At 38.8% G+C, this 72089-nt stretch overlaps 4 protein-coding genes and 1 pseudogene across 4 annotated transcripts; 3 read left to right on the top strand and 2 right to left on the bottom strand.

Moving 5' to 3' along the window:
- Nucleotides 1-12065: 12065 nt before the first annotated feature.
- LOC137708839 (transcription factor MYB1-like) lies at nucleotides 12066-14087 on the top strand. The gene is made up of 3 exons (XM_068447993.2): nucleotides 12066-12534; nucleotides 12710-12839; nucleotides 13162-14087. Exons 1-3 carry the CDS (start codon nucleotides 12399-12401, stop codon nucleotides 13766-13768), a joined length of 873 nt encoding a protein of 290 aa, XP_068304094.2. The 5' UTR covers nucleotides 12066-12398; the 3' UTR covers nucleotides 13769-14087.
- An 11411-nt stretch (nucleotides 14088-25498) lies between these two features.
- On the top strand, nucleotides 25499-48012 carry LOC148689504 (ubiquitin-like protein ATG12). The gene is made up of 4 exons (XM_088688487.1): nucleotides 25499-25569; nucleotides 25726-25784; nucleotides 47645-47707; nucleotides 47926-48012. Exons 1-4 carry the CDS (start codon nucleotides 25533-25535, stop codon nucleotides 48010-48012), a joined length of 246 nt encoding a protein of 81 aa, XP_088544613.1. The 5' UTR covers nucleotides 25499-25532.
- Nucleotides 38775-43871, bottom strand: LOC148689505 (uncharacterized; annotated as a pseudogene).
- An 8871-nt stretch (nucleotides 48013-56883) lies between the features above and the next one.
- On the top strand, nucleotides 56884-58368 carry LOC148689503 (uncharacterized). Its single transcript, XM_088689709.1, has 2 exons — nucleotides 56884-57140; nucleotides 57222-58368. The coding sequence occupies exon 2, from the start codon at nucleotides 57230-57232 to the stop codon at nucleotides 58286-58288; it is 1059 nt and encodes a 352-aa protein (XP_088545835.1). The 5' UTR covers nucleotides 56884-57140; nucleotides 57222-57229; the 3' UTR covers nucleotides 58289-58368.
- An 8536-nt stretch (nucleotides 58369-66904) lies between these two features.
- LOC137709381 (transcription factor MYB123-like) lies at nucleotides 66905-68632 on the bottom strand. The gene is made up of 3 exons (XM_068448475.2): nucleotides 68111-68632; nucleotides 67865-67994; nucleotides 66905-67541 (listed from the first exon to the last, which is right to left on the bottom strand). Exons 1-3 carry the CDS (start codon nucleotides 68286-68288, stop codon nucleotides 67172-67174), a joined length of 678 nt encoding a protein of 225 aa, XP_068304576.2. The 5' UTR covers nucleotides 68289-68632; the 3' UTR covers nucleotides 66905-67171.
- Nucleotides 68633-72089: the final 3457 nt, after the last annotated feature.

Below are 72089 nucleotides of genomic sequence, written 5' to 3'. Positions count from 1 at the left end.
CACTTCGTACTTGCCTGCCATATCCTGAAACCGCTCGTAGACCTTCGGGGGGAGACCAAAAGAATCCTGCTGCCCAGTTCAAGAGTAGCACAAAGGAAAATCAACGAGCGGAGGAGACCAGAAGAATCCTCCAGCCCAGTTCAAGATCAAGCCTCAATGGCCCTTGAAGAAATCACAAGTCCGATTCAAAATCAAGTGTTCACCACCCTTGAATCAAATTCAACTCCAGATAAAAGGAGTAAGTTCAGACCTTCGGAGGAGACCAAAAGAATCTTCCAGCCCAGTTCAAGATTAAGCTTGTGGAAAATCAACGATTGGAGGAAACCAGAAAATCTTCCAGTCGAACTCAAGATCAAGCCTCGATGGCCCTTGAAGAAATTTCCAGCTCAATTCAAGATCAAGCCTCGACGGCCCTTGGGTTGACATCTACATTAAGGGACTTCAAAACGCATCTTCTACACGTGACAAGCACATGTCTACGACGCGCCTTGAAGTGGGGGCATTTGTGGACATCGAAATTTCGGTGAAATGAATGTTGACCAATAATTAAAATTTCAACACTCACGTGTCACATAAATTTTACATGTAGCGTGTGACTCAATGAAAAATCGAAATAAATTGGAAAAGTCATCAAATAGGACACGTGTCATTACTTGGCAGAAATGATTTATTTCATCTGATTATTTAAATCCAAAAATCAAGTTTTGAAATTCTATAAATAGGAAGCCAAGGCATTCATTTAGGGGGAGAAAGAAAGGAAGAAAGAAAGAAAGAAAGGAAGAAAGAAAGAAAGAAGGGAATTTACATCACACCAAAACCTTGAAGCCTTGAAACTCTAAAGCTCTCAAGCAAATCCCGAAGGATCAAGAAAACACTCTTCGTTCTTCGTCAAACCCTCCTTCAAGGTCAAGCCCCAACGGCCCTTGAAGAACTTCCGCCGACTCAAGATCAAGCCCCGACGGCCCCTTGAAGAAAGTGTTCATCATCCGTTCGTCCTAAGATCAAGCCCTAACGGCCCTTTGGATCAACAACCTCAACAAATCCACACATCCAATCAGTCTTCAAAATTAGGCCCAAAAGCCCTTGAAGATCCGCTCATCCATCAACCCTCAAGATCAAGCCCCGACGGCCTCTTGAAGAAATCCATACACTCAGTCTTCAAGATTAGGCCCAAAAGCCCTTGAAGATCCGCTCATCCATCAACCCTCAAGATCAAGCTCCGACGGCCCCCTTGAAGAAATCCATACACCCAGTATTCAAGATCAAGCTCAAAAGCCCTCGAAGATCCGTTCATCAACTGTTCATCCCTAGATCAAGCCCCGACGGCCCTTTGGATCAACAGCTCATCCACAAACCTACACCCTACGAAGATAGAATCAGAGGATCAAATTACAAAGAGATTGTAACCCCAAAATCATTAAACACAAAAAGATATTTTGTACACGGTATTCTTGTTTCTTGTTTCAGGAACTTTTCGTGTTTACACCGTGACAGTACGAGGCTATTCCTAATTCTCTACTGCAGCTACTTTATGAGGATCCAAAAGAATACCCTGGGTTGATATCACATGTCCTAAGAATGACACTTGATCCAGCCAAAATTGACATTTACTAAATTTAGTATACAATTGATGTTCCCTCAACTTCTTCAGAACTAGCGTAAGATGTCTAGTATGCTCCGCCTTAGATTTAGAATATACCAAAATATCATCAATGAAGACAATAACAAACCTGTCGAGATACGGGTGAAATACCCTATTCATTAAATCCATAAAAGCAGCTGGAGCACTAGTTAACCCGAATGGCATTACAAGAAACTCATAATGACCATATCTAGTTGGAAATGCTGTCTTCGGGACATCGAAATCGACAATATCCAGAGGAACAAGGTTAGCTGGCATGACAACATCCTCCACCTAAATAGGACATCCCTGATACACCCAGCTAATATAACATGTCTCACCTCTAGGCATAAAAAACTCTAACTCATACCCGAGAGGTGTAGGGTAAGGTTGAGTTTTTTGAGCAAACATATGAGAAATAATAGAATGTGTAGCACCATAATCAATTAATACTCTAGAAAAATAACCAAGAATATTCAATATACCCATAATCAAACCAGGGTTGCTCTGGCATCTTGCAAAGTGATGTGATGAACATGGCCATGCGCATGCTACCGATTTCCACAACCTTTATTCCCTTGATTACCGCATCCCTGAGTACCTCACCCCTAACCGGGCTGATTAGGCTACCTCGTTGAACCAGCACTGCTAGAAGCAACATCAAAGTTCTGAGATTGTCCTCCAGCATACCACTGCAATCCGCCGCCCTGATATGGCACATACGGTGTATAACTTCCATGATACGATGGATAACCACCCTGATAATACGGATCAATTGGATACTAATAGGTTACACCAGAATACAGAGCTACATCCCCTATAGTGGTAAGCATCACCGTAACCCGAAAGGGTATAACCACAAGGCCCCTGAATTTGCTGAAGGATAACAACTGGTGGTAAAGTAGAAAGCTGGGTTTTCTGCTGATTTTGCGGGCATTGGTTAGCCCGATGCCCTATCTGGCCATAAGTAAACATCTACTGCTATCTCATCTACACTCCCTAAAATGCCGATTATTGCATCTTCAACAAAATCAAGCACCAGAACTGTTAGAATCTCTCTGTCTCTGGAATCGGGAACCTTATGAAGACTAGCCACCCATCTGCAGCGTAGTAGAACTCGAACCACCACTGGATGAATAAGAGCTAGTACCATTTCATCTAAAATTCTGTGTTTTACGAGGACCGTGGGGTGATAACCCTTTGTCCTTACTAGTATTAGTTTTCTTAGCATTACCTTTTTCTTCATCTTCATCACTATCATCTGGAGCATTCTCGGAGTCCTCTACCTAGAATAGAACCTCGAGAAATTCTTAATATGTAGAACAGGGAGTCGAAGTCGCCATAGAACGCAACTTCTTAAAAGTAGCTCACTTAAAATGTCGAAGTATCTTAGCAGGATTTGCAGTAATCTCTGGACAATATCGAGATACATCTGTGAACTTTCGATGGTAATCTGTAGCTAACATTTTATCCTGCTTCAAATTCAAGAATTCTTCCTTTTTATGATCCAAATATTCCGGAGGTATAAATCTCATCTGAAATAGATGCTTGAAAATCTCCTAATTTGTGACATCTTCAGTTATCAACTGAAAAGATTCTTGTTTACACCATGATGTAGCCTCCTCACATAAGAACCAAGTGGCTATCTTAACCCTTCTCTCCTAAAAAAGATTTCCCTGTCGCTGCATCACCCGAAAAGTTTTCTCAACATGGTTGAGCCAACGCTCAGCTTCCTCGGACCCTTCATTGCCAAAGAAATTATTTAGCATCAAGTTATATACCGTCTCCAAGGGAGTTCTCTAGGGAGGATGAAGTGAGGACTGAATATCACTAGCAATAGCTTCACCGAGTTGTCCAATATATGGAAAATTAGACTCAGAAGAAGTACAGGCTCTCTACGAGGCGACATGGTTCTGACATAAGAGATCAAAATAATTAGGGCTTAAAAAAAATACAGGACTGCCCAACCTAGTGCTCTGATACCAAACTGAAACACCCCCATCGAAGTCGAGACGTGCTTGCCGTCTAGCGTAGCAAGGTGCGCAACAGAAGTGATGATAATAATAAGAAAGTGCGACTAACCAAAAACCAAAACTAAACTTACTTAAAATAGAGATAATATGTAAGTGCGTGAAAGTGATTAATTATAAGATACACACATATCAGAGCATAGGTAAATGAAAGTGCAGTCGAGCAAACTAAGTATTAATTGAACAAACAGGGAGAAGATCCTTATAGTTATTTAGTAGATCGTCAGAACCATCGAGAAGTCTTCGTGAGCCACCAAGATGTACAACTACCTAGGACATGGAGGGGTGCAAATTAGAAGGGTGAGTAGGCAAAAACAAAACATTTGAAAACACATTTATCTTTTCTGAACATAATAACCCCTCACTGTAAAACCCGTATAGTTCCAAAAAAAACAGTACTACGTATATACATACGAATACCAATGCACAAGGCCAATAAAAACTGAAGCATGCCATGCCATAACGTTTCCACACTAAAAGATGTAAGCCATGTGAAATCAATATAAAATAATATGCCAGTCAGAGTCACCTAATGTGACCTATACGACTGGACCTATAGCTCATCAATATATGCTAACACACGAGTCGGAACCACCTGTTATGGTCTTTACGATAGGGCTGGCACCAAACTTGGATCCAAGGTAAGCGTGCAATACGTGAGGTGAACATCACATGAAGGACTGTGCCCTGGCCTCAGGCGAAAGCACTAACATCGGGGTGGAGCAATGATGAGGTCTAAATGCATTTATGCATAACAATGTGCCATGCAACCAATACCATCACAATGTACTCACTTGAAGCTTACCTGAGCCTCCAGAACATCAAACGATATAATTCATGATTTATAATAATGCAACTCTTAAAATGCAACTCATTTTCGACATGGCATTTAAAGCATAAATCATTTTAAAAATTTTCTAAAAACCATGATATATATATATATAAAGCAAATGCCCACTCAGTGATAAGTAGCAGGATCATAGCCCCTTAATCTTGCTTGTCCACGCTCGTCCTCAGGATACATTTCATCTCTATGCGAAATAACTAATTTTACGTTAATTTCAAAACACATACACAAACCTTAGGAATAACTTCTCATACGTTGCTCAAATGGGGTTCTTAAATATACCAAGATGACCTACTCAACAACACTAACATGCCCATATTTTTAGAAAAAATTTTGGACGTTAGACGCGCTGGCCATGCATAGGCACGTGTCTGGCACACTAATGGAACCCCTAACCGCATTAGTGAATATTCCGTTAAATTAGTAAAATATCCCATTCAAATTACCTAACACCGTTAGAATATTCTGTTAAGGTTAACGAAATACGCTCATTCTTCTCTAGTGACTCGCCGGAGTCCGCCGTCTGGTTCGTCGGTTTCTGGAAAATTTTCAAAGTTCAATATCTTCTTCAATTCTCAACCAAAATCCAAGACATTTATATGGATTTGAAGGTCTTGAAGAGTAGAACACATCCATACCTATTGGACGTCCTAAAACCAACGGAAAATGGTCGAAATTTCCTTCGATACCTCCAGCCAACTTTACAACTTCTCAAACCTATGTGTTCCGATGTCCAAACCACTCCCATTTCACTCCAAGATGTTAAGGGAGTTATTTAGAGTCTATCCCGAGCCTTAGAATCATGCAAATCACCCATGATCACGATGTCCTAAAAACCCACCGTGTTGGATCTTCTGGGTTCTTATGGTTCCGACGACCGTTCGATGAACCAAATGTGTGAATAAGTTCATGAGGTTGTGAGGAAGATGATGGTAGTGTCTAAGGACTCAATCCATGATGTTTTAGTCTGGTTTGAGTGTGGTGGTCTCACGGTTGTACAGACAAAAAGAAGAGTAGAGAAAGAAGAAGAGGGTGAGGGTACGTGTGTGTGGTCACGGATTGGCTAGAAAGAAAAGTAGTGAGGCCTTGATTAGGCTACCATGAGAGGAAAAAAAAAAAAAAGTTTTAGGGTCCAATTAGCCCAAGGAAAATAACAATTCAACCTAAAATCTGATTGGGCTAGACATGACAGGAACTAATTGATTGGTGAATAAAATGTAGTTAACCCAACAATATATTTCTACCCTAACTCGTTCTTTAATCATCGTAACATTTTCATTAGGAATCCGATTCGACCCTAACTCGCATTGACACGTTCGTGACGTCGTGTACGATTTAATTACGATAGCGAGAAAGATTATTTAAAATTGCATATGTACATCCACGTTACTAAACCACTGAGGGCATAATCATCATCTCACATACTCGGGGAGAAAATTATAATGACAATTGGGACGGGTCGTCACAGTCTACCCCTCTTAAGAAAAATTTTGTCCTTGAAATTTCTACACAACAACACGTATCAATAAGCATAAAACAGATGTGGATACAGGTCTTGCATATACTCTGTAGTTTCCCAGGTGGCTTCCTCGACCGAATGATTCCTCCATAAAAATTTCACATTCGCACAATCTTGTTCCTGAGAACTTTATCCTTCCAAAACAAAATCGTTACGAATATGGCCAGAAGCATATTCTAGAGAAGATGGAGTTGAATCCCGAGTGATCTGTATACTACGACCATACGCCTCATAGAAAGCCACTATGTGGCCGACCTTACGATTGGGACTGCGCACGAAATTACAGTTTGCCATGATCATTTATGACACCTTAGACGAACAGCAATGCGCTGTATCCTCAAATCCACACACGGGTATTCACTAACCTGAAGTTTAGGTTCAATTTAAGGAATTGCATGTCAAACCTGCTATATGGGAAATCTTATTATTAAGCTTTTTTATGACAAGATTCATTCAAATCCTCTTATTTTTCAACAAAGGATTCAGAGGGCATTTGTGGATCGATTCACCCTCTATGCGGACCATTTAGATATTTTATGGTTTTAGTTGACACCTTAGTACGTTGGTCACCCATGTACATGTTGTCCACATAGAACGTTGCATTCTCTAACTGTTGGCTCAAGTTATCAAGCTTAGGGCTCACCACCCTAATTATCCAATTAAATCTATTCGATTGGATAATGCTAAAGAATTCACATCTAAAACTTTTGATGACTATTGCATGACGGTTAGGGTTAAAGTTGAACATCTAGTACCCCTTGTTCACACCCAGAACGGCCTGGCAAAGGTATTCATTAAGCGCTTACAAATGATTGCTCGATCGTTAGTCATACGTACCAAGTTTCCGATCGCTACTTGGGGCAATGCAATATTGCACGTAGCCATGTTGGTTTGTTTGAGGCTTGTTGCGACCCAACCATATAGTGCCATTCAATTGGTTATCGAATATGAAGTCGACATATCACATATGCCCGTTTTTGGTTGTGCAGTTTATGGTTTCGCTGCCCTTACATACAAAATTGGGGCCCCAACGAAGGATGGGAATCTATGTCGGACATGATTCTCCTTCGATCATTCATTACTTAGAACCTTTGATAAGCAATCTATTTACCGCTCATTTCGCGGATTGTCACTTCTATAAGACAATTTTTCTGTCGTGAGGGAAAGATAAGAATGTTAACATTCTTGAAGAACGACGCGAATTATCGTGGACGACTCCAACTTTGTCTCATTTAGATCCTCGCACCGCTTATTCTGAAACTGAAGTGAAATGCATATTAGATCTCCAGAGCATAGCTCAGAGCATGCCAGAGGTTTTCACCGATCTAGCGCAAGTGACAAGATCACATATTCTAGCTGCGAATGTGCTTGCAAAGATGGATGTACCAAATGTATGACAGACATCCCTCCTAGAGGCTCAGGATGCTACTTTAGCCGATCCACGTATATTAGCAGTTAGCCAATCATCTACCTCTACACAAAACCATGGCAGACATATTGGTTCAAAGGATTCTCAGCCCCGGAAGAGGAAACCCATGGCAGAGGCACCTGAAAAGCTTACTGTGAATCCCACTATCGCTTACTCATTCTATCCAGCTTATGAGGAAATTCTAGATTACGGAAGCGTCCTTGAAGAGACGAATCCACCTCCCGAGAATCGTGAGATTTCGATCTATTATGCTAGCTTAGATGATGTTTGGTGTAGAAATAAGATGATCATCGACGATGCATTAGCATATGCAGTAGTTACTGAGATCATGTTGAGCGATGATATTAAACCCCGTTCCATTGATGAATGTCGACGTAGAACTGATTGGTCAAATTGGAAACAAGCAATCCAAGTCGAACTCGATTCGCTTGCGAAACGTAGGTTGTTTGGACCTGTAGCTCTTACTCCTCTACATGTGAAACCCGTTGGTTACAAGTGGGTTTTCGTTCAGAAACGTAATAAGTAGAACGAAATTATGTGTTACAAAGCTCATCTTGTTGCGTAAGGCTTTTCACAATGCCCCGGGATTGACTATGACAAAACTTATTCACCCTTTATGGATGCGATTACTTTTTGCTACCTTATCAATTTGGTAGTTTCTGAAAAACTGAGTATGCAGCCGATGGACGTAGTAACTACGTATCTCTATGGGATCTTGATAAGAAAATTTATATGAAACTTCTTGAAGGACTTACATTGACCAGATCAAATATTTCTAAACCCCAGAACATGCTTTTAATTTGACTAAGGCATTCACTCTACAGTTTGAAGCAATCCGGAAAAATGTGGTATAACCGTTTGAGTGGGTATTTCACTAGTCAGGGATATGTGAACAGTAAACTATGCCCTTGTGTGTTCATTAAGAAGTCACATTCTGATTTTGCGATTATTGCAGTATATGTCAATGACATGAATCTTATCGAAACTTCTGAAGAGCTCGCCAGAACTGTCGCACACTTAAAGTCGGAATTTGAGATGAAAAATCTAGGAAAGACTTGATACTGTCTCGATCTCAAGATAGAGCACCGTTTGGATGAAATCTTAGTACATCAAACGAACTACACCTAGAATGTGTTGAGCCGCTTTAACGAGGATAAAGTGAAGCCTTCGAGTACTCCTATGGTCGTTCGATCGCTAAATACAAAATGAGATCTCTTTGGTCCGAAGGAGGATGACGAAGAGATTTTCGATCCTGAAGCTCTTTATCTAATTGCAATATGTGCTTTATTGTACTTAGCTCAATACACTAGACCCGACATCTTCTTCGCTATTAATCTTTTGGAAAGATATAGTAATGCACCAACATGCAAACACTGAACTGGTGTTAAAGACATTTTCCGCTATTTTAAGGGTACTATAGATTTAGGCTTGTTTTATCCCTACGAATCCCCGAGTGATGCCGCAACCCTTTATCTCAAGTCGAATCTCATCTTGTTGGTTATGCCGGCGTACGATACTTATCTGATTCGCACAAAGCGCGCTCTCAAACAAGATATGTCTTTACCATTTGAGGCACTTAAATCTCTTGAAGGTCAACTAAGCAAACCTTAGTTGCCACTTCGTCTAAGCATGCTGAAATTCTCACCTTACATGAAGCAACTCGAGAATGCTTTTGGTTGAAAGCAATTATGGGCCATATTCGAAGCTTCTATGATCTTTACCCTTCGTAGATGTCTCAACGACGATCTATGAAGATAATGCAGCATTCATCCAACAGCTCAAGAAGGATTACATTTAAGGAGACAACACCAAACACATTGCTTCGAAGTTCTTCTTCTCACATCAACAACTAGAGCATCAGAAGATTGAAGTCACGCAAATCCGTTAATAAGACAATCTGACCTACCTCTTCACCAAATCACTACCAAAGGCGATGTTTCAAAAACTTGTTCAAGGAATTGGTATGCGTAAACTTTCTAAGTTGTAACATTGCTAATTTTCTTTGGAATTGTGTCAAACTCAGGGGGAGTATCCTAAAGTATACTTGCTTGATCGTAATGTACTCTTTTTCCCTATGATTAGGAGCATTTTTCCCACTAGGTTGTTGCTACCTAACTAGGTTTTAATGAGGCACCCACCTTGGTTTGATCATATCCCTGATGACGTCCCGTAGACATTTCATTTGACCTTGCATTGCTCATGCATTTTTCCTTAGACTATGGATTTTGTCCCTACTTAGGTTTTTGCCATAGCCATAGGGTTTTTGTGGGACTTACTTCCTTATATATGCAAGTTCTTACCTTATTGAGAATAGCATGTTCCCAGAATCAATGTCGACAAGTCGACTTCCTCAACCTCTACATGATGCCGAATCTACTTGAGTATTTACACACTCAAGGGGGAGTGTTGTAAACTTCTAGTTTAAGTGTGATTGTGTAAATCCTATATTAGATTTGATTCTAGTTATTCTTTCCTATATGGTCCTATATGGACTTGTATTCCTTGGGGATGAAGGATTTCTTCTCTCCCTTACTACTATAAATAAAGGCACTACGTAGGGGAATAACACACATTCCTCTACACAACCATACAAACACATCTCTCTCTATTCTCTCTCTATGCCGCCGATCTCCTTCCCTGCCAATTAAATATAGGCCACAACAATAACGTTCTATATTTAAAAATTGTTTTTGTTAGCACTTTAAATCTCATCGTGCACTCCTTATAAGCTTAATTTTTTTCCCTTCTAAATATAACAAATTGGAGTACAATGAGATATTTTTAATGGCAATAATAACACCTTAAAAGGGTTTTTTTAATTATTTTTTTTAATATTTTTTTCCTTCAGTTTTATTACATAATAATGTTATATATTCAAGTGAAACTTTAAAGTTAGAGCTTTTGAAGTTTTTTTTTCTTGCTTGGTTGTTTAGGATTGAACTGTTTTTTATTATTAAGTAAACATTATGTTTGTAACTCTTTTTACTTATTATTAATGACATTTTTAAACTTGCAATCAGTAAGTGCTAAAATTTGTTTTGATTTAAGTAATTACTTTCTAGCATCAATACATTGTCCTACATTTCTTTAAAATTATCTGAAGTATGGGCGCTTTTATAAATTTCGCACAGGATTCCAAAAATCTCAAAGACAACCTTGTTATGACCTCACCATACACCATGCCAAGACCCCACTCACACCACCTTCGTAGCTCACCACCACCGGGACCAGCACCTAGAATTTTCCCAGATGCTTACTTCATAAAAAGTTGAAGTGGTGATGTAACTCAATTTATATGTTGGTGTCGTTTAACTGTGGAATGGAGGCAGATGCCAGCCGCCCCTAAAGATGACAAATAAGTTGGTCGTTCACATTCATGCATGAATGCATATGGTAGGGAAAATACAACTCCATATCGCACAAAAAGTCCTTGATAATTAGTTTGATGGTACGGTTTAGCAGGGGTTACCTCATACAGCTGTATATCTTGTACGAGGGGTTCTTAATTTCCAAAACGAGTGTTTCACATGTGTTGCGGAATTAGGACAGCTGAAATTTTAAGGGCGTATGAAGGGCCAATGAGCGGAGGAAGAATGAAGAAAATGAGTTGATTGGATACCTTATCATTATTGGGTGGTTGACAAAGGGAAACAAAACTTAAAAGAGTAATGCAATCAACAACAATCACGTAATATGATTTGCAAAATTTAGTCTAAATAATTGGTCTTCCTAACATTATTCAACTTCAAATGAATATTTACCTCGTTGAAAAATTGGATGAGTCTTATTTTGTGCCCTCATAGTAATTGGCAAAGGAATTATGGCAATCTAACTAAGAATTCTCACATGTATGAGCAAGTGCATTAAGAGTGCACAAATACCGTACAAAGGAACATATTGATAGAAAAGAATGCGTTGTGGGATATGAAAGCTCTCAAACTAATTATGGGATAGAAAAACGCTGAGTTTTTATTTGGACTCCATAAAGAAGGATATTGTGGCTCAAAATCACCTTATTATCTCGAAGCACCATTTGACAGTAAATTTAACTACATCCGGTACTCTGGTTAATCACTAAATCGATCACATAATTACCAAAATCACCTATAAGGAGACTATCAAACTTAATTACCATTGCTACAAAATAAAATTTTGTGGGTAACTACATTTTCATTAAAATTCAACGGTAGAGTTCAAGAAATTGGATCACTACATGTTCAAACAAGAATCTTTTGTACTAATTTGAAAACACGACCGATCACAAGAAGCATAATTCTCTTTGCAAATGACCATCTAATGTTGATGTTCACATGCCCTATCTGATGCCGTGATGTGGGATCTATTTGTGTGGTTGAGAATGGCTATCATTTACCCTGTGAAACAAATTAATTAGGAGATGTGACCACTCCAAACGCCAGTGCACACTTGAATCACGATTTTCCGAACATGTTGGGGAGCAGATGGCATATTTAAATTTTTTTTTTGTTTCTTTTTCAACCAACTTTCAAGGGCGTGTTGGAAAGTTAGCTACCAGAAAGCAGCCCATGAAGACATTCAGGTCAATCGAAAGGTATCATGATCACCACTCATATAATTATAGAAATGTAGGCATACATAATAATTAAGCATATGCACAATTTAATATCTTTATTTATTTTGTTTTCTAACGAGCCTTTATGCGTCGGATGTTTTGAGATTCAATTGCCCCTAAAATTATAGTGAATCAGTGGGGCCTTCAATGATGCATGACCTTCATTGTAGCAAAGTACGTATATTTATATGTATATATATTGAGTCTTCCACTGTTTCATGATCTGCCCAGAATAAATCAGTCATTAGTCAGTCCTTAGTACTGCCATTGGAGAGCCAGAGAGCCACAGAGAGAGAGAGAGAGAGAGAGAGAGAGAGAGAAGAATTTTAGGGTTCCTTAATTCTATAGGGAAGGCTTATAGATGGGAAGGAGTCCTTGTTGTTCAAGGGATGAGGGTTTGAATAGAGGAGCATGGACAGCTATGGAAGACAATGTGCTGACTGAATATATCAGAATTCATGGTGAAGGGAAATGGAGAAACCTTCCCAAAAGAGCAGGTGAGAAAGATATATATATATATATATATATATATATATGTTATGTGTGTGTGTGTGTGTCGCGCACGGCCCTTTCTTATTAGGGATCTCTTTTCACTATAGCAAAATTTGCAGTAGGAAATGTATATGTTTCAAAAGAAAATGTATATATAAAGACATTTCATGGGTTTTGCAGGGCTTAAGAGATGTGGAAAAAGTTGCAGGCTGCGATGGTTGAACTATCTAAGACCTGACATCAAGAGAGGAAACATCACTCATGATGAAGAAGAGCTCATCATCCGGCTTCACAAGCTCCTAGGCAACAGGCAATCAGTTTATTTTTTATTTGGGCTATATTATTAATTAGAAGTTTGGAATATGCGAATTTAAGCTTTGACAGTCAATATCGATCTGACGAATGTTGAAGGATCTTACATTTACTAATAATCTAAAATATGAGAATTTACTAAACTGTGACTTTCAGTCAAGTATCTCACATCGTTAACGTGGAATAATATACAAGTGTCTTGCGATTTTTTATTTTTTATTTTTTATGTCGACTAATTTTGAGTTGGGTGCTCTAATTTGCTAATTTCGGATCGCCTACCCTGATATTATCAAATTTAAAATACTATCTTATCTGTGCAGATGGTCTTTGATAGCTGGAAGGCTTCCAGGCCGAACAGACAATGAAATAAAAAATTATTGGAACACTACGATTGGAAAGAGAATTCAAGTTGAAGGTCGCTCATGTTCTGATGGAAATCGCAGACAACCAACCCAAGAAAAAACAAAAAAACCTATACAGTCGTCACCAGAACCTAGGACAAATAATTCATGCACCAAAGTGGTCAGAACCAAAGCGTCAAGGTGCACAAAAGTCGTCTTACCCCATGAGTCGCATAAGTTTGGTGACAGTACTGAACAAGTGATCGATGCAGCACCAATATTTGACCAGGTGGTGAACAATCCAACGGTGGGGATTGATGATCCTTTGTCACCTATGTTATTTTTAGATGATGAAAACAGTACGTCTGAGTTTTTGCTGGATTTTAAGATGGACGAGAATTTTCTATCCGATTTTCTTAATGTCGATTTCTCTGTGCTCTATAACAATGAGGGAGCCGGTAAAGTTGCTGCTGCTGCTGCTGCCGCCACAGAAGACACGAGCAATAAGCTGCATGGCCCAGATCTCCAATCATCCATGGCTCCTATCGTGGACTCTGAATTGGACTGCTGGCTCGCAGAGAATTAATACGCCTCATTAATCAAATACTATATCTTAATTAATTCAACCTTCAAAATCATAAGTAGCTTATTATATGCAGAATTTTCCCTATTAATTATGAGAAAAATGCTGGTAATTGATTGTGCCTTTGTGTACGTGTGAGAAGTTGACTTTGTGTACGTGTGACGTTGATGATGACTTTGACAACTAGCTTTACCCCATTTGATGGTGACCTGCAGCTAGAAGATCTTCATGCTATGTCCAAATAATTCCTCAGAATCCCTCTCTGTAATATATGTAGTTGTTTGTTGCAATAAAACCAATGAATGGGCCAGTTTTAGATCGATTCTTGTTGAGACAATTTTTGCTAAAAAGTTGAAAAATATAGAAGAAAAAAAATTGTACTATGTTGATTTTATTTAATTTTCTTTATTAAAAGTAGTCTTAATTTAAAGTATAGATTATGTATTGAAAAATACTACACATTCTCTCAGGTTTGGTCTTGAGATTTTTCAGGCCCCGACTTAGGGTGGCACCAAACAAAGGCTATAACATAACTCCACGCAAGAAATTCAGTTTTTTATTCGGACTTGTGTACTACAGGTAATGGAGGATTAAATGTTTAAAGAGACAAAATGTTAAATTGTTATTATTTTAAAATTTAAAAGTTTAATGTGAGAAAATTAAAATATTATGACCTATTTTGAAAATCACCTCAAATTTGAGTAATGTAAAATGAATTCACTAGCCCAAATTTGTTTCATGTTTACTAATGTCTATTTTATATTTCTTTCCTTTTGTATATAAGCAGTGATTAAACACCTAAAAAGTAACGATTGAAAGCAAATACACCATTTTTAGTAGAAGAAACAACACACTTGGAGTACTTGGAAACCCAAATGCATGTAAATATATTCATCCATAAACCAGTGCAATAAAAAACAAGAAAAGTCAGTTGGTGTTTTATAACTTAATTAAGGATAAGTAAACAAGCCGATTTGAGTTTAGCCAGAACAATGTGTTCCTCTTACTCTGCACTTAAGTTTGAATCTCCATCTCACACTTTAGATGTATTCAAGGCTCGTTTGCTTAACAATAATGAGAATAAAAATTAGAAAAAGAATGGGTTTCATTCATGACTTTCCCGCGTTTACTTGCATGTAATTCGTAATGCGATTACATCCTTAATGGAGTAATCCAATTTTAGGAATTTAATTAAGTAGATGAAGGTGGTATACGGTGGTGTATAATAATAAATAAAAGAAAAAGAAAGTAAACAAAGATGACCACGTAGTGAAATTGAAAAGCTTATAAAATGGTAAATAAATTGATTGCACCAAATTTCAAGAAGAAGAAATTCATCTCTATCCCATAGTCCAAGAGAGGAAGTATCTTAGTTAACTAACAACAATATCCACACTTGTCATTATAGTATAATATAGCAAAGAAGACAAGGGAACCAAAATTGTGGAAAGAGAGCAAATGACGTTTTATATGGAGTGCGCACCGTTTGATTCAAATTAAATCGGTTTAAATTAAAAGAAAGAACAAATCGTATTGTAATTGGCGCAATAATAGTGAGGATTCTTTCCGGATTCTCTTTGAGGATTTAGATGATTTTTTAATCGTAAAATGAATGGACATGATTAAAAAATTTCTAAAATGCTCACAAAAAAAAATCCAAAGAAAATTCTTATTCGTGCAACATGGCAATAGTTAGTTAATCATAAAATATAATTTAACAGGTTGAACTATCAGTGCAAAATAACGAAGGAAAAGTAAACTTGATGATAAAGTAATATAATACAAGTGTGAATAATTATACAACAATCCGTTTGCTACAAAGTGCAGTAGGCACATAATTTTCATGAGCTATGATTGCATCTACACCAATTTCAAAATATGCCCACCTTTTTAATTGTTGTTGGATGTATGTGTCTATGATCGCATCTACACCAATTTCAACATACCTCACTCGTAAGACTAATGTTAGTCTATTTTAGATCGCATTTGCAAGTTACATAATGTAATCTATATATATAATAATTAACCATCACGTCATATAATATATAAAATATAAAGAACATTAATAAAAAGAATTTGAAAATTTTGAGTTTTAATGATAAGGACAAAATAAAGGGTAAAGTGAATAGTACCAGGATTGACTTTTTAGTGTAAAAATATGGGTTTTCGTTAAAGTGAATAGTACCGCGGACTTTTCATTAAAACTCACTAAAATATAACCTAAACAGATGGTTTTCCTTACATTATCTTTCTGCTAATAATGAATGCATTATCTCTCAACAAAACTTCTCTTCTCACTCAGTAAGGCATTCCTAATGCATCACACTAGCATTAGTCGTAATAGGTATTTCTAGTATGTGTGTGTGTATAGGCCTGGAAAACGGGTCGTACCTGTCGTGTTCGTGTCATTTTCGTGTAACACTTGTTATCTTAACAGGTCGTCTCGTCTCACACCCGTTATCTTAATGGGTCATTAACAGGTCGGGTCACTTTACCCAACAGGTAAAGTGACTTGACCCGTTATGACCCGTTAAGAAATTTTTTTTTTCCCCTTAAATTTGCACATACCACACATTGCCACATTAATATTACTTCAAAACATTAAAACACATTTGTCGTTTAAGTACTACATCTGCACTAGAAAATAAAAGCCTAATAAAAAAATATTCATACACTACTAGTCTATTACAAAATGTTAAATGTGCAAGGATATGCAAAATGAAAGAGTTTTTGTTTTCAAGGTTGTGAAACCTTTCTCAAAAGTTTAAACCTTGCCAATGGAACTGAAAGTTTGCATGTTTTTCCTTTTACAAAATCCTCAATTTTCATCGATCATCATGAGGAAATTGTATTAGAAATTTGGCTTGATCTATTGCCACGCTAGATGTAAGATCCCACATCGCCCAGGGGAGTGATCCTTATATTTATATTCCCATTCTTACCTAGCACGAGGCTTTTTGGGAGCTCATTACTTCGGGTTCCGCAGGAACTTAGATGTTAAGTGAGAAGGGGGCTAGAGCAATCCCATGATGGGTGACCCACTAGGAAGTTGCTCGTGAGTTCCCAAAAACAAAACCGTGAGGGAATGGTAAGCCCAAAATGGACAATATCGTGCTACGGTGGTAGAGCGAGCCTGGGAAGTGATCCGCCTCGGGTCAGGATGTGACATTAGAACTCTTTTCTACATAAACTAGATGTGTCATTAGAACTTTTTTCTACATAAACTAAGTATAGAAAAACCAAACATTAAAAATCATTCAAATTATGAGAAGTTTACCAAAATAATTATGAAAGGAAATAAAACAATAGTACTATACCATATAAAAATATATTTGCCCCCAATCTAATGCATAATGGACGGCTAAAATTAAAACTCAACCGATCCAATGGTCAACAATTTTTTAAATTTAATTTAATATATATATATATATATATATAATTATTATAGTTTTTAGGGGTATAAAATTGTTAAATTAATATATATAATTATTATAGTATTTTTTTAGGGTTATAAAATTATAAAATTAATATTTTGCTTATTATGTATCGTGTTACCTATGTGTATACCCGAACCAATCCGTTATCTTAACAAGTGCTTATAGGGTTACCTGATAACGACCCGATTCGTTATCGTGTCAATCCGAACACTTGCTAATTTCATGTTGTGTCGGGTTATCGGATCGTGTCAAGAATTGTCAGGCCTATATGTATATATATTACATTTGAGCTAATTATAACTTTGAAAACATCTTTATTTTGGTTACATTATTAAAACAATTCAAGTCATTATTGTTGAATTTCAATGTACATAGAGAATTGTTATTAGCACTCATAAAATATCATTTTGCATTCCAAATTTTCTATAATTAGAAAGAAAATTACACTTATAAGTGAAAGAATTTAAGCTAGGGTCGTACATACTGATTGCATAAACTCAACTCAATTAATTATGAGTGAGGTATAGACTTCATTATATAGAGATTACATGATGAGGTTGGTTACAGTATAAACATATCATCTAATTACATTTGAAATTCAAAACTAAGTTACACAGGAGTTTTAGATAAGGAAGGATTGTGATTCCTTTCTATCTATTGAAGAGTTTGAAGAGTATCCAACTTGTGTAGCTGACTTAGAGAGTCTTTTACTATGCATTGTTGACATGGAGACAGATCCTGAATATTTGGTTATCACACCCTTGCAAGCTAAGTGGGCGTTGACGAACAGGAAGCTTGGAAATAAGATAACTGAAACGAGTTGTGGACAAGCCCTTTGTTAAGATATCTGCGATTTGGTCAGTGGATGAAACATATCCTACAACAAGTGTATTTCGAATTACTTTTTCTCTAACATAATGATAATCAACTTCCACATGACACATACGAGCCTGATAAACTAGATTGGAAGCTACTGCCAGTGCACGGATATTATCACACCATAATCTTGGTGAATTGAGAGGAAGATGAAGATCACGGAATATGTGTCTGAATCGAGATAAAGTGGCAGAGGTATAGGCCATTTGTCAATACTCAGCCTCTGTACTTGAGCGAGACACACCTCTTTGTTTTTTAGAACTCCAAGAGATTAAGTTATCCCCTAGAAAAATGCAATGACCATCGGTGGAGGGACGATCATCTGGGTCACCAGCATAGTCAGCATCTGCAAAGGCTGTTAGGGACAAAGAATTGGGTTTATAAACTATACCGCAATCATGAGTGGCTTTCAAATAACAAAGAATATGCTTGACTGCAGCCCAATGTGTAATGGTGGGTGAATGCATATACTGACAGACTTGATTTACAGCAAATGCAATGTCAGGCCGTGTGAATAAGAGGTATTGGAGAGCCCCAACAACACGTCGATTGTTCCATCATCCAAGGGTTAACCCTCATATAGACTAAACTTGCGTCCAAGGAGGGCGAGAGTAGACAATGGTTTGGCATCAGCCATCTGAGTGCGTTTGAGTAGGTCCAAGATATATTTTGATTGTGTTAAATACATGGCCGTCGATGTTCTCGTAATTTCCATTCCCAAAAAATAATGTACGGCCCGAAGGTCTTTCATGGAAAATTTTTGTCCTAATTGTTGAATCAATGTGGAGATGTCAGATGGATTATTACCTGTGACAAGAATGTCATCAACATAGATGAGTAAATAAATGACAGTAGTTCCATTGAAGAAAATGAACAGCGAAGAATCTGCCATTGATGCTTGAAAGTTGAGTTCTTCCAAATGTTGAAAGAAGCACTGAAACTAGGCACGAGGGGCCTGTTTTAAGCCGTATAGGGACCGTCGAAGATGACATACATGTGACGAAAACTGTGGATCGACAAAGCCAGATGGTTGGCACATGTATACTTCCTCAGTTAAAGAACCATGGAGAAACGTGTTTTTTACATCAAGTTGGTGAATTTGCCAGTAAAATGAAGAGCCACGGAGAGAATAAGCCTGATGGTAGCATGAGTGACGACGAGACTAAATGTTTCACTGTAATCGATCCTTTCTTGTTGATGAAAACCATTGGCAACAAGACATGCTTTAAATCTTTCAATGGAACCATCAGATTTACGTTTAATATGGTACACCCATTTATTTGGTAGAACATTCATGGAGGGATGAAAGGGAACTAGGCACCACGTTCCCATGCTTTGTAGAGCATTGAACTCTTCTGCCATTGCCATATGCCATTCAGGGTACTTATTTGCCTATGTAAAACAAGTAGGCTCAACTATTTCATTAGTCACATCAGAAACAAGAGCATATTTGGGATTTGGTTTTTGAATGCCATCCTTTGAATGTGTGACCATGGGGTGAACATGTTGAGTGTGTCTCTGAGAAGAAGATAAGACAGGGGCAACACAGACTGCATTCGTAGAGGATAAGGTTGGTGAAGGGTCAAGGAGAAAGGGTACAGTGGAGATAGGTGATGGTGATGGAATAGAACTATTTAATATAGGGGAATAGGGAAGATTAGGTTGTGTGGATGTTATGGTGGGAGGTATGGGGTGGTGCGGATTTGGTGGTAAAGTAGGGAGAATAGGGTTTAGTTGTGTGTATAGTATGATGTGAGGTATGGGGTGGTGCGGATTTTGTGGTAAAGTAGGGGAACTAGGGTTCCTAAAGGAATATATTAAGGAGGAGGGGTCAATATTCAGTACTGTAGATGACGGGGAGGATGAAGACTTTGTAGAAATGGATTCTTTGTATGGAAAACTGGTTTCATCAAATAGGACATGACGTGACAAAAATATGCAACCCATGGACATATCTAAACACCTATAACCTTGTTGATTTAATGAATAACCTAAGAAAATGCAACATTTGGAATGAAATGGTAACTTATTAGTATTATAGGGAGGAAGATATGGAAAACATGCACGCCCAAAAACTTTAAGAAAATCATATTGAGGAGATTTTTTAAACTACTTTCAAAATGAAGACTCATCATGGAGAACTTTAGTTGGTAAACGGTTGATCAAATAATTGGCTGTATGAAAGGCGTCATCCTAAAATGAAGTTGGTAAGGCGAAATGAGCAAGCAGTGTGAGACTAGTTTCAACTATATGAAGATGTTTACGTTTTGAAATACTGTTTTGTTCAGGATGATGTGGACATGTAAAACAATGTTGAACTCTATGTTGAGTCAAAAATGTTTGAAAATTATTGTTTATGTACTCGCCTCCTCCATCAGTTTGAAGTGATTTAATTTTAGTATTGAACATGTTTTCAACCAGTTTCTTGAATGACACAAAAGTAGGAAAAATATCGGATTTTAATTTTAATGGATATAACCAAGAGTAGCGAGAATAATCATCAATAAATACTACTTAATATTTAAAACCATTGATAGAAAATGAAGGTGAAGTCCATACATCAGAATGAACCAATTCTAAAGGAGATGAAGACCTAGAAACTGACAATTGAAAGGGTAACTTGTGACTCTTACCCATGGGACATAAGTGACAGAACTCACTAGTTACAATGCCTTTAACGGGCAATTTATTCCTAGAAACTAAACTTTGCAAAATTTGAGAAGATGAATGACCTAACCTAGAGTGCCAAATTGAATTGGATACCCTAGTACCTAAAACTACAGACACACCTTTATTTGAAGATGAAACACTAGATAAAGGGTTGAATCCATTTCTACTTGGGCCTTGTAAAAGCATCCTCCCAGTGTGAAGTTCCTAAACAGAGTACGAGTTGGGATATAAGGTTAGAGAGCAATTATTATCATTTGTAAAGCGATGGATGGAAATAACATTGGTTGATGCATTTGGGCACAATAGTGTATTGGGTAATGTAAAAGTGGATTTACGTGTACGAATGAAAGTGTTGCCTATGTGTGAAATTGTCAAACCTGTTCCACAACCAACTTCATTGACTTGGTCTGTGCCATTATAAGGACAAGGATTTGGACACTAGCAGAATTATTGATGATGTGAGCATTTGCCCCTGAGTCAAACAACCACTCCTGTATGGCAGGTGCTGTAGCAGAAGCAGGAGTTGCAATGGCAGCAAAAGCTTGTAGCCGCGGTGCAGGGACGCATCCCTCATAGGACATGTTTAGGCGATTAAAACAATCGATCGCAAAATGACCATAACGACTGCAGATTTGACATTGAATCCTTCCTATAGTGAAATTACCTTAGGAGGGAGTGGGTCCGAGAATACCATCATTTTGGCGAGGGTGGGATCCTTGGTAAGAGTGAGACCTATGGTGTTGAGGTTGGTAAGAAAGAGGAGAGTTACAATGTCTATTTCAAGGGCCACGACCACTATTGAAATTACTACGAAGGTAGAACCCAGTAAAGAATCCTCATCCTCGAAAAGCAATAGGTGCACGACCTCCATTGCAAACCGCTACAAGAACAGTGAGGCCACTGTCAGTACGAAATGCAGAATGCATTTTCTGTCATCTTTCAGTGCCAATGACAAGTGCTTCTAAAGCACTATAGGTAATAGCCTCATCACAAGCTTAGGCTGAGGCAACTGTGCTTTCATAGGCAGTGCCTACGTTGTTGAGAATGATGGCGACAATGTTGAAGTCTGAAACAAGAGCACCAGAAAGAAAAACGGTATTTGCTAGACAATTAATTTTATCCAAAAATTCGGAAATGGAAGAATCACCTCTATGAGTATTCATCAACTCACTACGAAGCTGGAGAAGGTGACCAGTTGATTAAAAAACATATCAATCATGTAATGTTGTCCAGGCAGAATGAGAGCTTGTTTTCCTAATTAAAGCAGCAAGTACGGTAGGGTGAACTGAAGAGTTGATCTAGGACATGACAGTGGCATCCTGTTGTATCCAGATGTCAAAGTCAAGGTTAACTGTGTCAGTGATGTTGCCATCCACATCTTTCAGGAATGGTGGAGGACACTTACTGGTTCCGTCGACAAAGGAAACAAGATTTCGACTACGGAGAAGAGGTAGCATTTGGGCTTGACAAAGGAAACAAGACTTTAGCTTGGTGATACCATGAAGGAATTTAAGCTAGGGTTGTAAATACTGATTGCATAAACTCAACTCAATTAATTATGAGTGAGGTATGGACTTCATTATATAGAGATTACAAGATGAGGTTGGTTACAGTATAAACATATCATCTGATTACATTTAAAATTCAAAACTAAGTTGCAGGAGTTTTAGATAAGGAATGATTGTGATTCATTTCTATCTGTTGAAGAGTTTGAAGAGTATCCAACTTGTGTAGCTGACTTGGAGAGTCATTTACCATGCATTGCTGACATCGAGAAAGATCCTGAATATTTGGTTTATCAATAAGGAGTGTATAATGAGATTTTTGGAGTGCTAATAACAGTTCGCATGTACATATACTTAGAAAATGATAAAAGAACACCACAGTCAAATATGATTATGTCTGATCATATGGGTTTCAAATGTACATCATGCATTTAGAAGATGATAGTCAAATATTTACTTTCCCACCAAATTTTGGTTCAAACAAAATCCACACCCCTCAAGACAAGCTCAAAATTTCTGGGGTTAAAGATGTTGGTTGGGCATGTTTAAGGTGAAGACCATCCATGTGGATTACAATCTAATAGTTGAAAAAGGACAAACTTATGAGTAAAACCGGGTTATTGTGACCCTGTGTAATTAAAAATTTTAATTTTTTTTTAATTCACTAGGTATATTTTGTTAGAGAGAAGGGGTAGGTCAGCTAAAGGTTTCTTCGCAGGTTGAGGTAGAGAGAAAGCTGGGGTGAGGAATGGATTTGAGGTAGATTGAAGATGCGTTGTGACTGTGACATGGTAATCTTATTACCTTTATTTATTTTTTTATTTTTGTTCACTGGTGTGTTTTTGCTAGCAAGAGAGGGAGAGATTAGGTTTTTATTCACCCAGAAAGAGAGGCAGCTGGTGATGGGTGAGAGGGTTTGATTTCAGTGTGGATTGGTTGAGACCCTATAAATCCTATACCTTTAATTTTTCTTCGTTCAGTGGGTGTGTTTTTGTCGAAGAGAGAGATAGTTTAGGGTTGTATAAGGGGCGAAAGAAAGGCAGGTAGAGGGAGTTGGTGAGGAGGTGAAGGGTATCGACACTCAATTTCATGTGGATTAAAACTGTGCTTGGATTAGAGTTCACAAGGCTGGTTTATTCAGAACCTCTGAAGAAACCCAGATTGTGAAGGTGAGTGTGTGAAGAAATCCAGAACCTCTGTTATAATCCATTTCCATTCTATTGTGGTTTTTTAAATTCTAAGATGTGAATCCATAATGGTGGGTGGTTACCACTGGATTTGGTTGAAATCATTAAATTAGATATTAGATATATAGGTGTAAAACTTATGCTGGATTGTGATAAGTGGTGTTGTAGTTATGTAGCCTTCTAACAGGTAGACATTGAAGTGTATTTCGATGGGGGATGAGTTAGAAATATAAGAAATTATTATAGAAAGAGAGGATGTAGATGCAGGGGATCAATTTGGTGCAGGGGGTTGAATTTGTGGTGCCAACGGTAGACGACGAGTTGAATAAAGGTTATGCTTTTTACAACAATTATGCACTTGCAACGGGGTTTGAGATTTGGAAGCGTAGTAGTAAAAAGTCCAATAATAGTGGATGTTGGTTAAGGAAAGAATTTATTTATTGCAAACAAGATAAGAAGAGGGTGGACATTAATCCTTAATCTAATAAGAATTTATCATCACACTTGTTGGTAAATTGCAAAAAACCTACATAGCTTGTTGGGCAAAGAACCACACAAACTTCATGAACATCGAGAAGCGAATGAAAGCCTTAGAAAACTCCAGCACGACCACTTCACAAACCCAGATTCCTGTCTTTAAATATGGGAATCTAAGTACCATAACCCTAAATAGGCAACCAATTGTTCCAAGTTATGTTCCAACCCAATAGAAGTTGCTGATTCGAGCATGAACGCACAGCGTGATGACCAAACTATTAATTACAAATTTGAAGGTGGGATCCAAGTCCGACACGACTTTATTCCCTTGAACACTGCACGAGCGCCTTGAATAGAGCCCCCATCACTTGAACTTTGACGACCCAAAGTCCTTAGAAAGCATGAGCAGCATTGGCCACTGAATTGTAATGGCTTTAGGGATGCATTAAGGGAAACTCAACCTCACATTCTTAGCAATATTATCACCAAACCCAAAAACCATTTTTCTTTGACAATTGAGTCTACACCTTGGCCTAAGAAATTCTCTCAACCCAGATTCAAGTATTTCCATGGGGACACTACCCAAACTACTACACCATGCACTACGGAAACGTTATGGCCCTATATAACAACAACGATTTGTAGATATGCAAGATATTCCTATCCACTCTAGAGGGGTTCCTTATGAGATGGTTTTTAGAGTTACCATCTCGCTCCATAGACTGCTTTGAAAGCCTGTCTAACATCTTCATGAACACCTATTTGGTGTATGTGACGTCCGTAAATGTCATGAGGCCATATCCAGCATGATCGTCCAATCTAAGGATGAAAATCTTAGAGCTTACTTGAAGCAGTTCCGTGCAAAATTGGCTGAACTTGAGAAACCATATTACATGTTTTCCACCATGCTTTTCAAGTAGAGACTCTATGTCCACTCACCTCTTAGAAGTGTATTACTTGTGATGCACGTCAATCCTTAGATTGTAAGGTTTCTAAGAATATAGGGAACTTGGTTGATTCCTTATTGGATCAGGTTTCTGTATCTTGCTGAACAAGCATGGTCAATCTTAACGAAATCATCAGACTTCCTCATTGTCACCAAAGAAAGGAATATAAAAGGCCAACAAAGTTAGAGGTTTCTTAGTAAGGGAAGGAAAATCCACAGTCTCAGTCAGTGGAATCAAAGTCACACTACTATCTTCACCATGCACAATCTCAGTAGAAAACACCACTGGATCAAAGCCTTCTAACACTACTTTATAAGGACAAAAAGTAAATCAGTTTAGGTCATCAAGCAACTCAAGGAAAATTTTCCCTTTTTCCCTTGAATCATTCTAAACAAACGGCAAATCAAAGCTTTTCTGGATATAAAATGTAGGACTAATGACCAATCCCTCTCTAAGACTACTACAAGGTATGGGTTCATTTTTAGGCTTTTGAAGTGTTCACATAAGAAAATATGCAGGAAACTCGAGCAAAGAAAACTCTGTATAGATCCTCTACCAACCACTTGCTCCTTGAGATGATGAATCTCATCAAGTCTGCAATACAAAAGTCCTAGATCCTCTACCAACCACTTGCTCCTTGAGAGGTGTTCGATCAGAGGTCATCTACAATGGCTACCGCAGAGTCTCCGAGTGCTGTTAAAAAAGGTGAGACATTTGGGTTTCTTACGAAAAACCCATAATTCTCAATGTTTAATTGGGGTTTTTAATATTTTTTAACTGCTTTAATCAGTTTTAGTTTTTGGGTTTTGTGCGCTTTGATCGATGGTGATATTATTTTTATGGGTTTTCAATTTGGTGCAGTGGTTGTTCATCTGAGAGCTACTGGTGATGCTCCTATACTCAAGCAAGCCAAATTCAAGGTATGCCTTTTGTGGTTACAGACTTACAGTAGTGTTTATGAATCTTGAAATTAATTCCAATTTATTTTTGTCATGGTTTATGATGAAGAATTTGTGTTTCAAGAACAGTATTTGGAATTCTTTAGATTTGTTTTGGGCATTGTATTTGCATTGCTAATTTATATGAGATGCTATATATTGGTTCTTTAAACAACACAACATTCCGATCATATGATCTTCATATGGGATGTTTAAAGTGAAATTGACCCTTTACTTTCTATGAAATTTTAGATTTCAAGCTCTACGTTTGAGACCCACTTCTTTTACTTTTACATTTTTTGTCTCTGTTTTGAATGTTTGTTGCTCTTCAATTGCTTGATTATCAATCCTGTTGTTCTTTCTATGAATAGCATGCTAGAATTCTACTTAACCCAGAGATTTCTGTAAATACGAAAAATTCCTGAAACAAGAAACAAGAATACGTGTACAAAATATATTTTTGTATTAATGATTTTGGGGTTACAATCTCTTTGTAATTTGATCCTTTGATTCTATCTTCGTAGGGTGTAGGTTTGTGGATGAGCTGTTGATCCAAAGGGTCGTCGGGGCTTGATCTAGGGATGAACAGTTGATGAATGGATCTTCAAGGGGCGTTGGGCTTGATCTTGAAGAATAGGTGTATAGGTTTGTTAATTTTTTGTTAATCCAAAGGGTCGTTGGGGCTTGATCTTAGGATGAACAGATGATGAACGATGAACACTTTCTTTAAGGGGCCGTCGGGGCTTGATCTTGAGTTGGTGGAAGTTTTTAAAGGGCCGTTGGGGCTTGATCTTGAAGGAGGATTTGACGAAGAACGAAGAGTGCTTTCTTGATCCTTCGGGATTTTCTTGAGAGCTTTAGAGTTTCAAGGCTTAAAGGTTTTGGTGTGTATGTAAATTCCTCTTCTTTCATCTTGATGGAGAAGGCTATTTATAGGCCAAGAGAGTGAATCACCACCATCCATTTTTGGTGAAGTGAGTGGAGTTGATAGGTGAAGTAAATGTGTAATGTAGGTGAAGTAAGTGGAAGTTGTAGGTGAAATGAGTGTGTGATGTAGGTGAAATAAGTGTGTGAGGTTGGTGAAGTAAGTGGAAGTTGTAGGTGAAATGAGTGAAGGTTGTAATTTTAATACATTGGTCAACATTATTTCACTAAAATTTCAATGTCTACAAATGCCCCCACTTCAAGGCGCGTCGTATACATGTGCTTGTCACGTGTAAAAGATGTGTTTTGCAGTCCCTTAATGTAGATGTCGATCTAAGAGCTGTCGAGGCTTGATCTTGAATTAGGCTGGAAATTTCTTCAAAGGGCCGTTGGGGCTTGATCTTGAATTTCACTGGAAGAATTTCTGGTTTCCTCAAATTGTTGATTTTCCATAGGCTTAATCTTGAACTGGGCTGGAGGGTTTTTTGGTCTCCTCTGAAGGTCTGAACTTACTCCTTTTATCTGGAGTTGAATTTGATTCAAGGGTGGTGAACACTTGATTTTGAATCGGACTTGTGAGTTCTTCAAGGGCCATCGAGGCTTGATCTTGACTGAAAATAGGACCATGAACGGTTTCAGGATTCAGACACATGGCAGGCAAGCACGAGGTGGAGGTGATGGCCTGTTTCTTTGTTCAATCTTTCCAATTCATATTGAAGAGGGTTAGGGGATGAATCAGCATGTGCAGTTGTTGCGTTTGCTGATGATCTACAAGATTGATGTTTCATTGTCACTCGTCTTAGCTATTCTCCAAGCAGATGTAGTATCTTCTCTGGAAGTGTATCAACCGTTGAAGACGACTACTCGAGAGCAACGCTAGGTAAGCAATCAAGGAATAGATTCCGGGCAGTCGATTCCAGACCGGAAGACTGATTCCAAGTGCCGGCTGATTGCTCTCTTTCTCCTTGCCTTGTAGGTAAGAACAAGGACAAAGGAAAGGACATGGAGAAAGCATGATATGAGATACTTTTTCTTTTGAAGAAGTATTGGCGATTTAATGGCGTCGCACGACGAGGCTTTGCTCTTTGGCGACGGCGCCAGCGGAGGGTTGTTAAGGCTTCTCGAGCTCTTTGATTAGAACAATGATGTCGAGCTTGGATTTGACTTAAACTTCTCTGTCTGGATTATGTGGTTCTGCAGGAGAAGGCGTCGCACTACAGCAATTTGTTCCAACTCCTTGTACTGCATTCTTCTCTGCTTGTTTCATTTTACACAGCCGAGGTGGTGCGCAACCATTTGCCTTTAAATGGTCTTTCAGAGCATCACTTCTCAGCGATTCATCCATGCTTGGCAGCTTCAGTGTAAAGAGCCGACATTCCGTCACCTGTCCTGAAGTATGCGTTGAGGGAATTCGAGACTCACCGACAATTGAAGACGAGCACTCGAGAGCAACGCTAGGTAAGCAACCAGGCAAAGGTTCTGAGCAATCAGTTCCAGATCGGAAGTTTGATTTCAGGTTCCGACTGATTGCTTTCTTTTTCCCTGTCTTGCAGGCAAGAGCAAGGGCAAAGAAAAAGACAGGGAAAAAACATGATATGAGATACCTTTGCTTTCGCCCTTGATGATATGAGATACTTTTGCTTTTGAAGAAGCAGCGGATGAATCAGCACATATATTTGTTGCGCTTGTCTCCACATACTTCGATCTACCGTTTCCTCCTGCCTCATCTGTACTCCAGGCATCTGGCATCTTCTTTGGGGGTACATCAACAGCTGAAGATGAGTACTTGAGAGCAGTGCTGGATAAGCAATCAGGGAAGGGGTTCCAGGTAGTCGGTTCCAAACGGGAAGCTTGATTCCAAGTGCCGACTGATCGCTTTCTCTCTCTTTGTCTTGCAGGGAAGAACAAGAACAAAGGACAGGACGAGGAAAAGGCATGCTATGAGATACTCTTGCTTTTGACCCTAATGATATGAGATATGTTTGCTCTCAAAGACTTGGTTGAATAGGTGTTCTCAAGGGAAGAAGAAACCTGAGCATATTAAGAGGTTTGGTTGCAGCTACATTCTCGGCCGAGAAGAAGAGTCATGCATTTTTGGATGTATGCCTTGCCATGAATGTTGACATATATAAGGATTTTAATGGCAGGTAGTAGTGCGGGTGAGGCTTTGTCACCCACGCTTATCGGCAAAAGTATGGTAGTTGGGATAATGACCTCCACGCGTTTTCAACTTTGTCAAAGATCTTTGACAAAGTTGCACGCGTTATCTGAAAAGCTGAGATTGTGTCTGAAAAGCGTTGACGAACTTTACGCAGGAAAATCCGGCTTTTAAGATTTGAAGAGTGGCGTCTCTTAGATTTTTTTTTTTTTTAATTGGTGGATGTGTTGCCTCTCCTTTTATGGAGGTATCAATCACATCCAACATGCACACTTTGAAGATTACCTGCTCGTGAAAATCGTCTCTGGTGTATTTTTTTTTTCTTTTTCTTTAGATTCTACTTCATCCTACCCTTTTCTTTTAACATCGTTGAAAATGGCTAACCCATCTAACATTTGCTTAGATTTGAGTCTCAGCGGTGATACAGGTGCGCCGCGTCAAGGTAATATATGGTGCCCGTCTTTCTTATCTTCTAATGGCCCTCTTACAGGTGAAGACTCTGTGATGAAGGATGCAACAACGGCTACGGTAGTAGCTAGGAACCTCATCACTCCTAGAGATAATAGGCTGCTTTCAAGACGGTCTGATGAGTTAGCCGTTCAAAAGTCCCTACCTCTCAGTGTTCAGTGTGCGGGCTCTGTGTCCAACATGGGCCAACGCCTACTTGCTCGAACCCGTCAAGTTGCATCATTGACGATGAAGGTGGAAAATCTTAGACAAGAGATCAAACAGCTTAAGCGCGAGAATAGAAATTTGCACATGCTTGCAAATAATTATTCGACGAGCATGAAGAGGAAGCTTGATCATCTGCAAGAATCTGAAGGTCAAATTCAAAGTGACCGTCAAAGGTTTGTGGCTTTCTTCCAGAGGCACCTTTTGCCTTCGTCATCTAGAGTTCAACCAAGTATTGAGGCCTCAAATAATCTATCTTCGATGCCTCCCGCTCCTGGAGTTTTGCCAATTAGTGGGGCTTCACATGAGCAACCTTTGTGAAGGCTCCCTCTTTTATTTATTTATTTTTTTTATAATAATAATAATAACTATTATTTTTTTTTTTTTGGCGCCTTTGTAATTTCTAGAGCTATCAATAGACGGGCTTTATTTTATTCAATGTATTGTGCTAAATACATATAAAACATATATCTCACCAAGATGTGTTATTTCGCTTTTTTTTTTTTTGTTTTTTTTTAATCACACTTTTGCAAGGTGGTGCCGTGCACCATCCTTCCCTTATTTTCTTCTTTGCAATAATTCTGTCGCCACCACCTCTTTTGTTTTTCCTTCTTGACTTGCTAACAGTAGCTTGCAATTTCTTTTTGTGTGCGTGTAAATCGTTCTGATGATGAGTATGACAGACTGGCACCGCTGGGTTCCTGGCTGCACCGCATGCGAACCATTTATTTATTTATTTATTTGCAGTCATCTTATTACATTCTTCACTACATGCGGATTTCTGTTTGCACAGTCATCTCATTACATTCTTCACTGCATGTGGATTGCTATTTGCACAGTCACTGCAACATTATTTGCACAGTCGTTGCACTTCATTCGCTTCTCTGGGTTCATGTGCACATATATATATATATATATATATATATGTATTTATATGGGATCGAATCGTCACTGCACAACCATTGCACAACCACTACATTGCTTGCTTTCTTCCATCCCGACTGCCCTATCCTGCAATCTTGCGCTGCCGGTAACTGCATGCACTGTTTCCTCGCTACACTGCGTTCTCCACGTCTGCTGCCCGTTGAACTGGGTGCTAGACCAAAAAGGGTGGTTGCGAGCGTAGGTTTGAACTGCCAAGGAGAGTTGCTTTCCACTTCTTCAACCTCTGCAATTCTCTGTGATATTTGTGGGAGTTCAGTTGCGGTGGATGGGAAGAAGAGGAAGCAGTCACCTAGCAAGTTTCTTCGCACAGCCTTTACTGTAAGGTTTATTCCTTTTAAGCTGAAGACGATTTTGATATGTACACACACACACACATATATATATATATATATATATATATATATACATATACATATATTGATTTTGACATGCACTTTTATATATATATATATATATATATATATATATGCACGGACGTTGAATGTCCCATCACCATGTGTGTGTGCGCGCCTTTTATATATATACCATCACCGTGTGTGTGTGCACGCATCTCATATATATATATATATATATATATATATAAGGTGATTGACTCATCACTCTGTGTGGGTGCATCTTTTATATATATATATAGGTGATTGTCTCATAGCTTGTCCCGTCACTCCATGTTTGTGCATATATATATATATATATATATATATATATGTTGATTGTCTCATCATTGTGCGTATAAAATATGTAATGTGTGTACCCCACTGATGGATTTCTTTGTTGTGATGCTACGATTCTTTTTTTTTTTTTTTTTTTTTTTTTGGGAAGGCAGAGCATGATGCTAAGACCCTCATAAAGTTTCCAAAGGTGTGGTAGCTGGTGGCAGAGTGGGCAGGATTGCGGGTGTACATATGCTTTCTGCTACCTAGTGTTTGTGCAAGAGACTGCAACGGGGTTCCGCTGTGTAGTGCCTTTTGATCACAGTTTTCCCTCGGTGGTGCGCTGTCGTGTGGTGCTGTGCAAGAGACTGCAGTGGGGCTTCGCTGTGTAATGCCTTTTGGTCATAGTTTTCCTTTGGTGGTGACGTCGCCATGCGGTGGAAGAGGCTGCTGGCGTAATCGTTGCGGGGTTGCGTAGTGCGATTACGTGACATTTTGGTTTTCTTTGCCACTGTAACGTGTCTTGAAGGACCGTTCTGTGGCTGCCCTCTTTGTTGTGCTGCTCAAGTTTTGTGGCTGATTTTGCTTTGTTGCGGTCATGGTATTTTTCAAGTGTTTTAAGAGCAACACCATCACCATTCTTGCGAAGGAAAGTGATTCGTAAGATAGGGGAACAATGCTGAAGATTTACGCACCACTGACTGGCCCTAAGGCGCTTGCTCTTCCTACAAAAGACAACTCCATGCATATTAAGTTGTGGTCTTCTAAAGTATCTTGGGAGGTGGCAGACTTTGTTCGATCAAATACGGAGAAGAAGGCGTGCACACTGAGGATTCTTATCTTGAACCCTTCGCACCATGCTCGTGACAATCATCCGACTTCGTTTAAGCTTCTTGGTGATCACATTCGCAGCGGAGCTATGGCTTGGAATGATACCTTATCGACTACTGGAGAAGCTGTTTTTGCTGAGTCTTATTAGGAGTGGCTTAAAGATGTCTTGGGCCGATCTAAACATATGCTTACTAGCGTGGGTCTTTACCATGCCGTGTACACATCTTTGTTCAGTTATGATCTCTATCATTTCGTCCTTCATGCGTTCTTCGAGCATTGGTGTTCAGCGACTAACACGCTTTATACGGCTCAAGGAGAGATGTCAATTTCACTTTGGGATCTCCACAAGATAGGGGGCTTGCCAATCCAAGGTAAGTTTTATGACGAGGTCGTTCCTAGTGCGGAGGAACTTTCTCTCTGCAATAGCCGAGGATTGCCTGCGAGTTATCGCTGTTTGTTTTGGGCATATCACAAGCTTTCCCAAGATGCTCGAGGTAAATCAGGCGTGAAGATTTCTTTATGGATCTGCTTCTGGTATTAGGAGGACACAAGGTACAAGAAGTCCTTGAAGAAAAGAGGTTGCAACAAAACCACTAAGCCAAAGGGAGACCCATATCCGTCTGGTGCTATTGGTTCAGCCAAGCGCCGCTCCCCTGTCGAGTTGAGAGCGTTTAAGGACCTTGGCATAGCATCAGAGCATGTGGAAGAATCTTACCTAGCTGCTTTCTTAGCTTGTTGGCTTTGTAAGTTTGTTTTTCCAACAGGCGACGTCAACTTTGTTCGTCCTGGGGTTTTCAAAGTTGCTAGCAAGATGGTTGCAGGTGAATCTTTTAGTCTTACTATCCCGGTCTAGGCCAACATTTGTAATGTTTGAGTGTTGTTTCGAACTCCGCAAGCATTGAAGATCGTGCTGCGATTCTTCCCTACCACTATGTGTATCGTTGGTTGGGTGAGTAATTCGGCACTCATTTTTTTTCTTCAACTCTAGACAAGTCGGGGCCTTTAATGAAAAAGTATTCTGGCGTGCTTTCTTCAAAGAGCCTCGATGATTCCCAGACGCAAGCACTGTTTAGAAGCTGTGAAGGCTTGAAGATGGACCATCTGGCAAGAGTTGGCTCGGTGCGGCGAGGCATCATGGATGATTCGCATCTTCGCTTCTCGGACTTATCTTACCTTATAAGTCTTCGCTAGGGGTATGTTTCTTTGCAGCAAGAAGACCGACGCATTGTTCAGCCGTATAGTCCCCACCGTTTCAGCAAGCAATTTGGTTTTGTCCAAAATGTGCCAGGCAAGCTGAAGGGAAAAAACCAATTAGACTCCTTGCAAGCCGTGTATATACATTGGGAGTCTTGTACCCGTGCATGTACAAATGCTTTTATCACCCTGCCGGCCAAAGATGAGTTCAAGAGTAATCTAGTGACCCGTGCTTACGTAAGTTAGTGGTCAAAGGTACGTTATGAGAACTTGGGGATGGCAAGTGGTACCAATTCTTCTCATTCACGCCTTGATGTATCGAGGGGGGGTTGTTCTGTGGTTCCTATGCAACTGATACTTTTTGATTGTGCGAGTGCTGCTACTTTGCAAGATAGACCAGTGGTTTTAGTCCCTCAATGCCCACGCTTGTCTTCTCAACATCTGGATGTATCTGAAGAGGCCGGTGATGAAGTTGATTCGCACGAAGATGGATTTGTTTTGCAGCAGCGTCAACAAGTTTTAAACAAGCGACGACTTGAAGGCGCTCAGGTCGACAGCGATGTCAATTTTCATCATAAGAAGAAAGAAGTGTTTAGGCTCCCTCAACTCGATGGCAGTGTGTCGTTTGAGAAAGATGTGTGCATTTTCTTCTCTCTTATGACTTCTGATAGGAGCATATTTATGCTACTTAATTATGTTGTTTCCTTGCATTTAGTTACTTAATTACTATCTATTTTAGTCTTTTAAGCTATTTTCGTATGTTTTTAGGTCCTAATGGCAAAAGGAGCAAGAAAGTACATTTTGTGGCTATTTAGAGCAGTTTTGGGCATGGATTGGATAACTTAACTATGGAGCAATGTGGATGGACGAAATTGAAGTCAAGAGATGCTAGGAAAAGCTAAAAATCTGGAGAAACAAGTCCAAATGCAAAGAAGATAAGGAAAGAGCAAGAAATAAGGAACCTTATCCAAATTTCCTTGTCTTATCCAAACCTTATCCAACCTTATCTTATCTTATCCTATCCTAATCTTTTCCTACCTTAATTCCAACTTCAAAGAGGACTCTTTTTCACATTAAATCACCTAAATATCAAGTTCTAGAAGCCCTATTTTCGTGCATTAAGTTTATGCCACATGTAACCTTTCTAGAAGTTCTAGAATCTGCCACAAGGACCATTCCTTGTCCTCCTTGGAATCTAATTGAAAGTATCCTTGTTCTTTGATGATTTGGAGTCCTAATTCCTCTCCTTTTTAGCCCAAATTCGTGCCTCCCCTTCACCCTATAAATACTTGATGCCACAACACTCAAAAACCACCCTCTACCAAAAATTTACACCACACCATCCACCACACCTCAAGAGCCTAAATTCACGCAAATCCCCATTGTTGGCAGCAAGGAAGGAAGGAGGAGCCACCTAGAGTGTTTTTAGGTGTATTCTATCTTTGTTTTTAATGTTTATGTTTAGTTATCTTTGTTTTGCGAACATATGTAACTAACTTCTTTTTAGTTAGAGGTGAATTCGAAGCCATGATTATATGTTTTATATGAACTGATTACGTCCAGTTATTGTTTCTTAAGGCATGAATGTGATTTGCTTATCTAAGTTATTAAAACTTGTTTATGTATGTGGGTTGGGGGGCGACACTTAATTTGCATGCATGAATTTGATGCTAGAGTATAAGGGGGTTTCACATAATAGTTATTCACTTATATTCACAAGTAGTGGAGGTTGCTAGTCACAATCGTGTTAAGTAAATCCTTGGTATGAGTCTCATGCGTTTCATAGTGATGAATGCCTCGTCAATGCTTATGAATTTCGTAGAACTTAATGACTTTTGACATGTATCTCTATCATGCGTTTCATATAGGGAACTTGAGAAAGATAATTTGGTTTAGATGCGTATTCCATCTAATTCAATGAAATAAGGAAAATCTGATGGTTAGTTGTGCGATGCAACTAACTTGGGGCGTTGTCATTCATAGTCTAAAGGAATAATAACTGGAAATTGGTTCGTATGCATATATCATGTGTGGAGAAGGACCCTCTAAATAGCCTTTCACCCATTTATTTCACTTAAATTCGTTCTTCCAAAGTATTTTCTACAAAGTTTTTGTTTTAAGTTTTAAATTCGTCAAAAACAATCCCCCTTTCATTTAGTCTTGTTATTTGAGTCAAAATCTGTTTTCTTTGAGTCTTTTGAGTCAAGTTAAGGTTTATTTTCGTCCAAAACACTTGTTAGGTCTAAAATTGAGTCTTTTTAAGTGTTTGTTTCTGTTTTGAGTGTTTTAAGTTAGTTTAGAGTCTATAGAGTCTATTTCAATGTTTTTTTTAGTCTTAATTGTGTTGATTAGCATCCCTTCTAATCCCCGGCCTAAAACGATCCCTACTTTCATATACTACAATCATAGGGTTTTAATTTGAGTGTTAGAATATTTCACATCAACTTCTTCTGCTTTCATTGTTCTAGCTTTTGTTTCTAACAGCTTTCTTTGTTTTCTTTAGGTTGGGCCTTCTTTGTTCTTTTGACTTGGCGACCACATGCATTTATTCTTATACGGAGATGCTATTTGGAGGCGACCTACCTACAGGCGGAGAGATTGGGGATCTACCTGGTACAGAGCTTGTCCCAAATCCGTCAAGTTTCCCAAGTTTGCCGTGTGTAGGTGGAGGCATGCAAGATCCCGTCATGCGTTCTATACCTTTGCCAGCTAACTCTGAGATCTCTCTAAGAGGGCTAAACCTTAGTGGTACTGAGTAGCTTATTCATCGCATCAATCTTCATGCGGCAATAGATATCAAGAGCCATATTGAGGGGAGGATTTCAAAATGCCCGTTGGAGGACCTTGCGTTGCTTAAGGAGGATTTGTCGAAGCTTGTTTCTGCAATTGACAATCTTAACGTTGATTCTTCATGCTTGAAGATCAAGATTGCCGAACTTATGGCCGCCTCAACTGAGTATTCTTCCTTGCGTGCTATTTCCTCGAAGAAGTTGAGTCCAGATGTTAGAGCTCACCATCTTGCTGCAATAGACTTGTCACTAACCCAAGTCCGATTTTCTCAGCAAGCTACTTCGGGAGATTATCAAGCCACAGAGACTTCTTTAGCTTTTGTCCAGGTCCATATAGATACGTTGATACGAGAGCAAGAACAGCTGGGCATCGAAGCATCAAAACTTGAAAGTGTTCTTGGGGAGCAAGAAGCTACACTTTCTCAATGCCAAGAGGAGATTTCACGCCTAGAACAAGAGAAAGGCATAGCTATGGAATTGCCCATCTTGTCTCTCACCGAGGTAGAGACTTTGAAGACTTTGGAAGGCTTGCTTGAAGATTGCCTCCGTAGTTTTAGGCACATAGTTTTCGAGTAGTGTCTTCTGCCTTTTTTTTTTTGTAATCAGACTTTTTCCTTTAAAGAAATAAAATGTTTGCATTCTTGAATTTGCTCTTTATTCTTCAAAGTGTTTGTGTTTTTTGTTCATGATGTAACTGTACTTTAAGTTTTGAAGTTTCAAGTTGCCTACGTACCCTTGGTTGAGAAGGGATCAAGTCATGACGTAGTTCAAATGAGTGATGGTTTTTTTTTTTTTTTTTTTTTTTGATGATGATTTTAATGGTGATGATGATTTTGCCGTACACAGTTTATGCTTTTGCGGGCCAGGAGCGTGGTGCGTTTGCTTTAGGGGTAGTAGCGCTTCAAAAATCTGCCATTGATAGGGCCGATCTTCAAGCCGTCTTCTGCCATGATTAAGTAGGCGCCGCTGGTGTAGACCTCTTGTATTACGTAGGGTCCATCCCACTTTGACGTGAACTTGCTTTTTGTCTTGTGAGTTGTGATGATAGGCTTATGCAATGCCAGCACGAGATCTCCGGCTTGGAAAGACCTTGGGCGGACTTTCTTGTTGAATGCCTTGGATAACCGTGCTTGGTAGCATTCCAAGTGTTGTTGAGCTTCGAGCCTTCTTTCATCCAGCGCTTCCAACTCTTAAAGGCGCAACTTTGCATTTTCTTCATCAGTCAAGCCTTCTTGTATAACCATCCTTAGTGAGGGGATTTGACTTTCAAGCGGTAGAACAGCTTCCACGCCATATACAAGAGTATAAGGCGTAGCTTGGGTGGGAGTCCTATGTGTAGTCCTATATGCCCAAAGTGCTTCATTTATTCTTTCATGCCAGTCTCTCTTTGTTCGGCCGATTACCTTTTTCAGGAGGTTACACAGCGTCTTGTTAAATGCTTCCGCGAGGTCGTTGGCCGGAGCATGATACATGGAAGACTTGTGCTACTTGAACTTGTATTTGTCACAAAGCTCGTCCACGAGTCGGTTGGAGAACTGCTTTCCGTTGTCAGTGATAATGTAGCGAGGCACACCATATCGGTGAATGATATGCTCCTTGATGAAACGAACGACAACTTCCTTTTTGACTTCCCTTAAAGGTATGGCTTCAGCCCACTTGGAGAAGTAATCTGTTGCAGCTAGGATGTAAGCTTCTCCTGCAGATGGCTTTGGCGTAATTGGTCTTATAACGTCCAATCCCCATGTGTCGAACGGCCATGAAGCAACTGTAGGGTGTAATGGTTCAGGCGATTGATGTATGAAGTTGGCATGGAATTGGCAGGCTTGGCACCTTTTGGCGTGTTCCAGGTAACCCTTCACCATGCTCGCCAGTAGTAACCCATTCTTTTGAGCTGGAAATGTAGCTTTGGTCCAGACTGATGCGCCCCACACATACCTGAATATGCTTCTTCCATGGCTTGAGTGGCTTCTTCCTCACCTAGGCATCTCAGGAGCACTCCTTCAAAAGAGCGTCAGTAGAGTGTTCCTTTGTAATAAAGGAAGCGGGGTGCTCGTCAACGTATTTCGGAACAGTGTCTAAGATCATCTGGAAGTTTTCCGTGCTCTAAGTAGTTGATCAGCGGCTGTCTCCACTCTTCAACATCGACTGGAAGTACTGAGATGACATTTGTATCATCCAACGACATTTCATTAACGAGCGGAATCACCCATCTTTGGCAAACTGGCACGTCTGCAGCTTCATCTTTTCCTAGTGTCATACTCGAGGCTAGATTGGCGAGAGCGTCTGCCATTTGATTTTCCTTTCTTGGCACATGTTCTAGTGTCACGGCCTCGAACTTTTGTAGCAGTTGAGTCGCCAGCCGGAAGTATGGGACGAGATCATCTTTCCTCACCTCATATTCAGTTAAGAGTTGATTGATTATGAGCTTGGAGTCGTCATACACCTCAAGAGTTGTGATTTCCATGTTGATCGCCATTTAGAGCCCGATGATCAACGCTTGGTATTCAACAACATTGTTGGAGCATAGCTCACTCAGTTGGAAGGAGTAAGGTAGTATTTGCCTTTGTGGCGACATGAATACTGCTCCTACCCCCGCTCCGTCTGCTAATGCGGATCCGTCGAAGAACATCGTCCATGTCGGGAAGATGTTGATTTAGAACACCTCCTCGTCAGGCAAGTCGTCTGAGATTTTCCAATCAGCCAGGATTGGGTGATCGGCAAGAAAGTCTGCTAGCGTTTGTCCCTTAACAGCTTTAGCTGAGACGTAAATGATCTCATATTGATTAAGAAGCAAAGCCCACTTAGCGAGTCACCCTGTTAAGATTGGCTTAGACATGACGTATTTGACAGGGTCAGCTTTAGCAACTAGGTCGATGGTGTAAGCATGTATGTAATGTCTGAGCTTCTGAATGGCAAACACCAAAGCGAGGCACATCTTTTCTATTGGGGAATAGTTCAACTCAGTGCCAGTGAGAGTTCGACTAAGGTAGTAAAGTGCTCCTTCTTTCTGGGATTCATTCCCTTGTGCCAAGAGTGCTCCGATTGAACTCTCTTGAGCAGCAATATACAATATGAGCGGTTTCCCGGGCACAGGTGCCCCTAGGATAGGTGGACTTGATAAATATTTCTTTATGCTTTCAAAAGCATTATGGCATGCTTCGTCCCATATGAATGGAACATATTTCTTCATAAGGCGACTAAACGGTTGACAACGCCCTGCGAGGCTGGAGATGAAGCGTCGGATGAAAGCTAGCCGTCCTTGTAGACTTTTCAACTCGTGCAGGTTTCTTGGCTCGGGCATGCTTTGAACGGCCTTTATCTTTGATTGGTCCACTTCAATACCACAGTGCTTGACAATGAAGCCGAAGAATTTTCCAGAGGTGACGCTAAACGCACACTTTAACGGGTTCATCTTGAGGTTGTATTTTCGCAGCCTTTCGAACACTATTCGTAGATCCTTCAAGTGGTCTGATCTTTTCTTTGTCTTAACCACCACATCATCTACGTAACATTCTACATTTTTATGTAACATGTCATTGAAGATTTTCTGCATTGCGCGTTGATAAGTAGCTTCAGCGTTCTTTAGACCAAAAGGCATCACCTTGTAGCAATAGATACCTTTTGGAGTGCGAAAAGCTGTTAGTTCCTCGTCTTCGAAGGCCATGCGAATTTGATTGTACCCAGAAGAGCCATCCATGAATGATAATGCCTCATGGCCAGTGGTTGCATCCACCATGATTTCAATGATTAGCAAGGGGAAGTCATCCTTCGGGCAAGCATCGTTGAGGTCCTGAAAGTCTACACAAACACGTATTTGTCCTGATTTCTTCAAGACAATGACGATGTTGGAGATCCACTTGGGGTATTGCACTTCTCAAATAAAGCCTGCTTCGATTAGCTTATCGATCTCGACCTCGATTAGTGGGATAAGCTCTGATCGATATCGTCTTTGAGTTTGCTTTATCGGTCGCGTTCCAGGCTTGACCGCAAGATGATGAACAACGATAATAGGGTCCAGGCTGGGCATTTCTTTGTAGGTCCAAGCAAAGACATCTTTGTACTCTAACAACAGCTGATAATACTCTTCTATCTCATCCGTACTTAATAATGCACTTACGAAGATAGGCTTTGGTTCCTCGCTTGTACCTAAGTTGAGTTCCTTGAGATCATCAATTGTGGCTTGCCCCCCATTTTTGAGCTGTGGTGGTGCAGTAGTGACATTTTCCTCGGGGATTTCGTCTTCTTTGCCTTCTTGAATTGTGATGTGGAAGACATCTTGGACCTCCTCTTCAGTGCTGTCTTCTCGAGCTTGTTGGCATGAGGATTGTCCGGTGTGGATAATAGTACGCTTTCTTACCTTCAATGGTCCATTTGTGTCAACCTCTAAGATTGCTTGACGCTTCATCCTTGAAGGAATCAAGCTTCGAACGTCGCCTTTTTCTGCTAACCCATCGAGCTTTTCTTCCTTTAATGTTGTCTTCCTCTTTCTAGAAGGCTTCTCATTATCTTCAAATCTTTCCGAAGCTGATCGTCGCAGAGGAGAGATAGCTGTGTTGCTTTGTTTCTTAGGCTTTAACAACCTTTCAAAAATAGAGCTTTGGGATGTTGGCGCGTTAAGCCTCTTGAAGACAGAGGTTTGGTCTTGACCACCAATGCGATTAAGCACTAAAATTTTGGGGCTTGAACGGCTTATCCTATCGAAGATAGACGTCCGAGGGGCAGGTTTAGGCTCTTCTTGGTCTTGTTCAATGCTCACGATGACGTATTGAGCGCTAGTATTTTTCACTTTGTTTGAAATCATCACAGGTGCACTTGGTGTGAAGCCAAGTCCGGCTTTGTTGTTGTCAACTCCGTAACCATGCTCCTTCAACTTCTTTTGAGTTTTGGTGAGGTTACGTTCTTTGTCATTGACAGTGTTTGAAACCTTCTTTCCAGCCGTAGAAGAAGGAGCGAAGTCGTACCCGGCCTTCGACATGAGTTTGTAGGTGTTTGGGTCGAAACCTTCCTTGGTCCTTTTGGTTGGAAGAAAGCTTGATTCCACCTCCTTTGGTAGAGCTTTTATGAAGCCTTGTGGTAGTCTTGCGACCTTAGCACTCTCTAGCTGTGTCAGAGGCAAAACTGCATTCGTCTTAAGCAACTTCACATTATCCTTATGCCACTGTGTGTCGGCTTTTCTTGTTCCAGTTTCGAATGGAGATTGACCATTCTTTCTTCTTGACATCGGGATATACCGGAATATGGGTGTGTTCGGTCTTTTTGAAGGCATTCTAGTCCCTTTGGTTGTTGCAGGTTTAGCAAACTCGTCATCGTCTTTGCTTGAAGGTGGCACGGCTTGCTCTTTTTGCTTTTCAGCCATGGCTTACCACTCCTGCTTTTTAAGTGTTGTTTTGCCCATGGATTTGATCTCTTCCGGAAAAGCTTCGGGTACCATGTCTTCGTCCATGTAGAACTTGGCTTCTGCAAAGTGTGATTCATCTTCGGTGAATGGCTTGGTGTCACCTTGGATCACCTTCACTCATTCTCGGTTAAATTTTAGGCATTGGTGAAGGGTGGACAGTACTACCCCATTTGCGTGGATCCAAGGTTTTCCTAGGAACAAGTTGTAAGAAGTTCTTGCATCAATCACGTGGAATATCGTGCTTGATTTGAGCTCACCAATGGTCATCTCTACTCGGATCATGCCCATCGCCCTTTGTCCTCGTTGGTTAAAACCCTGGATCAGCAGACGGCTCAGGGATAGTTCATTCACCTTGATGCCGATTATGGTCATTGTTGATTTTGGCCTGATGTTTATGGCCGACCCACCATCCACAAGCATGCGGTTGACTTTGTGTTCCCTTACGTACACCGAGACGAAGAGAGGACGGTTATGAGGCTTTGATCCCAGCAGTAGATCTTCATCAGTGAAGTTAATTATGTCATGGGTGGCACAACATGTGGCACATTCATGTGGGTGAAGCTTCGAGCCTTCATCTTTACTTTCTTGTACTTCGTGGTCGCCGGGACTTGCCAAGACTGCTGCTAGTGCTCTTCGCATCTTTTTTGGTAATTGTAGCGCTTCCTCGATGCTAAAGTGTATTGGCAGACCTTCTTCAGGTGTGAGGGTCTTTTCTACCCCAGTGGTGATAGCTTTGCCTTTTGAGGGCTCTTCTATTTCTACTTCAACCATGTGACAGGCGACGGTAGTGCACTGTTGGAAAAAGTCATTCGGGAAGCACTCATGCAAGGAAACAGGAATACGTGGCTCTTGCTCTATAGGTTCCCCAGCATATGTTGTCTTATCATCCTTTATGTTTCTTTTAGGCTTCCCATTGTTGCGGCCATGGTGATTTCTTCTTTGTTCCACCTTTGGCTGTATGACTCGTGGTCTTGGCTTCCTTGTCTTTTCGTAGGTTACCAATATCCATCATTCTTCATCATCGGTATGTGCATCTTGGTCGCTTCTCCCTAGTGATGGTTGTGTAGGAGGTACCGTACAGCTTGAGCATTCGAGGGAATGGTCAGGTGTCGCTTGGAGAGGCACGGGATCGAACGATCCAAACGCAATTGTAGTGGTATGCGTTGCGGCTGTGTCCTCAAAGTCGAGCTCAATTTGCCCTTGTTGTGCTAGCTTCATGATGAGTTCTTTAAGAACGAAGCACTTGCCAACAGGATGGCTCACAATACGATGGTACTTGCAATACCTAGGATCGTTTATGCGATTCATTTTTTCAGGCCGCTTGCATTCGGGTAGCTCAATCATCTTTTTTTCCAGCAAGTCATCTAACATGGCAGCCATGTCAGAGTTAGGAAAAGGGTACGTTTTCTGTTCCAACTCTCTCAAGGTGCTCTTGTATCTGTCTTGGGTGCGAGAAGGCTCACCTTTCTTTATCTCCTTCGCTTTCTTCTTGGAGGAGATCTTGATGGGCGCTGAGGAGGTCTTGATGGGGGTAATGTTGACGGTGAAAGCTTCCTTAGCGGGCTTCTTCCCAGTCTTGTCTACATTTGGGGCGAATACTTTATCCTTCTTGAAGTTAGTAATCAGCTCATTTTTCCCATGATTAGTGATACTCAGCTCCATGTCGTGGGAACGAGTTGCCAGCTCTTCGAATGTTCTTCGTTTTATGCCTTGGAGGATGTAATGTAACCCCCAGTGCATCCCTTGAACGCACATCTCAATGGCAGAGGTTTCAGAAAGCCAATCTTTGCAATCCAGACTTAAGGAGCGCCATCTATTGATGTAGTCAATGACAGGTTCATCTTTTTACTGTTTCGTATTGGTCAGCTCTAGCATGCTTACAGTACGGCGAGTGTTGTAGAAGCGGTTGAGGAATTCCCTTTCTAGCTGGTCCCAACTGTTGATAAACTTGGGTTCGAGGTCAGTGCACCAGTTAAAAGCATTACTTTTCAGCGAACGCACGAATTGTTTGAAGAGGTAGTCCCCCTTTGTCCCAGCATTGTTGCAAGTTTCAATGAAATGGGCAATATGTTGCTTCGGGTTGCCCTTTCCATCGAACTGCATGAACTTTGGGGGCTGATAACCCTTTTGCATCTTCAAAGCATCAATCTTCTTAGAGTAAGGCTTTGAGTACAGTACGAAGTCATGTGAACTTCCTTCGTACTGTGTCTTGATAGTGCTTGCGATCATCTCCTGTAGCTGCTGGATAGAGAGAGATCCCATGAACGCTTTTGCTTGGTCTAGCTTCAGCTTCTCTTCGACTTTCTCTGTTGGAGGCTCCTCTTCTTCGTCGACTTCTTTCTTCAATAGGCCAACATTTGGGTCGACTTTCACGTCGGGCCGCACATCTAGTTGGTTGACGAGTGGGACAATCTGCAAGTCCTTCTCTTCCACAGTCAGTGTGAGCTTTGTGATTGCTTCATTCATCTGAGCTAGCTATTCCTCGATTGAAGTTGCTCTAGTGGTCATGACTTGCATGGTTGTACTGTCGTCGAATCAGCGTCGGAGAGTAGGGACTCTGAGTATTTCCTCGGGCTCTCCCCTCTTGGCGCCCTTAGCGAGGCTAGGGTGATCACAGGCTCATGCCTCAGGTGTTCTTGTTCCTTTGACAGAGTTAATACAGGGGTGGAAGCCGCGGCAAAAAGAGCTTTTGCCTTACTTCGAGTTGTGATGCCCGAAATATCACCACTTGCGGCGATGATGTTCTTGGTCTTCGCTTTGATTGCAGGAACAGCTTGATCCTTTCTTGATGCCATTTGTGTTTTTCGATGATTTGAGGACAGAGATGAGAGGTAGAGATGTCCCACTGGGTGTGCCAAATTTGTAAACACGAAAAATTCCTGAAACAAGAAACAAGAATACGTGTACAAAATATATTTTTGTATTAATGATTTTGGGGTTACAATCTCTTTGTAATTTGATCCTCTGATTCTATCTTCGTAGGGTGTAGGTTTGTGGATGAGCTGTTGATCCAAAGGGTCGTCGGGGCTTGATCTAAGGATGAACATTTGATGAATGGATCTTCAAGGGGCGTTGGGCTTGATCTTGAAGAATGGGTGTATGGGTTTGTTGATTTTTTGTTAATCCAAAGGGCCGTTGGGGCTTGATCTTAGGATGAACAGATGATGAACGATGAACACTTTCTTCAAGGGGCCGTCGGGGCTTGATCTTGAGTTGGTGGAAGTTCTTCAAGGGCCGTTGGGGCTTGATCTTGAAGGAGGATTTGACGAAGAACAAAGAGTGCTTTGTTGATCCTTCGGGATTTTCTTGAGAGCTTTAGAGTTTCAAGGCTTTAAGGTTTTGGTGTGTATGTAAATTCCTCCTCTTTCCTCTTGATGGAGAAGGCTATTTATAGGCCAAGAGAGTGAATCACCACCATCCATTTTTGGTGAAGTGAATGGAGTTGGTAGGTGAAGTAAATGTGTAATGTAGGTGAAGTAAGTGCAAGTTGTAGGTGAAATGAGTGTGTGATGTAGGTGAAATAAGTGTGTGAGGTTGGTGAAGTAAATGGAAGTTGTAGGTGAAATAAGTGTGTGATGTAGGTGAAATAAGTGTGTGAGGTTGGTGAAGTAAGTGGAAGTTGTAGGTGAAATGAGTGTGTGATGTAGGTGAAATAAGTGTGTGAGGTTGGTGAAGTAAGTGAAAGTTGTAGGTGAAATGAGTGAAGGTTGTAATTTTAATACATTGGTCAATATTTATTTCACTGAAATTTCAATGTCTACAATTTCTAACCATACTTAATAGCCTGAGGCATCTGAATGTGATAAAAGATAAGTTTTAACCATATCGGGTACAATGACAGGAAAGGAATACTTTTGCGTATCCTAGTTAATGACATTTTGTAGTATAATGGCATAAATCTTGAATGATGCTTAAAGATGGGCGTTGAAGCTTTTCCACCTGTTTTGAATCGTCTCTACAATGGATTTTAAGAAACAATAGATACTATGTCGAGACATCTAAATTCAACCAGCTGTTTTTTACTTCTTCTAGAAATTATCTTGTGTCACTGGCATGTTAAATTTTCCTTCTGTATTGTTAGTTTTGTTGAAAAGTAGCAAAAGAGGTATTAAGAGAGTCCAAGGGCTTTGCTCCACACCAAAAGGAATCTTAGTGATGGAATTAGGAGGTACAAACAAAGGTGAAGGCTAAGATGGAATGTTGTAAAGCCTTATACAAAGACAGGACCGATGAAAATGGTGAAAGGTATAGAATAGCGAAGCAAAAGGCGAAGAAAGCTGTGAGAGAAGCTAAGCTAGCGGCTTATGACAGTATGTATAAGCGACTAGATACCAAAGAAGGAGAGTTGGATATCCTTAAGCTAGCTAGAGCAAGGGAAAAGAAGACAAGGAACCTAAACCAAGTGTGGTGCATCAAGGATGAGGATGGAAAGGTTCTTGCTACAAAGAACGCGATCAAAGACAGATGGAGAGGTTATTTTCATAATCTTTTCAATGAAGGACATGAAAGGAGTACTTCTTTGGGGGAGTTGAGTAACTCAGAAGAGTGTAGAAACTACTCCTTTTACCGTCGAATCAGGAAGGAAGAAGTGGTTGTAGCTTTGAAAAAGATGAAGCATAGAAAAGTAGTGGGCCCAGATGAAATATCGATTGAAGTGTGAAAAGTCTTGGGAGAGACGGGTATAGTATGGCTCACAGACCTTTTCAATAGAATTTTGAAAACGAAGAAGATGCCAAATGAGTGGCGAAATAGCACTTTGGTGCCTATCTACAAGAATAAGGGCGACGTACAAAATTGTATGAACTATAGGGGTATTAAGCTAATGAGTCATACAATGAAGCTCTGGGAGAGAGTCATTGAGCATAGATTGAAGCAAAAGACATGGGTTTCAGACAACCAATTCGGGTTCATGCCAGGGTGTTCAACCATGGAGGCAATCTATCTCTTACGAAGATTGATAGAAATATATAGAGATAGGAAAAGGAATTTACATATGGTCTTTATAGATTTGGAAAAAGCGTATGATAGGGTCCAAAGAGACATTCTTTGGAGGATTTTAGAGAAGAAAGGAGTATGAGTAGCATATATCCAAGCTATAAAGGATATGTATGATGGAGCAAAGACTGCCGTAAGAACTCATGAAGGACAAACCGAAAGCTTCCCCATAACTGTAGGGTTACATCAAGGCTCATCCTTAAGTCCTTACCTTTTTCCGTTAGGAATGGATGAGTTAACAGGACATATTCAAGATGATATTCCTTGGTGTATGCTTTTCGCAAATAATATAGTGTTGATAGATGAAACTCAGGAAGGGGTAAATGCAAAGCTTAACCTTTGGAGAGAAGTGTTGGAATCTAAAGGTCTTCGCCTAAGCCGATCAAAGACAGAATATATGGAGTGCAAGTTTAGTGCAAATGGAGGCCAAAATGAGTTAGCGTTGAGGATCGAAGATCATGAAGTACCAAAGAGCGGCCGCTTTCACTACCGAGGATCTATCTTGCAAAAGAACGGAGAATTAGATGAAGACCTCAACCATAGAATATAAGCTAGACGGATGAAGTGGAAGAATGCATCCGGCGTGTTGTGTGACCACCGTATGCCACTGAAGCTCAAGGAAAATTTTTATAGGACGGCAATAAGGCCGGTGATGCTGTATGGCACGGAATGTTGAGTGGTGAAGCATCATTACGTACATAAAATGGGTGTAGCGGAGATGAGGATGCTTCGTTGGATGTGTGGGCACACGAGAAAGGATAAGATTAGGAATGAGGATATCTGAGGTAAAGTAGGAGTAGCCGAAATTAAGGAAAGATGAGAGAAAATCGGTTATGGTGGTTTGGACATGTACAAAAAAGGCCTACCGACGCTCTGGTTAGAAGATGCGACTATGGGATAGAGGTCCAGGGCCTAAGGGGTAAGGGAAGACGTAGGAAAACTTTGGAAGAGACTCTAAGAAAAGACATAGAGTACTTGGATCTAACAGATGACATGACACAGAACCGAGCGTAATGTCGTTCCAGGATTCATATAGCCAACCCCACTTAGTGGGAAAATGCTTTGTTGTTGTTGTTGTTGTTGTTGTTAGTTTTGTAATGGGATAGTAAAGTTAGTTCTCCTCAATAGATTCTTGGAACCGACAAGTTTGCTAGAGTGATTGAGTTTCTAAGAAGGCAACATCACAAGGAGACCTTGGTAAATGATCTCATCATTTGTATCTTTAGACAATTCTAATTTTTGTCGATAAGTTTTGGTGTCCTAATCTCATCTTCCCTGTTTTGTAGTTTGTGTATGTAAACAGTGCATTCTCACCAAACCCAGATGAATTGGTGATTGATCTGTATAATGTAAGTTTGTATAATTCGAGAAATATTATTACGACTTGATTTTTTAAATAGTGTAATTCTGTTTGTCAGTTCTAAATTTTATTAGTGGGGGCAACAGTTAAATTGCATCATTTGTGAAGTATGGTTGAGATTCTATCATTGTAGCGATGTCTGCTGCATGCTCAACCTCTTTTGGATAAATGCGGGGTTCTATTAGCTAATCTTTATCAACAATGCAGAATTTTTGTTTTGATGGTAAACTAGTGATTAACTATGCTTGCTCCATGGCATGGCTGACACTCAGTTTCAGGATGGCACACATGTAACTATTTTTGGTGTAAGTAACTAAGCAATTTACGCATGCGTTCGGAATTACTTTTCTCTGTTTTGCCTCATTAAGGCTTTTTTTTTTATATTTATATCAATCTTAAATATAGTTAAATGCAGCAATGGTCTCTGAACTTTAGTCTAATCAGAGATTTGGTCCCTAAACTATAAAATCTGTAAGCATTGGTCCCTAAACTTACTACAATGTGTAGCAATGCTCTTTTTGGGTAACTATGTTAGAGTTTCTCCCATTTTTCCCCTTGAAACTCTTTATTTTGGATGGAATTTCTAATGATGTTTACTCAAAAGGACCACTGCTTTATCTTATGACAAGTTCAGGGACCAATACTTGTGGATTTTAGTTTAGGGATCAAAGCTTCAATTGGGACAAAGTCCAGAAACCAATGTTCCAACTTTATTAAATTATGTCCTTGGAATGAGAGGGATAATACAATACCAAATTACCCCGAACGACTCGCTTCTTTTCCTCTCTCAAAAGATAACGATCTTTGTGTGTTCTTTGATCACTGACTTATATGAGCACTAGATTTCATACTGCACAAGAAAAGGGATTATGAATTTTCGTTGACTGAAACTCCTGGGCAGGTTGAAATGGAGGTACGGTAGAAAAGAAGATAGTTCAAACTTTTTTTTTTTTTTTTTTTTTGTACATATGCTATGGTTTTCTATTGGTTGGGACATTTGCTACTTTTCCACCCGAATCTAAGATGTAATGCCAAAACTGGATGTATAATGCTACTGTTAAAAATTTACCTTTATTCTATATTCGAGTGATAATGCTTTCCCGTCTGTCAAAAACCTCAAAAAAAAAAAATGTAAAAGTGAAAAAGTTACGATGATAAAAGGGATTGAGACTTCCAGCCAATCGACACGCGTGTAGAATAAAATAATAAGAGATTTTTTTTTTTTTTTTCCTTTGGTTTGGGATATAATTGAAATATTTAAGTTATTTTCAATCGAAATGGCTAAACATAGTTTTGTCCAAAATTATAGTTTTACACATTTATTTTTTTAGTCGAGCTTTAGCATTAGTAAGTTAAATATTAGATTAGCCATCGATGAGGTTTGAATTTACTCTGTCATCCTAGAGCACAACACTTTTTTTTATCACCATGGTAAAGGGCTGCTTACTACACAAAGGTGCTTTTAAATGAACAATATCAAGTTGTACTCATATATCATCTCCAGAAGGGACTAAATATAACCCCTTAATAATTTATTAGTTTTAAGTTTATACTTTAAATTTATTGATTAATTTAATTAAACTACTGTTGGATGTTTCAAATCTAGCCATTGATTTGAATTAATTATTGTAACCAAAAAGCTAGGCCCCAAAACAGGTTAAGAGCATCCCCAACGAGGGGCTTTATATGGGGTTGAAAAAGTGGTGGATATAGCTCATTTTAGAGCTCTGAGGAATCCTTGGGGCTTTATTAAAGAATCTCTCCCAAAGATTGACTATTTACTTTCGGGCTCTATATGGGCTGTATATATTTATTTATGTAGTAATTTGATTATGCGATAATTTTTTTTAGGTTAACTTTTCTTAAGTTAATTTTTGGACTTCTTATCACAGAAAAAATTTATAAACATTCCAACCTAAAAAGATTTCAGATTTTGACAAAGTTAATTTTCATCACTTATTAACCGTTTGATTAGGTTATATTATCTCAATCTTATCTGTTGTTTTGTTTCGCTGAATCAAATAAAATAAGATTTAATCTCATAGCTAAATTGTAATGCCCTTACAATTTAGGTATGTTATTTGTTTATGTTTTTGGTTCAGGTCTCTAAACTTTCAATGTCATTTTAATATGTAGTGTGTTTTCATTTGAAAATTAATAAAAGTAAGCCTTTTTAGTAGAACATCTTATGACACACCTCGACCGAAATCAAGGCGTGTTGGTCGTCACGTGAGGGTGACGTAACCATGTGCACAGTGCGGAAGCTAAGAATAACAATAAAAGTATGAACAAATAAAAAACCAAACTACACATAGAGTAATTAACATACTCGTGCAAGCGTAAGTGTGGAAAATAATATTCAGAGCACAGAAAACCTAGTGCAGTCCAAAGGAACAAACACCAACTAAACACACCCAGAGGTGGTCCTACACTGGTGATAATCTGTCAGATGTGCCGTGAATCCCTCGAGAGCCACCAAAAGAGCAATCCAAACTAGAACCCAGAGGGGTGCAAAACATAAAGTGTGAGTGGGCAAAAACAAAGCTTTTCAAAATCATTTCGTTATCAAAGTTCTAACCCCTCGCCATAAAGCCTGTATAGTTCCCAAAAAAATAGAATATACTCGTATATAGAAAACATGCTCAGAAAATATGCCATCTCGAATGCCTCCACATAAAAGGTAAGTAACTCAGGTAATGTCAATCAATACAATGTAATCTGTCAGCCGGAGTCACCTAACGTGACCTGTATGGCTGAATCTATAGCTCAAATCTCCATCTCACTAACTATACCTGCACACGAGTCGGAACCACCTAAAGTGGTCTGTACAACAGGACTGGGTGTAAATAATTATGCTCAAGTGCTATGATCATGTGAAGACTGGGCGAATAATCATGGGTCACTTACGAGTCGGAACCACCTATAGTGGTCTATACGACAGGACTGTGCACCTAACTTGGATCCAAGATGAGCGTGTGGTGCGGGAGGTGAACATCACATGAAAGACTATGCCCTACTCTGAGCGGGAGCACTAACATCGAAGGTGCAGGTTATGAGCTCTCTACGTATCTCACATCACTACTAATCACAAACATAAACCATAACTTACCTAGCACTTACCTGTATGTCCGCAACACTAAACGTACATATATGCAACTACTAATGCATAAATAAATAGGCAAATGCAATGCATGGCATTTAAAACATATAAACATTTCATTTCATTTTCTGGGAAAATCACAAGTATATAGGTATATACGGAAAACCAATAGCCCACTCATTGGTATGTAGAAGGGTCATAACCCCCTTGCCTCGAGTGACTACACTCATCCTCGGGATAGGTCTCACCTATATGTGAAACAACTATAAAAACGTTAATTTAAAGCACATAACCCTTTCCTCGAGTGACTACACTCATCCTCGGGATAGGTCTCACCTATATGTGAAACAACTATAAAAACGTTAATTTAAAGCACATAACCAAAACTAGGTAATAACTTCTCATACAATGCTCAAATGGGGTTTATGAATACACCAACGTGATCTACTCAACCTCACGAACATCCCCATATTTTTAAAATAATTTTTCGACGTCACACGCGCCCCCACACGCCGGCCAAGGCATGGCCACACGGGCCGTCAACGCCCAAGCACGTGCCTGGCACACTGACGGCGCCATTTAACGCCGTCAGGAATATTCCGTTAAAACAAACAGATTTCGTTAAAGTTAACCTAACGCCGTTAGGAATATTCCGTCCAAGCTAACGGAATATTCCGTCGTCTTCTTCGGCCAACCTCCAGCACCGTCGCCGTCGCCGGAAAACTGGAAAATTTTCTAATCTTTGTTTCTCACTCGTTTTCAACCAAATTTCATGAAATTTGCACCAAAATGAAGCTTACAACACATAGAACAAAACCTTACCACTTTCAAGCCCTGAAATTCATAGAATCTCGCCGGAGAAACTTCGAAAAATCCGGCCAACCTGCAACTCACGATCCCGACGTCCAAAACCTTCAAACGAACCATCCCGAGCTTCCTAAGGACCTCACCAAGCTTCCTACAAGCTTCAAATTCCCTGAAACGCATTCATGTGTGCATGAACAGTGACCGAATCGGGGATTTCAAGTTCGACATGAAATCGTAGGATTCCTTACCTGAAATGGGTATGGTTGAACTCGTATGAACCTCACGAACACAAAGGTATGGTTTTCTACTTCGATCCATAACGTTTTCGAGTGCTTTGATCCTTGTCTGCACATAAGAAGAAGAAGAGAAAGAGAGAGACTCGGGACAGGGCAGAAGATGAGGATGAGTGTGTGGGTGTGTGTGTGGGGTCCAAATGTAGCCAACCAAACCCCAAAACAACCACACAATGAAACATAACCACTAGGGGCAAAACCGTCATTTCACACTTACGGTACGAATAATCCGGGACGTGTTGTGACATCTTATATCATTTTATGTCTTAAACATTAAACATACAAATAAAATGGAGGAGAATCTTTAGAATAAAAATATGCAAAGAAAAAGAATTAAAAAAATAATAAAAGGAGAGTATAAGTGTATTTGCAAGTGAGGGGAGAGTGGCAAAATTTGGCTCATATGGATGAGAAAAACTTGTGTGAGGCTTGACTTACTACTAGATTTTACTGAATGGCACTACAGTCCATTCAAAACTCGCCACGTGACAAATCTTAAATATAATAATTTATTATTTATTTTACATTTAAAATTCTCATAATTATTTTTTCTACTAATTAAATTACACCACATTTTTTTTTTTTCTTCTCCTCTTTCTCCTTCTTTTTTTCCCAAAAGCACGAAATCTGGTTAGCCACACATGCTTTCATTTCATATTTTTTGAAAATTGTATTTTTGTTTTCATGAAATAATTGGCGCCCACTTCATCGTACTTCATGTGTGCTGAATTGTTTTTTTGGATTGTTTGTTCGCGTCGGTCTAGTTGAATTGATATTTGTTGAAAAACTCTTTTCACAGAAATTCTGAAGTACTGAATTTGATATTGTGATTTTGGAGCAATGACCATTATCCCTTTGAGCTAAGGATATTCAAAATGTTCTGTCTTTGAAGGGTGATGCATAGGTGTTGTCAAAGAGGTTGTACATGATATTTATCAAGATGCTTGATGAAAGAATACTGAGCTTAGATTGTTTTGAGATGAAAGAAGTAAATTCGGCAGTAACCTATCAATTGAAAAAATATCAAAGATTAGACTAACATTAATAATAGACTCATAATAAAGAATGAAAAAGAAAATGTTGTGTATATGTGGGTTATTCACATTAACATATTAACCCTAATATTAGCCTAACATATTAACCCTAACATCAGACTAAGATATTAACGAACAACAAAAAATCAAATACTAGACCAGTATATTAACCCTAATATGCCTATATATATATGGGTTATTCTTCTTCATGTCTAATTCACATTATCAGCTATTTTATAATAACAACAACAAAAAACTTACAAATTCTTGATAAAAGTGGAGAAGGTCTTAGGGTGCAGAATTTTCTTTGAAGAAAAGCAAGAGTAAAAATTGGGAGAGAAAAAAGTGGGAGAGAGGAGGAAGTGAAGATCCGGCAAAACATATACTGAAAGAAATATTCGGGAAGAAAAAAAAAAGGGGAAAATAAGTAAATATGAACTATTAAATTGATCTCATGGTGCATATTAAATAGTAGAAAAAATATTTATGAGAATCTTAAATAAAAAAGAATTATAAATGATTATATTTAATACTTGTCGTATGGCGAATTTTGAATGGATTTGTAATGTCATTTAGCTAAGTCTAGTGGCAAGTCAAGCCCCACACAAGTTTTTCTCCACATGGATAGCTACTTTCTTGTGGGACCCACTACTTTGGGCTAGATGTAGCTCAGTTTTTTACTACCCAATAAAGGAAGTTGATAGCTCAAACGGTGGATCTAACCCCATTTTCCTCCTCATTGAGCTTCAAATTTAGTAACTTCATAGAGAATAAAGCCTCCATTGGCGATGCTTTAAAAGGGGGCTAGATTTGGCCATCCTAGTGCCCCTTTGGTCAAATAATGACATGGTGGGTGACACACCCCGACCGAGATCAAGGCGTGCTGGCCGTCACACGAAGGTGACGTAACCATGTGCACGTGCGGAAGCTAATAAAATAGTAATATAAAGAGTACGAATAATTAAAAAAACTAGCATACAAAGTACTAAAAACATGTGTTAGCGTAAGTGAGACGCTAAGTTCAGAGCATTAAGTCTACAGCAGTCCAAAGAAAATGATTCGACAATATTACACCCGAAGGTGACCCTACGCTGGTGAGTGTTTGTCAGAAATGCCGGGAAAGCCCTCTAGGAAACCACCGAAACTGCTAAGCAAAGCTTTTCGAAAACCATTTAGTAAAATACATTCTAACCCCTCGCCGTAAAACCGGTATACTTCCTAGAAAATAAACATATATACGTATGTGTATAGATATGCCAATCATGCTCAAGAATATGCCATGTCAAAATCTCATAACGAAATGCAAGTGCTCAGGTATAAATCATATCAATAACATATAGTCTGGCAGCCGGAGTCACCTAACGTGACCTGTACGGCTGCATATAGAGCTCAAATCTCAAACTCAATAACTAAACCTGCCCACGAGTCGGAACCACCTAAAGTGGTCTGTATGACAGGCCTGGGTGTAATACATATATACGCTCTAGTGCTACGATCACGTGAAGGCTGTGCGAATAATCGCGGGTCACCTACGAGTCGGAACCACCTAAAGTGGTCTGTACGACAGGACTGTGCACCTAACTTGGATCCAAGCTGAGCGTGTGGTGCGGGAGGTGAACATCACGTGAAGGACTGTGCCCTACTCTGGGCGGGAGCACTAACACCGGGGGTGCAGGTTATGAGCTCTCTAAGCATCTCAAACCACTACTGAATGTAAATATGGATAACACTTACCTGGCACTTACCTGTGCGTCCACAACACCCAATATGCATATGTATATATATATGCAACTACTAACGTAACCAACGATGCATGAATAACGATAATGTAATGCATGGCATATAACTGATAACCATTTAATCAATTTCTGGGACATATATAGTATATAGGTATATACGGAAAACCTGCCTCGAGTGACCACGCTCGTCCTCGGGATACGTATCACATATATGCGAAACAACTATAAAAACGTTAATTTTAAAGCACATAACCAACTTCTCGTAATAACTTCTCATACATTGCTCAAATTGGACAAATGAATATACCAACGTGCTCTACACAACCTCAGGATCACACCCAAATTTTTAGAAAAAATTTCCACCGCCGCACGCGCCCCCACGCGCCGGCCACGCGCAGGCACGTGCCTGGCACGCTGACGGCGTCAACTGACGCCGTAAGGAATATTCCGTCAGTTTTGACAGATTCCGTTAACGGCGTCAGGAATATTCCGTCAGACTTGACGGAATATTCCGTCTCCTTCCCTGGCGAACCTCCGGTGCCGTCGCCGGCGCCGGAAAATCGCAAAACCTGCAACCTTTGATTTCTCTCTCATTTTTCAACCAATTTTCGTGATTTTTGCACCAAAATGAAGCCTAAGACTAGGAGAACACAACCAAAGAACTTTTAAGGGCTAAAAATCATAGATTCTCACCTGCACACACAAACCAACTCCGGCCAACTTCGAATACAGTGATCTCGTCGTCCAAATTCTTCAAACGAACTACTCTGAGACTCCCTGGGACCTCACCAAGCTACCTACCAGCTTCAAAATCCCTAAAACGTGATAAATTACGTTTGCATGAATAGTACTCAAAACGGACATCGTCGTATCGACGTGAAAACGACAGAGTTCTCACCTGAAAATGGTACGACTGGACTCCCACGAGCTTCACGATCTCGAATGTGGCTTTGGTTCCTCGATCTGCAAAGATTTGATGCGATTTGGGGGGTGTGTCTGTACGTTCGAAGGAAGAAGAAGGAATGAGAGCACGGGAGAGAGACAGGGAAAGGGACATGGGATCTGGGAGAGTGACAGTGTGTGTGTGTGGCCCAGCACATGCCAACACCACACTAAACAACCAATAAACGTAAAAGAAACTAACTAGGGGCAAAGTAGTCATTTCACACGTGAGTTTTCGATATTTTCGGGACGGGATGTCACAGTGGGCTCCATAGAATTATAGCTTAGATATCGGTTGGAGATGGATTTTTGAACAAATCAAACTATTTTTTTACTTTTGAATCTTTAGCCATCTCCATTGAAGATGGCCTTAGAGACTGAATTTCCAACTAAATTGGGCAGTGGCAAATATACTCATTGGAATACAAGTTCTAAGCAATTGACTGGAAGATTTGTCTTTTGTTTGGTAAAAGGCGATATTGTTGAAAAGTCTCATGGGCAATGAATGCCCACAGTTTCATTTGTGAAAGTCTTCTGCATGGGCAAAGTTTTCAATGCCCATGCAAAGTGAAAGAGATTGTATAGTCAGACGAAGTTTCATAAATTTCAAGATGCATTAACTGCATCAGTTTGGAGTTGCTCTATAAATAGAGCACTCCGCATGTTTTTAAGTTACAAGGAAAGAAAAGAATAAGTGAACGAGAGAAAAATATCAGTAACATCATCTATTTTCTCTGCTTTTATTTGTTATCTGCCTGTGCTATAGTTTTAGTGTGACATTTTACATCTACCTTGCACCTACCATTAAAAAGGTTATTCTCTCAAACTTTAACCCTTTTATAACACGTTATCAGCACGAGTCTCTAAATATAATTATTCTCTCATCTCTCTTCGCCGAACGAACGAAAGAAAGAAAAAAATGTTTCCTTTAAGGTTTTTACTGTTCATCTTCTTCCTCTGCCTCAACTGCGCCGTGTACCCTCATGACGAATTGTTTGCTCCATGCCTGCTCTTAGTTCTCCAACTAACGGTTACATAGATCTTTGATTACTTGTTTGGTGTAGAGATTGATTACTAACCCAGTATTTATTTATGTTAATTCTACTGCAATCCAAGATGGTGCGGTACAATCGCCCATCTTGAACTGCAAATTTATTCTTACTGCGATCCAAGACGGTGCGGTATCATCGCCTATCTTGGACTGCAGATTTAATTTTACTGCAATTTTTAGGTAGAGCGGTATAATCGCACACCCTACCCTGCATATTCGAATTTACCTGCTATTTAATTTCATTGCAATTTTATGTGGTGCAGTATAATCGCCCACGCTGCTCTGCATATTTAATTTTCCTGTTACTTGAGTGGTGCGGAATAATCGCCCATTCTATATTACATTATTTCAATGAGAATGGTGCGGTACGATCGCCCTTCTCATTCATCCTGAAAATCTCGAGCCAGAAGTTTCGAGTGCTTATCATTTTGGCCTGAAGATCAAAATGAAAAATTTGTAAGAACCAGAAGTTCTAACATCATATTCCTCCAGGAATACATATTATTGCAAGTTCTTACACATCTCATTTTCTTTCAGAAAAGAAAATGGCGAACTTGGCGAAGCTTGAATTTGCTGCCCTGGATATTACCGGGAAGAATTACCTGACCTGGGTACTGGATACCAAGATCCATCTGGAAGCAGGGAATCTTGGAGATACCATCAGGGAAAAGAGCAACTCATCCTCTCAAGATCGGGCAAAGGCTATGATTTTCATTCCCCACCATCTTGATGAGGCGCTAAAGAGCGAGTACTTAACGGTTGAAGATCCGTTAGCTCTCTGGAATGCCTTGACAAACAGATACAATCACCAGATAACAGTGATTCTTCTAAGGGCCCGCTATGAGTGGACTCATATGAGGATTCAAGACTTCAAGTCAGTGGCAGAATACAATTCTGCATTGTTCAGAACTACCTCTCAGATGAAGCTCTGTGGGGATATTATTACTGAGGAGCATATGCTGGAAAAGACTCTCAGCACATTTCATGCCTCCAACGTGCTCCTGCAGCAGCAGTATAGAGCGCGAGGCTACACTGAGTACAACCAGCTGATATCTATGCTCTTAGTAGCTGAACAGAATGATGAGCTCCTGATGAAAAACCATCATTCCCGACCTACTGGATCTGCACCGTTCCCAGAAGTGAATGATGCTTCCCTCGAAGTGAACGCCACATCCTCTGGTGGTGATAATCATAAACGAGGACGTGGCCACAAGCGAGGTCGATGGAATAGGAAAGGCAAGAACCATGGAGTTCAGTTTCACAACCAGGTTCCGAGGCATAATTCAGGCCCGAGCTTCAAAAATACGAATCGCCACAAAGGCAAAGCTCATTTGAACAATGCTCCTAGAAACTCTGAAGGAGCCTGCCATAGGTGTGGTGGTAATGGGCATTGGGCGCGTACTTGTCGTACCCCAAAACATCTAGTGGATCTGTATCAAGCCTCCCTCAAGGAGAAGGGTGTCGAGACCAACTTTCTCGACCAGGCTAGACCAATGGATATACCTGATCCAGTGTTTGACTTATCAGGGCAGTTGAACACAACTCATCTAGATGTTCCAGACTTTATTATGGAAAGGGGAAATGAAGTATACCGGTCCGATTGAATCATTAATGTACTTTTATTATGCTGAACTTGTAGTATTTTCAGATTCAATAAAAGTGGCATGTAAATTTCTTGTTATAACTTGCTTTTAACTCTGATTCTCTTACTCAGAGAGCATGGATAAAAATTGTGGTTATTCTCAGAACATGAGAAATGGCGGAGATATTTGTCTTGCAGACAGTGCAACCACACATACAATACTTCGTGATCGAAAGTATTTCTCAAGCTTAAGACTTACAAGAGTAGGGGTAACAACAATATCAGGACCTTCAGATGTAATTCAAGGTTCAGGGCAAGCCCAGATTATGTTACCAAATGGAACAATATTGTCCATACAGAATGCATTGTATGCTACTCGATCTACTCGAAATTTGTTGAGTTTCAAAGACATACGTCTAAATGGATACCACATTGAAACAAAAAGTGCAGAAAATGTGGATTATCTATGCATTACCTCCAATGATACCCAGAAGCGTATATTGGAGAAGTTGCGTGGTATGTCGAGTGGATTATATTATACATACATAAGGACAATTGAATCACATACTGTCATGAACCAGAAGTTCATTGATTCAAAAGTTTACATGCTTTGGCATGACCATCTGGGTCATCCAGGATCTACCATGATGCATAGGATCATTACCAACTCTAATGGACATCCATTAGTGAGCAGACACATTGCTGCCTCAAATGATAACCCTTGCAAAGCTTGTTCTCAAGGGAAGTTGGTAATTAGACCATCACAACTAAAGGTTGATGCTGAATCCCCATCATTTCTGCAAAGAATTCAAGGGGATATTTGTGGGCCTATTCAACCATCATGTGGAACATTTCGATATTTTATGGTTTTGGTTGCTACATCTACCCGATGGTCACATGTTTGTCTTTTGTCTACTCGGAATGTAGCCTTTGCGAGACTTCTTGCTCAAATAATTAAGTTACGAGCACAGTTCCCAGATTATCCCATTAAGTCAATCCGACTTGATAATGCTGGTGAATTTACGTCTTAAACCTTTGATGATTATTGCATGACATTGGGCATTGATGTTGAACACCCTGTTCCTCATGTCCATACTCAAAATGGTTTAGCAGAAGCATTGATCAAGCGGCTTCAGTTAATAGCTCGCACTCTGCTTATGAAAACCAAATTGCCAGTCTCTGCATGGGGACATGCCATCTTACAGGCTGCATCATTGGTTCGATTGAGACCTATAGCCAACCATCAATACTCTTCAGTACAACTCGTGTTTGGACATCAGCCAAACATTTCCCATTTACGAGTTTTTGGTTATGCTGTTTATGTGCCTATTGCACCGCCGCAACGCACTAAAATGGGACCTCAGCGTAGACTGGGAATTTACGTGGGTTTTGATTCACCATCTATCATTAGATATTTGGAACCCTTGACAGGTGATATGTTTACAGCTCGTTTTGCTGATTGTCACTTTGATGAGACAATTTTCCCGTCGTTAGGGGGAGAAAAGATTGTTCCAGAAGAACGGAAAGAGCTGACATAGGTTGTTCCCACCTTATCTCATTTTGATCCTCGTAGCATTCAATGTGAAAATGAAGTAAGAAGGATCGTTCATCTTCAAAGCATTGCCAATCAAATGCCAGATGCATTTAATGATGCTATGAAAGTGACAAAATCACATATACCAGCTACAAATGCACCTGCAAGAATTGATGTCCCTGTTGGACAAAATAAAGTGGCAGCAAATGATTCATCTGGTGCACGCCTGAAGCGTGGTAGACCCCAAGGTTCAAAAGATTCAGCTCCTCGAAAGAGAAAGTCGAGGGCACAACTGAATCCAAATGAAATCATTCAGGAAGAGAAAATGAATGATACATCCACAATTCATAATTCTGGACTTCCAGAAAAAGAAAATGTCCTTGATGAGACATTTGTCCCTTAAGAGACAGAAGTACATGAAAGCAAAGAAATCTCCATAAATTATGCATGTACAAATGAATTGTGGGATCGGAATGAAATAATCATCGATGATATGTTTGCATTTGCAGTAGCCACTGAAATCATCTTAAGTGATGATATTGAGCCCCGTTCTGTTGATGAATGCAAACAAAGACAGGATTGGCCTAAGTGGAAAGATGCAATCCAGGCAGAATTAAATTCCTTGGAAAAGCGGAATATTTTTGGACCAGTAGTCCAAACCCCGCCTAGTGTAAACCCCGTGGGTTACAAGTGGGTATTCACAAGGAAACGCAATGAGAAAAACGAGATCGCAAGATACAAAGCACGACTCGTTGCACAAGGTTTTTCTCAAAGACCTGGAATTGATTATGAGGAGACATACTCTCCTGTAATGGACGCAATTACGTTCCGTTACTTAATAAGTTTAGTGGTTTCAGAAAGACTTGACATGCGACTTATGGATGTCATCACTGCATATCTATATGAAGAATTAGATACTGACATCTATATGAAAGTCCCAGAAGGACTTAAGTTGCCTGAAACAAGTAATAAACCACGAGGTATGCTCTCGATCAAATTAAGGCGATCATTGTATGGTCTGAAGCAATCTGGACGAATGTGGTATAATCGTCTCAGTGAGTATTTGATCAAAGAAGGGTATATCAACAATGTTATTTGCCCTTGTGTGTTCATTAAGAAATCCAATTCTGGATTCGCTATAGTGGCAGTATATGTTGATGATATGAATCTAGTTGGGACTCCTGAAGAGCTCAATAAAACTGCTGAATATCTGAAAAGCGAATTTGAAATGAAAGACCTTGGAAAAACAAAATATTGTCTCGGCCTGCAGATCGAGCATTGTGCTAGTGGAATTTTGGTCCACCAATCAGCTTACATTGAAAATTTTTTGAAGCGATTTGGTATGGACAAGGCTTATCCACTAAGCACGCCAATGGTCGTTCGTTCTTTGGACATTAAGAAAGATCCATTTCGTCCAAAAGAAGATGATGAGTTGGTCCTTGGTCCAGAAGTACCATATCTGAGTGCAGTAGGTGCTTTGTTGTATTTAACACAATGTACTAGACCAGATATAGCTTTTTCAGTTAATTTGTTAGCAAGGTATAGCTCTACTCCAACAATTCACCATTGGAATGGTATCAAAGATGTATTGCGATACCTTCGTGGGACAACAGCCATGGGTCTCTTCTACTCAAAGAACTCCACAGATGACCAGGTCCTTGTTGGATATGCAGATGCTGGCTTCCTCTCTGATCCGCATAAAGCCCGCTCACAAAATGGATATGTGTTTAAGAATGGAGATACAGCAATCTCATGGCGCTCAACCAAGCAAACATTAGTTGCTACATCTTCAAATCATTCAGAAATACTTGTTTTACATGAAGCAAGTCGTGAATGTTCTTGGTTAAGATCAATGATCCATCATATCCGGAATTCATGTGGTCTAACTTCGAAGACAGACAATCCAACTGTCATCCATGAAGATAATGCAGCCTGTGTTGCCCAAATGAAGGAAGGATTCATCAAGGGCGATAAGACTAAACACATATCTCCAAAGTTTTTCAGTGCTCATGAGCTTCAGAAGGCTAAAGTTATTGAAGTCAGACAAATCCGTTCAAATGAAAATCTGGCAGACTTGTTCACCAAATCTCTACCAAAATGCACATTTCAGAAGTTAGTGCAAGGCATCGGATTACGTCGACTTACCAAACAGCTAAATTTGGAGAATGCGGAATCAGGGGGAGCATCCCTGATACATGCTTGTTGTACTCTTTTTCCTTCGATTAGGATTTTTCCCCCTGGGTTTTTCCTATCAAGGTTGTAACGAGGCAACATAAGCATACTTGACATTATATCAACGATCCAGGAAAAGTTGTACTCTTTTTCCTTCGCTATGGTTTTTTCCCACTGGGTTTTTTCAAGCAAGGTTTTAACGAGGCAACTCATGTTGATATGTGGGCATCCAAGGGGGAGTGTTGAAAAGTCTCATGGGCAATGAATGCCCACAGTTTCATTTGTGAAAGTCTTCTGCATGGGCAAAGTTTTCAATGCCCATGCAAAGTGAAAGAGATTGTATAGTCAGACGAAGTTTCATAAATTTCAAGATGCATTAACTGCATCAGTTTGGAGTTGCTCTATAAATAGAGCACTCCGCATGTTTTTAAGTTACAAGGAAAGAAAAGAAGAAGTGAACGAGAGAAAAATATCAGTAACATCATCTATTTTCTCTGCTTTTATTTGTTATCTGCCTGTGCTATAGTTTTAGTGTGGCATTTTACATCTACCTTGCACCTACCATTAAAAAGGTTATTCTCTCAAACTTTAACCCTTTTATAACAGATATGAGATTAACAAACATTTACCCTTGTCCTCACCCCCGATGTTGTGCGTTGGATATCCTCCTCTGCTATAGTCATTGGTCAATCTGGGCTCGTGGGGTGGTTTTGTTTAGGTGTGTACATTAAAGTCTAAACTCCCATTTGTTAGATTGCATGTATTAAATTCCAAGAGATTTTCCATGACTTGGGAAAAATGAAGGAGAGCTACGGTTTTTTATTATTGTATACACGGGCGTATACTACATATTAGGATCCATGACCATTGGATCTTTACTTGTTACATCACGGGCTGCGCATTTACTCTGTTATTTATTCGGTGTATATCATACATTAGATTGTAAGATAATTTTCCAAGTGTTTAGATAGATTGGTTGAAATTTTTAATGTACTTGCAGAGAGGTTATGACTGTGTATATTCATTCTTAGAAATAATATTGACATGAAAGGTTTCTATCACAAATGGTCCTTGAAATTGTCCCTCATCAAGATGATCCCTGAAATTAAAAATCAATTAATGTAGTCCCTGAAAATCGGTGTCACAAATCAATGTGGTCCTTCCGTCACAATTCTGCTAAAAATTCTGTTAAGTGCTGATGTAGCATATAAATGGGCCCCACAAGATTTACGGGTTTTAATAAAAAATGGTCCATATAATTGACCCACACTATCAAGATGGTCCTTGAAATTGACCTGCAACATCAATATGGTCCTTGAAATTGAAAATCAATCAATGTAGTCCTTGAAAATAGGTGTCGCAAATCAATATGATCATTCTGCCACAATTCTATATAAAAAAACGAATTGTTATATGCTGATGTGAGTTTAATAATTAATTAAAAAAGTTGTCTAATTACCTTTTTACACAATGAAATTTTTTTTTTTTTTCTCATAGTAGAGCCTACTCCGAAGAGAGCTCCCTTCCATAAATTTTCAAAGGCACAAGGCTTAACCAAGGCCTAAGAGGAGGTGTGGAAATAGTTTTCAACTAATGGACACACCTCAGTTATAACCTCATCACCAGACCACCAGGGATGCGCCGAACAAGCTCTCCAAGATTAAGGTTGTGAAGATGTTGATCGCCTAAAAGTTAATGGTGATGTCCCAGAAGTCGTATGGGCCAAGCCGTCATCAAAGGTGATCTCGATTCAAGTTCAATTCGGTGAAAAGTGTCGAAGTGTGTAAAGATGGGTGTATTGAGATTTTTTATTTTTTTAGAGAATAGAGAGTGAAGGACGTATAGAAATGTGGACTGGGATCGGAGGTGATTGTAGGATTGGATTTTTGGGTTGACAATTTTTTTATTAACTATTAAATTATTAAGCCTATTTGTAAATTTTTTTAATTTAATTAGACTTGTGTAACCCATTTATGTGTCACATCAACACATAACAGAATTTTTGACAGAATTGTGATGGAATGACTATATTGATTTGAGATACTTACTTGAGGGACTACATTGATCAATTTTCAATTTCAGAGACCATTTTGATGTCGCATGTCAATTTTAGGGACCATTTTCATGTCATGGTTCAATTTCAAGGACTATTTACGAGAAAAAAAAAAAAAAAAAAAAAAAAAAAAAAAAAAAAAAAAAAAGGGTGTGCTATCCACATAACCCATTTTACTTCTCACACACCCCTTGATAATTTATGTTCGTTGATCTTCTTCAATTCATCCGATCTGACGGTCAAAAATTAAAAAGGTGTGTGAGAAGTAAAATGGGGTGTGTGTATATCACACCCCAAAAAAAAAAACTTATGGGGCCATTTGTGTGCCACATTAGCACTTTAACAGATTTTTTAACAGAATTGTGACAGAATGACCACATTGAGACACCTATTTTCAGGGCTTATATTGATTGATTTTTAATTTTAGAGACCATCTTAATGATGAGAATCAATTTCAATAACCATTTATGATAAAAACTCTTATATGAATTAATGGAGTGACAGAATAGACAAATCGAATTTATAGGAACTGAAGTTAAAAATGTGAAGGGTATAATAAACAAATGTTTGGGTCCTACTTCTCTGCCTAACTCAATTTGTGTACCTTTATTGATGCAATATGAACAATTATTCAGGCTAAAGGGGCCACATCTCCTTAATTGGTATCATTTATATTGTTTTTGTGTTATGTAAATGATTCTCCTCAAAAAGCTGAAACTATGAGATGGTGATGTTTCATTGTTTCGACTATTTATGACATTAATGGTGGGTCGACACTCACAAATGAAGCTCAACTGTGGCTAACACTTGTCCACAAACAAATGAGATACTGTTATTGGATGTTGAAATTTGTCTTCGTGTCCTTAACACTACTATTAAGCGTGAATCACGATTTCACGACTAGTTTTGTCCGCGACTTGCGTCCAGCTAGATTTAGATCGAATTAAAAAACAAAAATAGTAAAACACAGTTTATTCAGGTTAATTAACATATCATTTAGTGTTACGGTTTAATGATATCTTCCTTAATTTATAAATGATAGATTTTAAGTTCGATTAGCCAAATACGAACTTGGATAATATTGTTTGTTCAAAAAGAAAAAGAAAAAAAGAAAGCACAGTTAATCGTGGAACAAGTTAAAGATTTGTCCCGGGAAAATCTGGCAAGCAAATGGTAAACTTCAAAAAGCATTTAACTTTTCTCTTATGATACACATTTATGATTATGCCCTAGCAATTGTCCGTACAATAATATGGACGAAGTCAATTTCTCTTTTATTATTACTCTTGGCTATCATTGCTTCAAATCCTCCACTAAAAAAAAGAATCTTTATAACCAACTGGGAACTACATGACAAGCCCTTCAGTGATAATGCTTCTCTTCATCATCTTTCAAATGCCTTATTCTTCAGCCTGCAGCTTCATTGTTTTGCACTTTGCAGATATTGTACTGTACATGTATGTCTGTATATATAAAGGGACATAAGAGTGTCTTGTATGTTTATCCTCGGTCCTTGTCGGGGGAGTATAATTGGTTGGAAGGGGATCCGGTCCGGATCTTTCCCATCAAAGGCCCAGGATCAAGTGATCCGGATCGTTGAAATTTGATCCAACGACTACAATTATAATAATTTTTAGAGGGATCATCTGTTTGTAGCCGCTTAATCAAATTTCAACGGTCCGGATCACTTGATCCTAAGCTTTTAATGGGAGAGATCTGGACCAGATTCTCTTCCTAATTGGTTCAACTTTTTTATTCGGAAGTACTATTTTTTTTTTCTCTCTTGTACACTTTGTTTATTTCTATTATTTGGATTTAATTAATGGAGATTTAAATGTTGTGTGCTTCTGCTCTTTGCAATTTTTACAAATTTCTATTTTGTTTGTTTGTTTGTTTGTTTGTTTTTTTTTTTTTTTTTTTTTACCTCTTATTCGATTTATGACTACTAGTTGGTAGTGTGTGGGTTGCAATTTTTAGACAAGCATTCCAATTCAAGTCTAACCTTCAACAAAGAGTAATGTTAGGTAGATCAAATTGTTAGACCAAATTTGCAAACCATATGACGTGTCACCAAGAAAATAAGCACGTTAATTAATACTTATGTAATAATCTAATTATTAACAACTAGTCATATGGTTTACAAAATTTTTTTTAACAATTTGGTCTCCCTAACATTAGCTTTCAATAAAAAAAAATGTGTCAAAAGCTTTGAATAAATTAATGTATGTATGTCTTTACCAATACTAGCCTACTAGGTTTAATTTGGTGCTCATTTATTGCTTATACATATCAATTAATGACTCGAAAATATGAATTTTTTTAGTCCCAGATTGACAATGTTGGTAAATAAGATAAAATACCTCACGAGTTTATAAAATAATTTGAAAGTTTAGATAAGGGGGGAACAAAACTCATCTTCTATCTACTTGTACTTGTCGGGTTTTTTGGTTTCCTTCTCTCAATACAAAATAAATTGTTTTTTTCATGTTTATAAATTATTGAGTTTGAAGTGTTTGTAAATATAATTTTATCAATTTAGGGCATATTTCTTTGTAATTGCCATGGGCTTCAAAAATCTCAAAACCGACCTTGTCTACTGGATGGATTGACATGTTTATTTTGCTTAAGTCTCTCCAAATCGCAGCCTAAAATATAATAAGATGATCAACCCACGTTGGCATCCAGATGAAATTTGGAGATTTAAGTACACGTAACAAGAGAGTAATCATACATTTGAGGGAGTGCTCCCACCACTACACAATGTGAACCATCCATTTTTTTAGGTTTCATCGTTTTTTGATACAATTTTCCAGCTCATTCTGTTATCATATTTATACAAATAAAATAAAATATAACTAAATAAAAGAATCGTTTAGCTATTTCCTATCATCAACGACTTTATTTACAGAAAATATTGTACATATTTATCCAAGTAGTATGTGTAGAAGAGAAGGCAGAACTCAACTCATCCAAGTTTATTGATGTACAATACTTTCAGCGCACGGTCATGAACTCCATCAGAGCTAGAGTCATCATATATATATATATAACCTAATAAGAAAAGAAAAGGGAAAAATAGTTGACAGATGGTGAAATATATTATCACATACAACCCTGATTAATTAGCATGAACTGCACCAACTTCATCAGTTAAGCCATCTGCCATGATCTTGTTCAAGGAACTTGCTCACCCATTCCAAATTCAAAGAACCCTCATTGGAGAAATCAAAGAAATCATCCACATCAATATTAATGTTGGAGTTTTGATCACCTCCTTTAGATGCAGCACTAGATGAAGCACTAGTAGTACTGGTACTAGTAGCAGCCTCTTGCAACGACACATCTTCTTTCATTTGTACGTGATCCTTCTGATGATCTGTGGAGATCATTTTTCTTGTTAAATTGGCGCCATTTTCCTTTTCCTTTTGGCTTATTCTTTTGCTCAAATGAGAATTCCAGTAGTTTTTTATTTCATTATCTGTTCGACCAGGCAATCGTCCGGCAATTAAAGACCACCTAATACAAAATTAAAAACCCATAAGAGAAAGATAAATTTTGTAAGTAATTAATAATCATGCAAAACAAACTATCATAAATCATAATCCATGTAGATTAACGTTATTATTTTTCTTTTCAGTCTGACATAGGCAAGGGCAGAGGATTAGGCGGGCAAAATTATATGTCAGGGCGAAGTCATCGGACTGCTACAAGAGTCTAGTTCCTGAATGCTGTGAGCAATTGGAGGGAACCTAGACCCCAACAGAACGCCCCGTTTCACTCAGACAGAATTTATATACTTCAAACTTTTGATGCTAATTATCATATGAAATCAATGGTACCTATTTCCAAGAAGTTTGTGAAGTCTAACGATCAAGTCCTCTTCTTGGTCAGATATGTTGCCTCTCTTGATGTTTGGTCTGAGATAGTTCAACCATCTTAGCCTGCAACTCTTGCCACACCTATTGAGGCCTGCATCAATCAAAATTAAGACCCTTTTAAGCTCTTGATCATTATTCATTAAAAAGTGTAATGTGATCAAGAAGTTAGTTAATCAATTTCAGCTAAATTATGACAAGTGTATATACCTGCTTTAGATGCAATTGTCTTCCACCTTTTTGCACCATGTGTTTCAATAGCTTTAGCCAGTTTCTGATCTTCTTCTGTTGTCCATGCTCCCTTGTTGACTTTCCTTTTTGTGTTTTTCATGGCTTCCCCTCCCTTCATTTTTCTTCTATTGACGGACTCTTTTGTCACAGGAGCCATTGAGCCACTGAGAGAGAGAGAGAGAGAGAGAGAGAGACTTTGGGAAACTAAGTTATATATGCAGAGAGGATGCTATTCTGGGTTTCTATCAACCTTCTTGATGGAAGATAAAACCCAACTACCACTTATAAGTATATATAATGACGCTCTCTCTCTCTCTCTCTCTCTCTGTGGCACAGTTTCAATAAAGGAGACTTCAAATTTTGATCATGGTATTGATGATTGAGCAACAAGAGAGCAACAAGGGTTGATGCTACAGTACACATACTACTCCTACTACAAAGCCTGCCAAAGAAAAAAGTATTTGATCCTATATAAAATATAATATAATTACTTTACTTAGTGCGCACAAAGGTGGCAAAAAGAAGAATTGAGGTGAAAAGAATAACGATACAAATAGATCACATCAGATGGCTGTGGGGAAAGTTAATCAGATCCCATGTTGGGAGAGATTGTCTTGTTGTGGATATACGTGATTATTTGGCATGCTGCACAATTTCTTTTTGCATGTGCAAGTTGTAGTAAATAAAATTAAAAGGAAAAAGAAAATATAAAGAGCATGCAGTCTTTTAGTAAAAGGTTTACTATTACGTGACAAGAGGGAATAGTAGGGATAGCTGGGCAAAGGAGATCAATACAATAATTAGGGTTTATAATTAGCAGTTTTTTCTTTGAAAGAATATGCTTCGATGGAGTACTTATTTCTCAGACTGAAGGCCTCGAGTACTGGTCTTGTTTTCTAGGGTTTGTAGTAGACCAGATTGCACATGACCCTCACGTAAACAATACTAATTTAGTATGCTTAATTACTAGTTAATTACCTTTCTATTACAATTTGCATCCAATATTGTAAATTGAACATCTGCGCGCTTTGACCACAAGAATTCTGACTTTTAATATTGACCAATTGCCTAAATATTGGTTTTATTTATTTTATTTTATTTTAGTTTTTAGCATAAAGGGGGTCCTTTTTTGGTCGAAACATAAAAGGGGTCCTTAATTAGAAAAAATGTCTAGATTGGTTGAACTTGCTTTTAGGTGTGTAGAAAGCCCTCTCTATTTGGTTATTACCTAATCGTATTATGTATATAATGGTTTTTTATTGCTCAATAAACATGTGTTCCGGATCAAATCATTTAGACAAGATATATTAACAAAATAGAAATCAGGTTTCAAGTAATTCTTAATTTAACGATTAGGTGAAAGAAAAATAAAGGTGCATACAGTCTGTGGGCCAATGACAATATAGCTGACATATTTGTTGAGATTCATCTATATGATCCCTTTGATTTGCATCTTATTTTCTGTTGTGTACTAATAGCTTTGAATTTCGTGGCATGCTAGATCTTCTACATTTTGGAGAATTGATTTCCACATATCTAAAATTAAGCCTGTGTAGAGTCACAATTTTCATCTACTAAAGTATATATTAAAGTTCGTAATGTACAAGTTTAGAGAATAATTTACTTACATCAGGATATACATTCCTTCACCTATTATCACATTACTCATTATGTGAATCTATAATGTGTCAGATAAAGAGAGTCAAGAGATGTATCTCCGCGACAGCTTCACATGCAAAAGAATTTGTTAGTTTAATTGCTAACAAATTTCTTGTTGCTATTTTCCAATTAAACTATTTAATTTATTTACTAATTTATACGTGATTGTCTTGTTGCTATTTTTCAATTTCTTTTTCCATCCATGATGTGGTGCCTTTTTTACAGCTTAGTTTAATTGGAAAATAGCAATTAATTAGTTTCTAATAGAATTTGATTAGTTATGGAAAGATGAAAGGAATGTAGAGTTCATTGTGACAACATTTCATGAAAAGTTTTAACCCTAATGAGGCCGAACAGAAAATGAACTTTTTAGCCTAATGAAAAAAAAACCTTAGGATTACATGTGAGACTCACGTACATTAAAGACTATATAAATTAGTACGTTGATTTTGTGTGTTTAATATATATAGCATCACGTAGGCGTTAATGAAGCTGCAAGACTGTTTTCAAGAGAAAATTGTAGCAATAATCATTCAACTAAAAATTCATGATCATTGGTCTCTTAATTCATCAAAACGTCCAGCTATGGTCCTTTTCGTCAACTCTGTCAAAATGAGTTATATTAGGACTATTGCTACAATTGGGTTAAAATTAAGGGACCATTACTACAACTTTTCTCATTTGGTTTTCCATATTTTCTCATTGATTCAGCCTCACATGCGTGACATTTGAGTCATTTTGATGGAAGTTCTAACGGAGTTGATGAAAAGGACCATAACTGCGCATTTAGATGAGTTAAAGGACGAATGATTATGGATTTTTAGTTGAGAGACCATTATTCTAATTGAGTTAAAAGTGAAAGACCATTGTTACAATTTCCTCTTTTCCCAAAATATGTGCGGGAAAAGTTGAGCTTTTTAATTCATTGCATTAGCATTCCCGTGAACCCTTTGGTTTACAAGTTGAGGTCAGCATAATTTGCTTGATTTTTGTTTCTGTGGATCATCAAGTGTCATTTACAAACTAAATGATTGTGTTAGTTAAAATGTATTAATTTTAGATGAGTCACGTAACTTGGGAAATAGTGATCGATGCAGCAGCAAAGAAAGTAGGATCTCTCTCTTTTTTTTTTTTTTTTTTTTTTTTTTTCCTTCTCTTCTATTTGAACGGTTACGATTAAGCCACATTAATTAATGTCTTGTGTTGTATTTTTAATAGATAGAGAAAGATAAAGTGGAGAGTGTGAGAGAAGGAAAGTGAAGCGGATGGTAATGGGTAGGAAGAGAATCCTAGTCCGCAGCAAAGGTGATGGATTAACCAACCCTATGACAAAAAGTAGTCAGTGAAAATCACAGTTCAATGAAAATCCTATAATTTTACCTTGTTGAAGTTTTGAAATCACCACCTGTATTAGCAATTAAAAAGAATTTTATAGCTTTTAAATAATGAAATTAACCTTGCATCTTACTTAAAAGACACATGTCAACTTTATAAATGAGGTATCTAGTAAGGTGCTGTAAATCAGAAAGTCAATGTCAGCAGAGAAAAAAACAAGGAAATTTAAAATAAAGGAAGCACTTATCAAATCCAATTTTTTAGTAATTTAAACAAAAGGGTAGGAGACCTAGAAGATGAAATGTTTAGAGGTTTTCTAAGATATTTGGATTTCAATCATGCATAGCTTCTGTTGGAATATTATGCTAGCAGACTAGGAAGCTAACTGTGCCCATTATCATTGCACTTTACACATTATTAATTAGAAAAGCTGTTAGATTACAAATGTCCTATAATTGGAGAATATTACCAGTATATATCTACAGCAAGTGACGAAGCTAGAAATCTATGTCATGGCTTTAAAATAAATAAAAAAAATTAAAAAAAAATTATATATATTAATATAATTAATTGGAGAACAACTAAAGTTAATTTTTCTAGCTTTTTAGTTAAAGTCAAAGCTTTAAAATTTGGATGAAAAATTTAGTATTGAGATGATTATACAATAAAACTAGAGCTTGTTTACAAGCTTTGGTAAAAATGGATTTAATACGTTAGGTTCAAGTAAAAATTTAAGGTAATGATTAGCTCGAAAATATTATAAGATATTTCTTTCAACACAATTGGATCTTACTCTTGAATGTATAAACCTTATTTTATATGAACAAATAAAAAAAGAATCGATTTAAAAAAAATCAGACGGTTCTTGGCTATGGACATCTATTGTTGGGAGTTTTAAAAATCAGAAGAAAAGTAGCCATCATCAGCAAGTTTCGTGAATAAACAAACTCTACTTCACCATTAC

The sequence above is a fragment of the Pyrus communis genome, chromosome 17 (assembly GCF_041283825.1).
Source record: "Pyrus communis isolate YQ-2024b chromosome 17, ASM4128382v1, whole genome shotgun sequence".
In the NCBI taxonomy this organism is placed as follows: Eukaryota; Viridiplantae; Streptophyta; class Magnoliopsida; order Rosales; family Rosaceae; genus Pyrus; species Pyrus communis.
This window is presented reverse-complemented; position numbering and strand designations above follow the sequence as displayed.

What these genes read in the sequence shown, in the direction of transcription:
- LOC137708839 (XM_068447993.2), top strand. Translation starts at nt 12,399, where the DNA reads ATGGGAAGGAGTCCTTGTTGTTCAAGGGATGAGGGTTTGAATAGAGGA. An exon ending in AAACCTTCCCAAAAGAGCAG is followed by an intron (nt 12,535 to 12,709) that starts GTGAGAAAGATA and finishes TGGGTTTTGCAG; the next exon opens with GGCTTAAGAGATGTGGAAAA. An exon ending in CACAAGCTCCTAGGCAACAG is followed by an intron (nt 12,840 to 13,161) that starts GCAATCAGTTTA and finishes TTATCTGTGCAG; the next exon opens with ATGGTCTTTGATAGCTGGAA.
- LOC137709381 (XM_068448475.2), bottom strand. Translation starts at nt 68,288, where the DNA reads ATGGCTCCTGTGACAAAAGAGTCCGTCAATAGAAGAAAAATGAAGGGA. An exon ending in GACAATTGCATCTAAAGCAG is followed by an intron (nt 67,995 to 68,110) that starts GTATATACACTT and finishes TGATTGATGCAG; the next exon opens with GCCTCAATAGGTGTGGCAAG. An exon ending in CACAAACTTCTTGGAAATAG is followed by an intron (nt 67,542 to 67,864) that starts GTACCATTGATT and finishes ATTTTGTATTAG; the next exon opens with GTGGTCTTTAATTGCCGGAC.
- LOC148689504 (XM_088688487.1), top strand. Translation starts at nt 25,533, where the DNA reads ATGGCTACCGCAGAGTCTCCGAGTGCTGTTAAAAAAG. An exon ending in TCCGAGTGCTGTTAAAAAAG is followed by an intron (nt 25,570 to 25,725) that starts GTGAGACATTTG and finishes AATTTGGTGCAG; the next exon opens with TGGTTGTTCATCTGAGAGCT. An exon ending in TGGTGATTGATCTGTATAAT is followed by an intron (nt 47,708 to 47,925) that starts GTAAGTTTGTAT and finishes TCAACAATGCAG; the next exon opens with AATTTTTGTTTTGATGGTAA.
- LOC148689503 (XM_088689709.1), top strand. Translation starts at nt 57,230, where the DNA reads ATGGCGAACTTGGCGAAGCTTGAATTTGCTGCCCTGGATATTACCGGG.